The sequence below is a fragment of the Poeciliopsis prolifica genome, unplaced genomic scaffold, assembly GCF_027474105.1.
Source record: "Poeciliopsis prolifica strain line A6 unplaced genomic scaffold, Auburn_PproV2 SCAFFOLD065, whole genome shotgun sequence".
Taxonomy (NCBI): domain Eukaryota; kingdom Metazoa; phylum Chordata; class Actinopteri; order Cyprinodontiformes; family Poeciliidae; genus Poeciliopsis; species Poeciliopsis prolifica.
Window position 1 is genome coordinate 2,182,857 of NW_026562440.1, and position 60,948 is coordinate 2,243,804.

At 37.9% G+C, this 60,948-nt stretch overlaps 4 protein-coding genes across 7 annotated transcripts; 1 reads left to right on the forward strand and 3 right to left on the reverse strand.

Moving 5' to 3' along the window:
- Positions 1–13,064: 13,064 nt before the first annotated feature.
- LOC129351146 (cAMP-specific 3',5'-cyclic phosphodiesterase 7B-like) lies at positions 13,065–29,672 on the reverse strand. Of its 2 annotated transcripts, XM_055019966.1 has the most exons (13): positions 29,388–29,672; positions 25,546–25,606; positions 18,109–18,198; positions 17,773–17,936; positions 17,605–17,668; positions 17,391–17,486; positions 17,101–17,201; positions 16,034–16,165; positions 15,844–15,935; positions 15,009–15,153; positions 14,339–14,435; positions 14,104–14,184; positions 13,065–14,034 (listed from the first exon to the last, which is right to left on the reverse strand). In XM_055019966.1, exons 1-13 carry the CDS (start codon positions 29,406–29,408, stop codon positions 13,817–13,819), a joined length of 1,362 nt encoding a protein of 453 aa, XP_054875941.1. In that variant the 5' UTR covers positions 29,409–29,672; the 3' UTR covers positions 13,065–13,816. The 2 variants fall into 2 exon arrangements, with proteins under 2 accessions (XP_054875941.1, XP_054875940.1); XM_055019965.1 differs by lacking the exons at positions 25,546–25,606; positions 29,388–29,672 and adding an exon at positions 21,688–22,089.
- Positions 29,673–32,889: 3,217 nt separating this feature from the next.
- On the reverse strand, positions 32,890–38,603 carry mtfr2 (mitochondrial fission regulator 2). 2 transcript variants are annotated; one of them, XM_055019969.1, is made up of 8 exons: positions 38,458–38,603; positions 37,468–37,587; positions 37,245–37,349; positions 36,791–36,915; positions 35,486–35,697; positions 35,096–35,411; positions 33,092–33,275; positions 32,890–33,009 (listed from the first exon to the last, which is right to left on the reverse strand). In XM_055019969.1, exons 2-8 carry the CDS (start codon positions 37,537–37,539, stop codon positions 32,956–32,958), a joined length of 1,068 nt encoding a protein of 355 aa, XP_054875944.1. In that variant the 5' UTR covers positions 37,540–37,587; positions 38,458–38,603; the 3' UTR covers positions 32,890–32,955. The 2 variants fall into 2 exon arrangements, with proteins under 2 accessions (XP_054875944.1, XP_054875942.1); XM_055019967.1 differs by having other exon boundaries at positions 37,468–37,630.
- A 125-nt stretch (positions 38,604–38,728) lies between these two features.
- armc1l (armadillo repeat containing 1, like) lies at positions 38,729–40,866 on the forward strand. 2 transcript variants are annotated; one of them, XM_055019971.1, is made up of 7 exons: positions 38,729–38,771; positions 39,155–39,333; positions 39,663–39,754; positions 39,883–40,066; positions 40,143–40,259; positions 40,376–40,450; positions 40,524–40,866. In XM_055019971.1, exons 2-7 carry the CDS (start codon positions 39,181–39,183, stop codon positions 40,716–40,718), a joined length of 816 nt encoding a protein of 271 aa, XP_054875946.1. In that variant the 5' UTR covers positions 38,729–38,771; positions 39,155–39,180; the 3' UTR covers positions 40,719–40,866. The 2 variants fall into 2 exon arrangements, with proteins under 2 accessions (XP_054875946.1, XP_054875945.1); XM_055019970.1 differs by lacking the exon at positions 38,729–38,771 and adding an exon at positions 38,815–38,834.
- A 1,429-nt stretch (positions 40,867–42,295) lies between these two features.
- On the reverse strand, positions 42,296–60,218 carry LOC129351235 (ensconsin-like). The gene is given in 22 exon segments (XM_055020130.1): positions 42,296–42,537; positions 42,981–43,160; positions 43,255–43,377; positions 43,469–43,493; positions 43,576–43,626; positions 43,713–43,817; positions 44,213–44,376; positions 44,468–44,617; positions 44,690–44,875; positions 44,878–44,927; positions 45,084–45,150; positions 45,153–45,222; positions 45,623–45,795; positions 47,232–47,351; positions 49,168–49,263; positions 49,725–49,835; positions 50,151–50,252; positions 50,520–50,637; positions 51,449–51,612; positions 52,075–52,152; positions 52,286–52,432; positions 59,259–60,218. Coding segments are annotated over 22 exon segments (2,454 nt in total). The 5' UTR covers positions 59,422–60,218; the 3' UTR covers positions 42,296–42,526.
- Positions 60,219–60,948: the final 730 nt, after the last annotated feature.

A 60,948-nucleotide genomic window follows, 5' to 3' on the forward strand; every position in this document is an offset into this window, starting at 1 on the left:
TCCATGTGGATGAAAATATTTCCGGAAACAGTCGTTTCACAGGTGGTTCTGAAACAGACAACCTGTTGAAGAAAAAAATATTTTTATGTGGACAGGGCCGTAAAAATGGCTTTTCTAACTCTTTCGTGACTGATGGAGGGAATATCTTTTTCTTCACATATAGTATAATGCCTTTCCATTTGTGATCTCTTAGCCTTCTTTGTGTTGTTAAACTGGTTCTGGTATTCTTGATTCTACATGCCTGGTATTTGTCAGGCCTTTGTCAAATTGAACCAGAAGATTTTGGGTAATCACAGAGAATGTATTATTTGAGAAGAGGAGAGAACATATTTTCACATAGGGATTTTCCAGTGAAAATTATGTGATTATCTAAAGCATTTAAGAGTGAACCTAAAAAAAATGCTTGTAGAAAGGAATTCGTTAGGGAGCCATAAAGTTTGACATACCACAATAGGGAATTGCATGTAAATCAAACAGCATCTCAGTAGCATTTCTAACCCTTTAATATGGATTTATTCGCCTCCATTCTTTTCAGACAAGATGTTGCATCTTAGGTAATAATACTTGGTGCTTTGAATTATAATGATCGTTTTACATGTGTTTACACCTATTGATGAGAAAAAAAATGTTTTCTGAACAAAAGAATGAGTTAGACATTACTTTTCTTGAATAAAAGTGCAAACTTGATATATATATATATATTTATGTACAATATATACAACTTTCAATGACAGTTGTGATTCTCATTTCTAAGACAGTGAAAATGAAACTTAACGCACTTGGAAAACAGGAAGAATCCTTATCAAACACCCACGCACGACATGTTCACTACCATCCACTTTCTATTCCATTATCTGCACACCCTTTGCCGTGACAAATAAGTCCTAGATGAGTCATATTATTTGATGCATATTTCCAGCTGTACTTGTAAAATTTTATAATTTGCCGCTGAAAATTAACCGTAAGCAGAAGTAAGCCGGTTCTTCCAGAATGTCTGTTTTTCAGAGCGAAACATGCGAGAGGTAGAAAAATATCACATCCTTGTCTTGCTTCCTCAATTAAGTGGTACATCTTAGATATCGTGTTGTCCAAAATCAACCATGCCGGCCGGCGAAGGAAGAGCTAGAATGACAAGCACGCGGAGAGGTGTGGTGTCCAAACTTCTGGGCATTTGAAGCAAGAGAAAGAGTAAAGCTGACTGCAGAGCACTCACACCGAACTGACAGAACAGTCAACGTCCTTCCTCGGTTGCACAGAGGGGACACAAAAGAAGACAACAGGAAGTGAGTTATATTAGATAGTAATATTATTGAGCTACCAGCGAATCAGCCATGCTAGCTGAATCCATACGCATTTGAGGACTAAAGCAAATGATGATGCAAGTGACGCCCTTGTGACCTAACTGTCTTTGTAAGTCATTTTTCGTTTAGTTGTAATTTTGCACATTTTTAAAAGATTTGTCATGATATCTATCCACAGTGGAGTATGTTATCTCATCACCGATTTAAGCAAGGAAGATCAGCAAAGGTCATGCTTGGACTTCAGGAAGTATAAAACAATCAAATGATTTACTCTCACTGGGAAGCAGATTCAATCTTTATTACACGCTTTAACAACATCCAGGAGAACTTCTCTTGAGGAAGTCTGATTCAGGAGGAACAACGGCAAATGTAAATATGGAGTCATGCTTTTGTGCATCGTTTGTGTGTAGGGTGGCAGGTGTATCCCAGTGTGGGGAACACGTAGCCGTCCTCTGAAGAAGTGCACACAGAAACACCCCCAACAAGAAGAAAAAAAAAAAAAAGAGGAAACTCTCCTTCAATGAGGTGAACAATACTCGGCATATCTTGTCATATTTTTACTACACGCTTCCTCTCGTTGTGACAACTTCCCCACAGTTTTCACTACTATAGTGCGGGGCTGCATATGAATGAAGGGAGATGCACAACAGAGAGAGACACACACGCGGAAGCAGAGGCAACGACAAGAAGGGCTGTTTTGCAACTAGAAAGAGGAAGGTACATGTGTCACACACGTTCTTGTGATGCAATCTGAACACTCTCGCACACTTTCACACACATCTCAATCTCACACCCACATCTAATCACACATGCTAAATATCAACCATCACACACAAAAAACAGCTAATAATGACTTATATTATTAGCTGTCAAACCCCCCATTGTCAGACATGAGGCAGTGGGGGATTTGACAGATTCTGAAAGCATCTCTGCCTCTCCCTCCCCCCGAATGCTCCGTTTACCCTTAAAACACACACGCACACACCTATTTGAACTGGCCGACCCTCCTGTGTACACTGTGTCTCCCAACTCTCCGTGGGTCCTCCTCTCCAGCACAGTAGATTTGCATTGGATTTGCCTGTCAAATGAGATGCATGGGAAAGTAGGAGTGGATCTCTGGAGAACAAACTCCTTCAGAATTCCCCTTCCCTGGTAGATTCCCAAATCCCATCCAACAATTAAGAAAAAAAAAGAGAGAGAGAAAAAAAAAAACAAGCCGAGCAGGATAAGGGCTGATAAAATAGTTGGACATTAATCTCCTTTTATTCATACATCTGTTGTTCACACAAAGTCTTCAACTGCGGTTGATGCGGTCAATGAACGTAGCAGATTCAAATTGGCACAAAGGGAGATTCCTGAAATCCCCAAACATTTTTTTTTTTTACTGTCTTTTGGTCGTCTTGGATTTTATACTGCTAAATATTGAGTGCTGGCTGCCACAGATTATGCCATTCTCATAGACATCAAACTATCACCAACTGAGCCCACAGCATTATCATTCAACTCATTTATTTCGTACAGTTGCTTGCTACATTAATTACAATTATTTCACTGAGCTTTTTTTCCCCCTTTCTTCTTCAAGCAGTTCAAAATCAGTCAGGTTAGATGGAGAACAACAGAGAACATTATTTCTCAAGTCTTGCCACAGATTCTCAATTGAACTTAAAGCCATGTTATTTTTCCTGCCACACTTTTTTTCCTGCATTGTAAAATAAAAGGGGAGGGAAAAAAGTTACTTTCTGGTCTCGTCTGACTAGAACACCTTCTTCCACATGCTTTATGTGCCTCCTACATGACTTGCAGCAAAATATGAATTGGGTCTTTCTTCTTGCCGCGCTCCTATTCAAGCCAATGTTGTGGAGAGCATGACTAGTAATTATCTTGTATTCTCCCACCTAATTAGTGGATCTTTGAATCTCCTCCAGAGCACAGGCCTCTTGGCTGCTTCTGTCTCGATCAAACAAAATCTACTAAAATGTGCACAAGGCAAATGTACATTTACACAGCAAATTATAAAACTGTATATTTTCCATGGACAATGGGTGAAAGGTGGAGTATGTGCACCACAGACAAGTCACCACTCCATCATAGGGCAACACAAAGAAACACAAGATAAACATCTATGCATGCACACACTTACATGTAAAGAAGGCAAGAGGCATGTTACATGAAGAAGCCAACAAATAAACATGCTTAGACTTGCTTAAATTAATCATAGCATATTTTATTGCTGGTCTGGTATGTTCTTAAGCAGGAGTTTCAAATCTATGAGGAGGGAATTCTAATAAATACAACAGTGCTAAATGTTGCTCAATACAAAGAGGGAGTTGCTGAACTTCTGCCAGTTTGTCCCGCAATATATTATTGACACAAACAAAACAAATTTGATGAAATAGTAATATTTGCTAAAAGCTTTCTTTTCTTTTCTTTTTTTTTGTCAAGTTTTTTTAAATAACAAACTTTTAATTGCCAAGGTCATGGAATGGACCAAACGGATAAGGTCTTTAGAAGTAGCAGAACTTTTTAAAAAATATTTTCAAAAAGCCATTAAATTAGCTATCTTTTAAAAATGTTGACATAAAACATCAAGATAATACTCAGAAAACAGTGAGGCATGTTTTTGATGAGGAAATTATAACATGACATAAAGCTGAAAGAAAGTTGATTTAACATAATAGTCCCCTTCAGCATATTTTACTTCAGTGCTCCATTGCAAGCTAAGGTAGTGACTAACGGCCCAGAGTTTTTTTGTTAGCTGAGGAACTTTATTTTAATTTTTGACAACATTTATGCTGCTATGTAACAAGCTGAGATACCTTTGTTACATTCAAACCAATTAAGTTTTGCTACTACATTTAAACTTAAGCACAAAGGAGCTATTTTTTAGATATAAATCTTTTTTGTTATGGTCTACTTCGAACTCAATACCATTAAAGGGGACGTTTTTGTGTGTCCTCTCTTAAATCACTGCTGTTTTGTTTATCTGGGGTTTCCTTTCAGATGAAAAGATAATCTATGAACTATTTCTAGCAGCACGCAAAACATTTGTTGATGTTTATAAATCCAACATGTACATATATATATATACTGCTCAAAAAAATAAAGGGAACAGTCAAACAACACAATATACCTCCAAGTAAATAAAACTTCTGTGAAGTCAAACTGTCCACTTAGAAAGCAACACTGATTGACAATTAATATCACCTGCTGTTGTGCAAATGGAATAGACAACAGGTGGAAATTATTTTCATATTTATTTCATTCAATCAGATCAGGATGTGTTATTTGAGTGTTCCCTTTATTTTTTTTAGCAGTCTATCTATCTATCTATCTATCTATCTATCTATCTATCTATCTATCTATCTATCTATCTATCTATCTATCTATCTATCTATCTATCTATCTATCTATCCTATCTATCTATCTATCTATCTATATCTATCTATCTATATATATATATTATATATATATATATATATATATATATATATATATATATATATATATATATATATATTATATATATATATATATATATATATATATGTGTGTGTGTGTGTGTGGGGGGGGTGTGTGTGTGTGTGTGTGTGTGTGTGTGTGTGTGTGTGTACATTACTTTTGTGCAAACAGCTCTCTGCTAAAATACATAGCATCTATAGAGTGGCCTGGAAAAGAATTTGAATTTTTTGAGTTTTCAGGTGGTGTGTTGGAGGTTCACAAACCGTAAAAAAGAATCCCACCATCAAACCCCGCCATGCAAACCACAAACAAACATTACACATGCCCCCCCAAATCTAGACAAAATAAACAGAGTCACACATGGATAAGTCTACACCTAAAACGTGTGTTTACAGGAGCAACAATATGACTGAGTCCGTGTAATGGTGATAGCATTATGGTTTTGACTAATGATGCTGAACTGGAGGAACAGGCCAAGCAGGTTGAGCTGCACTTGATACAACAAGAAAGCGCATGATTTACAGGAAGCTACTCGTGTTTCCTCAGTGAACTCGGGAGGGAATACTGAGCAGAAATGGAAAAACACTAAAGAGGCGTCCATAACAGTGTTTGTTTCTGCAGAAATAAACTTTAAATATCAAAAGAACATACTATTTGAGCTTACCAGTAGGACCTCTTTTCCAATGAGCTTTTTGAAGGGATTTACTTTTAATATTAAAATAAATTAACAAAAGGTTAAGAACTCTTTTGTGTAGTTTCAGGTTATACTGCAAAGGTCCAAAGTTCAAACCATGGCATAGATCTGATCAGAACACGTCAGAAATCGACAGGAAACCATAAACATCCTACCTAAACCATTACGTTTTTTTGTCTCACATATCAGAAAGAAACTTTCACTGTGTACAAACTTCAGCAGCAGCTTCAGTGGCAAAAAAACAAAAATAAAAATCAAGACCTCTGTTCGGTATTCACTTACCAAATAAAGGTTAATATGTGCCATCTGTCTTGCTCTCATCTGCCCACAAACTCTTGCACATATTTTGGAAGATGCAAACTGTCAGAAGCAGTCAACAGATCCATCAGTAAGCATATGCTTGCACCAAATTAAAATAAAAATAACTTATACAGCACTCTACTGGCCATGATTCCCACACACTGAACAGATGAACTCTGGCAGGTGTGTCTCTGCAGGGCAGATGTGTATTTTGTTCATCATCATCCCATAAGCAGCTACAAAAAACAAAACATCACATTAGGGCCACAAAATATTGTTTCCTCCCATCTCCCTTTTTGTCACAAGAATCGCTTTATTAATAATCTACATATTAAATGTTGTACATGATGTGAACTTCTACACTTGATGTGTGGGTCTTAATACCGCGTGAGAAATTAACCCTTTCCTCCCCCTAAGCGTTCGCTTTAGTCATTTGATGACTTCAGTCATTTTTCAGCTGGTAGCCTGAAACCTTTCTGTTGCAGACCAATGTGCTGCATGGAAACCACCTTCTGCTATTTAAGAAGTAATGAGGATTAGAGCATGCTTAATGTGTATGTGTATGTGAGCATAAATCACATACACCGCTGCAAGATTCGCATTAGCATCCACCATTTTATGTCTTATGCCTTCTTCCCCTGTCAAACCAGATATTTACATATGCTGTCTAAAAAGATTTGGCCAGAGTAAATATGACTGTGTTTTTCCTGATTTGAGTCAGTCAGGATTACCTGAATTATTTCCATATCCTTAATGACAAAATAACAAGAGTGAATATTTTTACAGACATGCTTTAATATGAAAAAAAAAGGAAGTCAAGAAGAAGTTTACAGAAATTTACAGAAACTTGATAAAACTGGTATAACCGAGTCAGGCTTGTAGGCCGCATTGTGCACACAGCCTTTTTAGCTGGCTCCATAAATTAGTCACCAATTTGCAATGGCCACAGAAAAACATTGACTTTGTTGTCCACATGCTTTAATTTCCCAGCTTCGTCATTGAGCTGATGTCCCATTTCCCTCGGCATTTTGCAATAGTCATTATGGCCACTCACTTCAATTGTAGTTTATTTGTCCATTGGCACAATAGCGCATTTACAAATTGAAGCATTTCACTCTGATGTTGTCGGTTCACATGTCAGAATCTCACGAAGCCATGTCGTTATCATTCGTGCCGATTCCCGAAATTGTTTAAAGATATAGATAGCAACATAGTGCATGTGAACTTCTGTATTTGATTAAAGCATTGAACAAATCCACAAAAGACTGTCTCAAATTCTACTTGACTATTTATGCATAAGCTGTCAAATATTCATTAACGAAATTGAGGTCGGGAACTGTGTGCCACCAATGGTCTTCCTGTTTGAAACACATACCGAGAACAGAACAAGAGGTGTTTTCATAAAACCAATGCAGTGCAAAAATATATTTATTTAAATTAACAATTTAAACAAACATTTTTCTTTTCTGCACCACTCTACGTGCTGTGTACTCAATATGTCTGCCACACAGGAAGGTCATTGGTGATGCATTAGCTTCTACTTATGTTTCCTGTGTAAGTTTTCACACCATGCAAAGTATGTCATTAAAGGTTGTGAAGGCTCATAACAGAACTTTGCTTAAACTGCTAACTTGTTTTCGGACAGTTACAAGCTCTTGGGTCTTGGCCTCTCTCTGACAAGCTGTTGAATTTAGAAATTAGATTAGTTTCTTCGGCGGCTTTTTGTCTGTGAAATGGCTTGGACACAGTTTCATAGAAGAACTAAATGGTGACTCTAATGCACAATAATTTGCCCAGAGCTGAAATATTTCCACAGTTCTGATGGGCTGTCAGGGATATTGAACAGAAAGCTCAACAGCAGAGCTCATAAGAGTTACATGAAGTTGGTTCGGGGAAAACGGGCTCCTTAATCTGGTCCACAAATTGATATGGCATCTTAGAGGCTGTGCTTGAGGGAAACTGGGAACTTTATCCATTCTGTAATTTTTTTATTTCTGTTAAATAAAACAGAAATAAGCAAAACACTGTTCTAGCGGCCGTTGCCATGGTGTTGATAACTGAATTAAGAGCCTACTAAATCTTAGTTATTCAAAGCAGGAGATTAAGTGTCAGACAATGGAAAGGCAAAGGGCAAAACAAAAAAATACAGAAAAGAGGATGCTGACTAACAAGAGGAGATTAACCCTTTTGGTGCACAGCACAGAAGCCAGACATACGAACTGAGAAAGAAGCCTGACAAGAAGCCACAAGTTTCATTTTTCACTTTCTACACATAGTCCTCTTTATCTTTGAGCTGCAGGGCGAAGACAGATTACAGTTGACATTTCTTTCTTCTTTTTAGGCTGAAAAATGTCCATCTATAAAGTCAGGTGTGAATCCCACGTCTCGCAGCTATAGATGATGGCAGGGTTACATTCGGAGGTAGATGTTTATCTGTGCAGTGGTCCTGATAGCGCGCGTGTTTTTACCAAGGGAGCGTTTAAATGAGGTAATTTAAGGGGCTAAAGAGGGGGCTTTGTTTGCAGTGTCAATATTTATAGTGACACATGCTGGATGAAGGCTGACTGACTCTACTTAAATTGTATGGGCGTGTGTTTGTGTGTGTGGTTATGGGGATGGGGGGTAGTGGAACACAGAGCATGAATAGGCACCTGATGACATGCCCCAGTGAGACAACTAAGGTCATAATCATAACTTTGGTATCTTAGAATCAATAAAAAATGTAAGTTATATTGCCTAAAGTCATTTCAGTTGCAAGTAATTGTTTGTCTCTTGTCATGAGTGATTTATTTATTTATTTTTTTGAGTCACAGAGAACAGAGAAAGTCTTGATGGAGCATCTAATAGGCTAATGGTTGAAACTCTGAACAAGATAAACTTTAGAAAAGTCAGCCACCACTGTGTAATGTGATTTATTAGCGGACCCCACATCTTACACAATCTACAAGCCTGATTTGCATTGCAAATCAACGGCATGCAAATGAGGGAAACACATGCTGGCTGCAACACTTATCTGCACAGAACACCCTACATTCTTCTGGTGGTGTATAAAAAAATAGTTTTATTCTTCCTCTTTGTTTAAAAGACACTTATGTTTTTCAGAAGGTTTCACCAGAGAAGTTCGGTTTTATTAGCGGTCAGAGAGCATCTTAATTTCTAGAGTCAACATTGTGACTCATTCATCCTCATCCTCTCTGCTGTTTGACCTGTAAACTACAACCGATCACAACTTTGCCTCCAATGTTTCTTGTTGACACATAAACTTTGCAGCCCAAGCTACTACAGTTACATCAGAGAAATCATCACTTTGATTCTACGTAACCTAACTATTATTTATACTACAAACACACGGCCCTGTGGAGAGCCCCGCCTCTCCCCCTTTCCATACGGGATGGTGTGTCTCCCTTTCGCATTGACCTCTTACAGTCACCAGAATTGCTTTGTTGCCATCTAGTGGTCATCTGAATTTAGCAACTTCCTCCTTTTAAAAACATTTGATGGTAAGCACAAACAAGTCAGTACAAATCTTAATTAGCTCAAAAAAAAACAAAACAACTTTATTGTTTTATTCACAGTGCCCAAATGTATACAGAGACATTAGGTGAGCCACCCTGACATGTTCTTACAGTCATTTTTGACACCAAGGGCTTCTATTGAAAGATTACACGTTGCACAAAATGTTAGTCCAGAAAGTAGACATTTAAAATCCTAAAAAAATGAAACCGATCAATGTCCTTCTACAATGTCCGTTTATAAAAACGTTTAAAACTTTGTATATTTTTAACATGAAAACAGTCAAAAAAATGAAGAAAATCAAACTCTGAATTGCATTATTTTAAAGCATTAGGTCAAAGTCTTACAAATTAACAGTGTATAAAATGCACAGTGCCTTGTAACAGAATTCATACCTATTGAATTTCGCATTTTGTCACATTGCAATCTCAAATTTCAGTATATTTTATTGGGATTTTGTGTAACTGGTCAAGAAAGAGCAGTGAATAAAAACTGAAGTGAATGGGAAACTATTGTTTTTAGCTATATATAAAAAATGGTGTGCAATTGTAATCAGCCCCCTTAATTTTGATAGCCTTAAGAGATAATCCAGTGCAACCAACTGGCCTTCAGAGGACACCTACCTAATGCTAAAGAGGAGGAAGCAGAAGGCTCCTGTTCAAAGCACAACTTCCTGTTTACAGTCTGCTGAACACCATGGGGGAGACAGCATAAATATGGAAGAAGATGCTTTGGTTATATAAGACCAAATTTGATTTTTAAAACTTGTAATTGGCATGTAATTATGTTCCTATTTCACAAGGATAATCATCATAAACTATACCAGAGCTATAATGGAATGATTTAAATCGAAGCACTTCCAGGTGTTAAAATGACCGAGTCAAAGTCTTAAATCCCAAATCCAGTTAAGAAATTTTAGAAAGACTAGGAAATAATGCGTGCAGAATCTGAACTTGCGCTATTTTGCAAGCATTTCCGTCTCCAGTTGTGTACAGCTGGTACAGAGAGACACCTCATAAGGGTAATAAACTAGATACATTTCTGTTTATAAAAATATTGGCTGATGGGGCAAAATACATCACAATTTTCAAATCTGTATTTGTAAAGAACATTAAAGAAATCGTCATTTCGTCTTTACCTCACTCTCAGTCATTTTGAGGTTTGTCTTGATTTACAACAAAAAAACTCCAATTAAGTATATTAACGTTTAGTAGTTGTAGCATTACATACACTATGTTTAACTTTAGGACATATGTATACTTTTGCAAAGCCGTTTTGTTGTTTTGGAGAGAGTAAAAATCCAAGAACTTAACAGAAGCAGATGTATTTGAATATCTCATGGTACCAAATTACAAATTGTTACAGCTTCACACTAAAAGTACACATTTTACTGGTATACATTAAGATGCTGATTTTAGTAAAGCTGATATTACACCTGTATGTAAACATACAGTACATGTTAGTCCTGCTGAATAAAACCAGTATGGCTCAGTTACCCTGTAACAGTGTTCATTTTGAGAGGTATTCAAAAACAAGGCAGCCTGATGCTTGTTGCCTGGACCAGGTCTGCACTGACAGTAAATGTATGACTCATAGTGAATAATCTGGAGCACTTGCTAAGTAGCATATTCAGAAACTGATGTGTCACTTTGTTCCCGGTTCATAGCTGCTTTCAGGTTTGGAAGCTGTAAAAATCAAAACAGGACTGAAACAGTGTTTCGGGTCACTTTCTGCTGCTCAAAGAGGCAATTGTGCTCTTTGATCAACTTAACCCCGCCAAGTGTTTACAGAGGCCTTTTTGTCTGTGCTTCCCGTTGCACCAGTGCTGCTCAAACAAAGTGGAAATCTTAGCACAGCAAGCAGAGTGCCAGTGTAAAAACATATAGAGTTATATAGCTGATACAAGTATACAAGCCAAAACTATACACAGGAGTTTAACGTTATTGCACTGCGCCTCTTAACTGGGGCAGATATTGCAGCTTGTATAACTTTAACAAAGCATTTCTCATCAAACTCATAATTTTATACCATATTCTGCTGGCAACAAATCTTAAATTCAACAACCTCTGGTATACAGTATTTAAAGCAGGGAGGCAAACATACATATATTCTATACTTGTATTTACAAATACTGGATGACCTGCTATCAAATGCCTTAATTCATATGGCTCAGTGCATCCATGGACGTTACACATATATTACCCATAAATATCTTTTTAGCCAATGTTTATAGGAACAGGTAGCATATACTTTAACATTAAGTGAAGCAAATAAATACAGTTCTACATAGGAACTGGCAAGTGACCAGATCTAGATGATATTTAGCTTGAACAGAGATAGACTTCTGGAAACTCAACAGTCTGATAGCTTCCCAGTCAGTGAACATACCAAAGCTATTGCCGTTTGATTAATCCCATAGGTTTGAAATAAGATGGCAAAATAATGTTTAACCAGACTTGAATAATTTAGTTGTATGTCTGAAAACCAGTCGGATTTGCAAATTTTTTTGCAGAGCCAACTACTAAAAGCAGTACCTTTCAGTCACAACACATTTATAATCTTTTTATGCTTTCAGACATTAAAGGTAACAAGTTTACAAATAGAGGTTAAACATTTCTATGTATATCACTATTATCCAGCTTATATTGGTGATATAAGTGATGGCAGATAGCAACCATCAGAAGTACTAAAAATAGTGTCCCAACAACTTTAACCATGTTTTTTTTATGCAAAATAGCTTTATTTGAATTTTTAGCTCAATCACTTTAAAGAGATCTCTGATTTTCCAAGTTGGAATTCAAACATCAGGTGGTGTTTTTGTTGTATTTCCAATCGGGATCTTGGAAAATCTGACTGGAGTATGAACAGAATAAGAACACAGCACAAACACTATCATGTTTGGATTCATACTTTGGCGTGGAATATAAAAAAAAGAGTGACAGTTAGCTATGTACAGTAACACTGAAATGTTCCAAACAATATCAGAGAAACCACAAAAGGTGTAGAAAGCATTAAAAAATGATTTTTTTGTTTTCTGTATGGAGAAGTGTGCAACCTGGGGTTGTTTGAGCAAAAGGGAAGAAGATATTAGAGCAAAGTTGAACATGCTTTACTTGGAAAAGTTGGAAGCCCTTTATAAATATCAAAGTGCAAATAATAGGCTACATTGTTCTCTAGAGGAATGGTTCTCAAACTGGAGAAAAAGTACATCTGGTGAACATGTTCCCTTTACCTCTGGAGTAAAGATGTAAATCTGGGAATGACATCAAAGCCAACTGAGACATGTTCCGGTTCCAAGTAGGGGTAGCCTATTATCATTTAATTTATTGTTAGTGGGAGAAAAGTATTGCAGTATGAAATGTGACTTATGAACTGGTGAGCTAACCAACACCTTGGCAATACTTCACAGTTTTGAGACACCAAATCTGACCCTGATACTGAATGAAAAACCAACCAGGAACAAGATGCTACAGTACTGAGCCCGTGTTTCAGTGCTGATATGGCTGAAGAACAAGAGGCAGAAACTTTTATATGAAACATATTGTTCAGAAAACCCTATTCATTTTTTTTTAATTGACAGACCAAACGGCTGTTAAGGCTTTGTTGTGTATGAGCTTGTAAAGTGAGGCTGTGATTAAACCTAGTTGGCTTTTAGAGAAAAGTGAGAAGAGTTACATTTTCAAGTGACTTACAGAGTACAGAGATTAAAAAGGTTTTGGCATGTGAAATGTTCAGGTTATCCATCACAGTATATACAGTTTATACAACTTATAATATGAAGATCAACCTTCTTTTTTTTTTTCTATTTGGCTCTTCAAGTTGGTGATTCAGCTCAACAATGAAACATCAAGCCGGCAACACTGACCTAAGCCACTTTTAGTGTGAATCATTATTTAAATTGATGATCTGAGTCAGCCTCACACCGAGAACATGCTGGATGTTAAAGTGTACAGTACCTCGACATAACGACTCAAAGCATAGAGTTAAAAACGCACTTCAGTGAAAGGTAGACAAGTGAGATAAAGACATGAAAAAACGTACAAGAGTGCAAGCATTTTTAAATTTTAAAAACAATGAAGGATGTGAGGAGATTGTTATTCTATAATATTTTTTCAGCAAAGTCCAGCTGGCTTTTATATACACGTCTCATTTTTATTGTTCTTATCACTATTATGCCAACTAAACTCGTGTTAAAATTCACATCTGAACCCTTCGCTAACACATGTTGACTCGTTAGCCTTTTCGTTCTATTTGAGCGCAAAGTTACAAACGAAAGCAGGTCCACATTTGTTTTTCTTACTAAGATCATTCTGCTCCTCAATGAATCCACTTTCAATTCTTTATCTCCTGCAATGCTACATTCAACAACAGCTCCACCAGGGGGAGCTATACTTCTTGTTTCCTGGCCACACTGCCTTCCAGTGCTCCCACTGTAAGGGCAACGAGCTGTGGAAACAAACGTGCTGGAGAATAAACATGGATTTGGATTAAAACGTCTCCCCTCCATGTATGCTGGAGATTAAAAACCATCAGAGCAACAAGAGAGACATTATGGGATGCCCTCTGCCTCCTCTTGTTCTCCTTCAGGCTCAGGCTCTTCGGCATGGGGGTGAGTTTTTGCTTCTGCAAGTGTGTGTACATATCTGAGTCGACTCCAGCAAGCCTTGTTCTTGTGCAGGTGCCCCATCATTATTTGGCTGAGCATGCTGGGCTCAGTGAAGCGCTGCCACTCCTCAAACAGAGGCTCCACGATGTAGGAGATAAAACCTGAAAGATGTGGAACTCCTTAATAAGGCCTATTTAATGAGACTGTCTTGATAAGTAAACAGGATTTACCAATCTGGATGGCTGGCACAGAGTCTGTCTGTTGGTCACACAAAGGACTGATCTCCAAGTCAAATTTCCTTTCCAGGTCACCTTCCAGGTCAATAAAGACAGAATTGATAAAAACAATTGCAACAAGAACAAACAGTGAAATAAAGTGCATACACTTGGCATTTTAAAATACACATCTTCAGCACACCATAATACTAAATCTAGTTTGAAATCTGATATGTAAAAGTTTACTCACCCTGCCTATAAAATTCCTCACACACTCTCTCACTCCATTGCCTGCTCAGCTCCCACTCCCGACATGGATTACACACATCAGCGCATTTCAGGGCAATCTAGAAGAAAAGAAGAGAAATGAATACAAACATATCACAATAATATGGAGATCAACTACTAAAGCTATGTGAGAAAATTATCATTTGGATTCTATACAGTTCAATCTACATGCTTAAATACACTGTATAAAAATACACACAACCTTTTTCTTCACTATGACACAGAAAAAATCAGACTAAATGTTTCCCATTATATGAGCATGGAAATTATTTCAACTCGTTAAATATCTGCATGTCAAGAGAATTTTATTATTAATTTCTCTAAGTTTAGAACTTTACATACATTTCCTTAGTATTTGACAGCACTACATTTAAAGCTTCGTAACTTGGATTGAAGGTTTTAGGTATCCTTATCATCACACATGGCGACACTCCCATGGAAACACATTCATCTCAGGGACACAAACTCTCTTTCCTGAACAGCATATCCTGGGCGGACATTTCCATGATGTTTAGGCTCGCGTATAATTACTTCAACAACTGGACGTGTCAACCTCAGGCATCTTCGAGGGTCTTGTGTGTCTTTTTATCTGTAAATATCTAGTTTCATTTGAAGGCGGATAGGCAGCATACCTGGAGTATGAAATGCCTGTGTGCAGCCAGCTGAAGGTCCATATCCTGGTTGTCCAGATGCTCTCGGAGAGTTATCAAGAATTCGTTTTGTCTGTTGATGTCTGTAGCCAAGATGAGAGAACCCAGCTGCTGCTCTATATCCTGGCTGTAGAGTAAAGGAAGGCAAACCAATTAGCTTTACTTCACCTGCTACAAGTTTCATACACCATGCCTTCCCTTTAACAGCCAAATGATCTTATTTTTCCTGGCAAAAGACATCCATGTGAAGACTAAAAGTAAAGTCACATGAAACCCTTTCATTACTTTATCCAGTGAACATTGCTTTTGAGTTCTAATTTCATGCTAAACTTATTTATATGAAAAGAAAACTTACAACTAGAATGAAAATAGTAAGAAAAATCCAGCTTTTATATTTAGTGTTTTTTCAGTGAGAGAGAATAAATACTTATCAGATACTTAGTAAGAGGAAAAACGCTCCCTAACACTGTAACTCCCCAAAAGGGTTCATCTTAACTTCATGGGTGTCCAAGGTTTTTAGTGTACTGTGTTTTTTTAAATTAGATTTGCAATGTGCAAAACAGTAACATATTCCAAACATTAATGAGTAAACTTTAAGAAATTGCAGTGCTTTTAAGACATGCAATCTAGTAAAAAGGTGGTGGGGGGATGCATAGTTTTTGTAGATGACGAGATCCTTCTAAATAAGGTAGAAAACTTGCCAAAAGATCAGATTATAAAAGTATATAAAAATAGTAAATCTAAAAAGAAGATTTCTAAAACCAAATCATAAAATATTCTGATTAAAAATCAGATTAAGTAAGATGCGTGTTCTTACGACATGTCAGCCGGCAGGTGGCTCAGCAGAGCAGACTCTCGGAGCATGCCCACGGTGGATCTCCAGTGGTGGCTCTCCAGCACCGAAGTGTTCTGCACAGCAGGAATATCATTCAGTATCTGCTCCTCTGACACTCCACACACCACAGGTAAACCCAGATGCTGACACCCATCCACCTGCTTGTGTTTACCTGGTAGAGGGATGCCAGGTGGTGTCTGGTTTTAATGAGAAAAGGCTGGTTGACTCCGGGGTGATCCACGTCATGAGCTGCTGCTGCCATCAGACCCAGGAACACATCCAGAGGAGTCAGCAGCTCTGCCAGCTGCAAACACAAATGTTCTGAGAATCTCCAAGAGAGATGCTTGTGAAAAAGCTAATTGAGAAATCATTGCAAATCAATTTTTTTTGCGTCTATTTTGTCAAACGTTCAATTTCTGGGTAATGTAAAGTTTATTTAAGTTGTCAAATAACCCAAAGTATGTGAGAAAAACCTTCAAACAAAATATCAGATTTGAAGGATACTAAAAACAAGATTTTTTGACAATTAAGAAGCAAGATTAGATTGGGCCCTTGTTCCACCTTGTTTGCAATGGTTACAGTAACAATAAGGTTTACATAGTAGCTCTGACTTTACATTTGGGTAAATTTAGGTAAGAAGCAAGTCTGTTTCTTGACATTGAACTCCCTACAGTTCAATGTCCACTTTTCTTAAATTTTCCATTTTGAGGAATGGCTAAGAGAAATTGGATCATTAGTTATCTACATCTCCAAATTTGGTTTACTTCCAAATTTATATCAAAAAGCAAAACTGACATCGTTACAGGTGGCCAAAGATCCAGCCTCCTTATGCCTCATAGCATAATGTAAATCCTAATTGCTAGGTAAAGGACAATGGAGCACATTGATTAGTGAAAATGCAGACTTGCTTTTTCTCAGAGAGTGTTTCTTATCTTCAACATACAGGTTAGCGTGCCGTATTGAATTTCATTTAGTGCTTTTAACAAAATAGATTAATCATAAAGTGCCTCTTGGAGCAACAAAAGCAATTACTGAATAAGGGGAAAGATGCAGAGATGCTTAATTTGGTCAGAGGGCTTCAGAAAAATCTCTGAGCTCTAGATGGATGTGTCACAGTGCTCAAGTGAGCAGGAGACGTCCCTCTGGGAGCACAGCTTATAGATTATGTCAAGGAGAAGCTCAGGCCTGCTGAAGCTTTACAGTGTGGGCATGACAAGAAAAGAGTGTGTGTATGTTTACCTTAGTCTCTTTTATGTAGCAGTACATGGCTTGAGTAACATCAGCAGCATGAACAGCATTATGATATGGATTGTGGGAATGGTAATCTTCCTGCACCATTCCTGCAAAACATTGTAAATTATCAATAAGCACTGATTGTAATAAAATTAATCTACAAGGTCTCTGTTTATTCTGGTTAGTTGAAACAAATGATAATGCAGAAATTATTCTCATAGAATTATATTAGGAAATAGGTTAAGTATTTGGTATATAAAAACAAACATAACAGCAAAAGTCTTTTGCTAGCTTACCAAGAAACCTGTGTAGTTTAACCATGTCCAGCTGGAAGTGGTGAATCAATCCACAAACATTGAAGAGATGGCACATCAGAGTCACAAGACTGTTACCTACACAGATAAATTGTAAAAAAGGCATATAGACTTGGATCATAAAAAAAAATACATAACAGAATATAGATTTAGCTAGTGAAGAATGAGCAGTCATGTCAGGTTAAAATAATCTCACCATTTGTAAGACGATCAAAGAGGAAAATGTCAAAGTTCCATGTGTCTACTTTTGAGAGCATGTGCTGTGAAGAAAGACATTTATAAGAGTTGATTTGCTATTCGCAAACTATCTTAAAAATCATATGTGCATCTTTGTTTGCGTGGTAATGCGTTTCTGTGCCCTCACAGCTGCCTGTCCCAAGTAGTCATCATCCAGCAAGTGCAGGGACCCGGGAGTGTGAGGCATTAATCCCCTCAACAACCTGGAGGCATGGCAGTATCTCTGGAAGCTCAACAGACGCTTCAGCTTTCTCCTTGTTCCGGACTCGACCTCCCCTGGCCGTGAATTTGCTAAATTAAAAAAATTAATTAATTAAAATTGCATTTAAAAAAAAAAAAAAGTCAAACAATCTTCATTGATGCATCATAATGTCCTTCATCTATCTATATGTCTACCTATAAAATTATCAATACTTAAATAGTGGACAGTTTAAACCATATTTGAGTCAATGAGGAATCATACTCTTTAGGATCCGCAGGTCAATCGGCGGGTAAGAACCTCGTCTCTCAGCCAGCAACACACCAGCATGACCAGCGTTCAGCCTGCCATCAGCTGTCAGAAAGAAAGAGAAGAAGAGCCAGATTTAAAAAAAAAACTGCAAGAATAAATAAAAAGATAAAATGGTAAAGCAATAAGTGAAGTGTCAGTGGTGTTTCAAAAGGACAGTACTGCTGCATGTGTGTTATATATATATATATATATATATATATATATATATATATATATATATATATATATATATAATATGATTTTATAAATCTTAATGCAGCAATCTTAGGTTTGTACATTTCTTGTCCAAATCAATCATTTTCTAAGCAAGAACTAATGAAAAAGGAATGCAAGTACCTAACAGTTGTTTTTCAACAAAACAACAAATTGTGTACATAGATGTGACCCTAAATTATATCATGTTTAAGTAGTGTTGGAAATTATTTATTTTTTTAACTATTCAAAATTATCTCCAGGCCTTTACTTGCTGGGGAAGCTCTAGATTTAGGAACAAACAACAAAAAAACAAATAACAGAGAATCCTGAAGAAAATATGAGCAATTCACACACCCAGACAAGATTAAACAGAATGAGGTCTCAAGTCATGGTACACACACGCACACACACACACACACACTAAATCTTAACTTGAACAGTCTGAAAACTATGGGGATAATGAATAATTCATAGCTCATCAGTTAGGAACTGGAGCATAGTTTATCCCTAAGGTTGCCAGTTCACATCACCTCAGTGACTGCCGTTAAAAGCAGCTGGCAAAGGCTTTGCTGTCACTGTGGCAACTGCCGGGACATGCCATATCCCGCCTTCAAAGTTCAGCCTCAGAAAGCATTCAGCGTGGAAGAAGCAAGGCATCACTTTAGTCAACTTTGGAGAAAACTGGTACAGCTTCCTACTTTGGCATGCACAGCAGCATGAACAAATACACAGAAAAGTGACTCATCGTCGTCAATGGCCTACTTTGGGCAACAAAAGAAGCGAACGGGGAAGAACAGTTTTTTGTTTAATCCTGAGCGTTGGCAGAGAAGACGAGGACAAAATACATCTTCTGGTAAACAGGCCAAGAACACATCACACCTCCAGATTACAGACAACCACATTCATTCACACAGTCAGCCTCCTCCAGCTCTCTGTAGCACTTGATTCTTCTCCTCTCTCTGCTCCATTTCCCCCCCAATTCTTCTTTTAGTTCTGGTTCCTGTGTTTACATCCTCCTCCTTCCATCTGATCCGATTCTTCCGTCTCGCCAGCCGCCTCTCTCCTCTGTCCCTTTCTCTTCCCTTAGCTTGGCGGTAACTAGGTCATTGTTTTCATGCGGCACAGAACTGGGTCATTTACGATAAAAATGCGAGTCAATCAGAAAGTGTGCTTAAGGAAGCGCCAACGTGCCCAAACATTAACACTCATTCGGTATGCGTACACACACTTACAAATGAGGTTAAATCCCAGTTTGAGAAGCAAAAACATGAGTGTACATTTGGCACACATACTGACACATGGAGCTGATCGAAGTATGGGGGCTTTACTGTGTCTGTGGGTGTTAGTTGCACAAACTGTGGTTTGATGTTGTTTTTAGTTTTTAAAATGATGCCAAACTGAGTGACGCTAAAACTCAAATCTACATGGTGTGAATGCACAGAAGCAGATGATGTTTCCTTCTGCCTGCAGCTGTTGCTGCTTTATTTACATGAATGTAATGCATCTATATCGCTATATGTTAATAATAAACTATAAAAATTAGTAAAATAAACTATTGTGTAAAATGTAGCTGAATCTGAGATTAATACACAATCGATAAGAAGACACAGAACTTCTCATTTTCTTACTTTGACATTAAATCAGATATGAACTTTCTCAAATATTTTTAAGGTCAGCAAAGGCAGATAAATTATTTTCCTGAAATATTAAGTTGTTTCTCCACCATTAGCACATTGAGCAACATTGATTGACAGCACTAAGATCCTTCTCTTGTCTCTGATTGGTTGTTTTCGTTATAGTCAAATTTAAAGTGATCTTTTTCAAAAACTTTGGTCTTTTTCAAAAACTTTGGTCTATTTTTCAGTCCATGGCTATAGCTTGTGCATATCATCCTACAAATCTGGATTTTCCCAAATAATTAGTGTTTGCCTTCTACAATTCCTGTTTTGGCTGTTGCAGCCTCCAATCCATATGTGAATTGTGAGTTCAGCTGAAACACTATTATTAAATCACAGGAAATAGCTAGGCAGGAAGCAGAACTTTTGCATCTCGTTTTGTCCAAACTGCTTCACATGAAAATATCATAAACTCATCAACATGTGAGTTCATAGAAGATCCCAGCTTTGTGTATAAAATCAGACATAAAAAAAATTGTAGAGTATCCTTCTAAAACTTGCTGTTGCTGTCAAGAAAACACCTGCAGACTCACAGAATGCTAATGACGACCAGGCGATCCTGATAAATGTAGTCCAAAAGGTGGATAATAAAATTGTCTGGGTTAATTTTTTTGACGACTTGTTTAAAGAAAAATTGCTCTGAATTTACATTTACGATCTGCATTTGACATAAAGAAGTTTTCTTTTATGTAAAAAAGAGACACAAAAAATTATTTTTCTGTTGATTTTTTTTTCCTCCAAAACCTGAAATTTGGGTTGTCTTCGTCATTTGTTATCCTGACAACATTAAATGTCCCAGTGACCTTCTCTGCATATCTGATAAAATCTCACAGTACCTAGAAGCAATAGGCCTAAAATATCAAAAACCTGTCATCCTTTTAAAAGAAATAATCACATGAGGTAATTACAGTTCAAAGGAAAAGTGTAGCGAATTCTCCATCCTCCACCTTCTGAGTCACTGCAGGGAATTTCCCACAGAATTAATCATAATTTTAGCATAAGATTTCCTGTGATTGACAGATTACTTACAATACTGCCCACGGAGCTCGTAAGTGCTTGTAATGTGTCTAAGTTTGCCATTTTCCTTTGTAAAACCTATATTCTTGACTGAATCTACGTCAGCGTCATGGGGACAACTGCAGCTCAGCAGATGGTACCACAGCTTTATTTATTGGAAACTCCAGCTCCAACCGCCCCAAATCCCTCTTTTCTCTGTCTCATCTACTCAGCTGTCTTAACGCCTCCAAGCGTCCACCTACGTCATTCGTAAACATACGGCCAGAGGCATGCTTGTCAGAGTTAATCTGTCACACACGCACCTATGGACTTGTCAAATCTGCAAATATGAACACAAGCAGGACAAAAGAGGGAGATCTAAATTCAAGTTCTGCGTGAAACCAAAGAAAAGACTGGGGATTAAATTGTGAATCTTAAAAATGAGCTGCAAAAATGTCCTAAAATTGCTATGAAGGAGAGAGATCTCTAAGACCAAAACCGTCACACTCTTAAGAATTTTAATAGGTCACAAACCTTAAGCTATTATCGTCCTGACTGAGACAGCATGAAGTGCTGCTTGGTTGAACTTAAACAGGCATTATGAATTTATCAAATATGTCTTCCACAAGCTTAACTCTGTTATGAATTGTTATGGATTCTTTACCTTCCACATGTGTATTGCTGTTTTCTGTGCACTGCTTGATCTCTTTGACCTCGTCAACCTCCTCCTGCTCGTCTTTCACCCAACTGCTGCCTTCACTTCTCTTCGGCCCCCGAGGGTCTCCCCTGCGAGTTCTCCAGGCCGCCCTGAGCTGTCGGATCAGAGTGGGAAGTTCCAGGGCCAGCGACAGGCCAGCACAAGTAACAGGAGGAGTCCACACTCGAGAGCCAGGAGGCTCGTCGGGACAGAGCTCGACACCGAGACCAGAGTCCTGCATCCTGATATCTGGACCCCAGAGCCTCTCCAGTACTGGCATTGTAATACCTCAAAGAAATTAATGGTGCAGAGACGAGAGGATGACGGTGACAAGGAGACATTGAAGAAGGAACAGCCCACCATCAGATTAGAATGACAGATAATACGGGGAATCAGTGTAACAAAGACCGCCTGGAGAGATGGAATCAACAGCATAGGAAAATAAAGCAATCAAAACCGCCAAACTGAAGAAGAAGAGGAAAGTCCAAAAAGCAAGAGAATAATCTGTCGGTATCCTCCTCTCTCTCTCTCTTTATTCTCTCTCTTTCAGAATCCAGAACTGATATTCTGCTCCCTCCTTCTGACGCATACCTACTCATCTCCACGGTCCCACTCAGTCTGTGCTATTGAGTCGAAAAGCCCCTCCTTTCTCAGCTCAGAGCTCACTTACATGCTCTCCCTCAACCAATACGCTGCTACCCAAAGATGCTGCCAGCCCGACTAGTGCCATGCACACAAATTAATGCTTTCCCCACACATTTGCCTTTGTAGCAATAATTTATATGACATCAATCAGGCAATTAAAATTGAACAAGAGATTAAGTACACGCCTTTACAAAAATATTTGATCTAAAATATAGAAATGCAAACACCAGGATGTGCATTAAAATGAAAATATCACCCTCTCCCCAAACCTGTTTTGCTAAACTCAAATTGAAAAAATATGCATATTCAGTTCATTGTTTAAAATAAAAGGACATATTGTTACTTCAGATAGACTTAAATATATAATTCATTTTAAAGTTGCCCTTTGATTTTACTAAAAATTGTGAACTGATTTTATTTATCTATTATTATTTAAATCGGCAGACCTGCTCCACAATATGGACTACAATGCAAATGACGGTCCACTGCAGACAAATGTACCGGCACACTCCCTGACGTACACACTCGGCCATCCACATGGCCTTGAACATCACATATCAGACGCAAGAAGTAAGCAACAAGAAATGATTCTAGTAAAAGCTGTAAAACAAAGAAATAGCCTGGGAAAAAACGAAAAGGAAGCAGGGAGATAATATAAAACACAAGAGCACCATGGCAACATATAGTTGTTTGTAACTGATTTCTCACACCTCTTAAGAGTAAAATATGGAATTTGTTGCTTTCTGTGCAGTTTATGGAAATAGTCAAACCACTAATATGTTAGTCTAGTCAAGATACTCTATCTCACACCTGTAACTTGATGTTTTTGTCCACGCACATATTTAAACTCAGTACTTAAATAATAATGTTCAAGATTATTAAACACAGGCACATAAAAATATACAATAGATTTCACATCTATTTGGCAAAGTAAAGAACATATATTATCCATTAAAAGCATAAATTCAATGTTGAAAAATGCAAACTGCAAAGGAAGAAAGCAGATAACAAGGTCAGTGGAAGTCTTGTTTAATAAACTCAGGCGGGGAGAGGACTGCTGGCTCCAAAGCTATTTTTGCAAATCCTTCCTTCAAAGACTAAACAAGACCGTAATAGTTGCTAAAGACAGAGAAGCTTACATACATGGGACAGTGTGTTGATTCATTTGTTTTTGGTCCACTTTTAAACCTGAATTGGTCACACTCTTTGACAGATCAGGGCAACAAATTCAGCCTTCAAAAACTATGTTAGTGTGCTCTTTTAAGAATGTGCACATTTTAAAACTTATGTCATATGCAGGTGTTGTCTTGCAGTATTTTTAGGGCTCTACATCAATAACATTCTTAATCCACACTTTATATATTGGCTGAAAACTTGAAAACTCATGTCTGTTTATGCAGATTACATATTAGGGAGTATGCTTAATGAATTAAGCCTTCAAGAACCAAACTCTACGCTTTCAAATGGAAAACTCTCCTCAGCACTTCCTGTCCTCCAGAACGGTTCGGACAGTTCTGGGCCTCGAGGGGCCAGTGCACTGCATGTTTTAGAAGTTGCTCGACTAAACCCTTATAATTTAAATAAAGTTGCTCCAGCAGGCTCTTGCTGAACTTGGTGACATGCCAAAGAGATAATTCAACTGTCTGATTCTGGTGTGGCGGAGCAGAAACACAGCCAAACTATAGCTGTGAGACACTGAAAGCTTTTACTGGAGCTTTTGTGTCATGAGCTTTTACTGGATTCATTTGATGTTTATTTTCCATCTCTCCTCTTTTAAAATACTTTGTAAGTCACTAATACAGAAGTTTTCTGTCTCATAAATTTTTCCTTCTGTCAGTGTAACACCACAGGAAGATATATATTTATCATGTATACAATCTCTATTGGTAGAGCATATATCAGTGAGTGATGTCACTCAATTTGGCTATTTAATAGATTGAATGATTTAAAATGATTAGTTATAAATTGCTTAAGATCTTTAAGAGAAACCAAAATACCCTCATAAAATGCTTACAATTTCAAAGAATCTCTTTATTAGCAGAAACCAAGTTATCCACGTTTTCTTGCACCATTTTATTCTCCAGTGGAAATCTGCATCCTGCCGTGAAGGTGAAAATTATGTACACTAGTTGGAGGTCATCTTTGAATTGTGCTTGAAAGCACTTGTTGTTATCGCTGTTTTCTTTGTTGTCACAAGAAACCATTTTTGGTGAACAAGTAGAGCTTTGCAGCCATAAGAAAAACATGCGGACATCTTTTTTTTTCTTTCTTTCTCTTTTTAGATAACTCAGACATTCAACTGAGAGTCTTTTGAAATACTCATTTTTTTAACATTTCCACTTTTTGACACATTACAACCACAAAATGAACAAAGTAAATGCCCAAAATGTAGTGGGCATTTTTATTTAGCCATCCAGTCAAACTATATTTTTACGCAATTATGTGTCTCCCACAGAGGTTGAGGCAAGAAGCAAACAAGACCTCCTAAGGCAATTGTCAGCAACTTTAACAACTCTATGAGCCATTTTTGCCTCTGGTCCAATATGTTTAGTGTGACAAAAGCCATATAAATTTTCAAAACAAAATAGCTTATTTTTAAAAATAACTGCAATAGCAGCTTTCTTTAGATTTTTAAACAAAAAAAAAACAATCTCATTTGGCTTTAGTTTTTGAAATGAAAAAAATTAAAACTTTTACATAGTTTCGTTTGCCTTCACGATGATGCATCACAAACACAAATCATAAAATTTGTGTTTGCAATGCAAATAATCTGGAAAAGGCCTTCAAAGTCTGATTTCTCTCACCCATTAATTTAAATATCTACTAAAAATTTTGCTCACTAAGACCCAAGTCTGTGGTTTGGAGTTACAGCTATCGTATTAGTCTTCTGACCTAAGTCCTGTCACATTGCAAAATGTACTCAAAGGCAAAGTACATGTAAAACATGTGCATGTACTTGTTTTGCATTTATATGAAAAACAAGTACAATTAGGTCAATGATCATATAATGCCTTAGCATTACATGAGCATTTGCAGTGATTGCGAGCATATGTTTCTATGTTTCACCTAGATATTATGCTGGGTAAAAGGTAAGTGGATCCACACCAAACTACAGTGTGTTGCACACAGTGTGTCTCTCACTTTTGCACAGACCTGTTCCAGAGCATCAAAAGTTCTTACCCAGCATGCGAACCTGTATGACATTCTGCTCCAACCATTTAAATGCGACACCTCCACACCTCTGTGGCAAAGAGAAAGATGGAAGAAGACAGAAAAAAAGAGAGGCCTATGTTAGTATTGCTTTTGCTAAATGCCTTCAGAGACCAACAGTGACCCTATGAACAAACAAACTGTGTGTTAAAAGTCATGAGAGAGCTTTCTTGCTCTCATGTGATGCCTGGAAAGCCGGGACAACTAAACCCACAAGCTGCTATATTTATTCTTTAGAGTGTTATTAATCTAAATCAAATTATTAATGTGTAAAACATAAATGATTTTAGGTATTTAACCAACTTTTACTTTTAACCTTCTATAATTAAGTCAAAATCTGTTTTTACTGCAGCATGACCCAATTCTGAGTGTACCTAATGAAATGTAATGTTTGAAATTACTAATCTAATTAATTTAATTTCAAATATTCATATTATTCGTTATGACCACAGGGATGAATAAAAACTGAGAGAAGAGCTGCACTTAGTGACCCTGGCATCTGCGATTCCTATATCAACATGCCTGTGTTTGGGACACAGACCCTGGAAAAAGAGGGTCAAGTGGCACAGTGCCACACACTGTCAATGAGCTGCACATTAATCACATGCTTCCATATGACTCAGCCTCTTGGAAAGTGAGTTTTTTTTATTGATTCAAAGGTGTGTTTGTAATCAATTCAGGTCACAAGGTAATTATGGTTTTATACTTCCTGTGGTAAATTCTGATAACAGAATACAGAAAACAAAGAAAACAGGACACAGGTTACAACATTCTATTCAGTTCACTACAAGATAATATATCAATATCTGAAACGATCCAACACTCTTATAGAAAAGGACTGTGAATCAAAGTGACATTTTTTCCTAAATACGCTTTGAATTTAAGCTTTGGAAACATGCTTATGTTTGGCCAGTCTTATAACAAAGTTTATTTAATTGCAACCCTGAGTTTATAAACCTTCAACGGCTAAAACTAGAAGTTCATGATGCTGCTCTTTGACGGAAAATGTGTAAAGTCTTGTAGAATAGAGAAATGCTTATTTCTTTTGAACAAGGGTTTGTTTGTCTTTGAGTTAAGATGTTGCTCACTGTATCCTGATTAAGATAAGGTTATTATGGATCAAGTTCTGTCTTGCACTACAAGGAGACTTGGTTTATAAAAGCAGTCATTCTCCTTCAACTTTTCCGTCTTACGTCTCTCTGCAATCTCAAAATAAAATCTTCTTATTCACAAACAAACTTAAAATAACGCGTGTTTTTAACTTATTATACCTTTACACTAAAACCCTAAAAGAGAATCGAGTTCAATCAATGGGCTTCAAAAGTCACCTTGTTGGTTAACACAGGAGAGCATTCATCTGAAAAGCAGCCAAGAGGCCCATGGTAACTCTGGGGATACTGCAGAAAGCCACAGCTCAAGTGGAAGAATCTGCTGGATGGAACATTATTATGGTAGTTGTGACTTCCACATAACTGGATGTTATGGGAAGAAGAAACCATTAAGACTAGAAACCAAAAAGAAATTCAATTTGCATTTTGACACAGTCTATATAGGAGATACATTATAGCTTGTATATGGCAAAATCTGTTCTGGTTAGATGACGCTAAATTGGCATAGTGCTTATGTGCAAAGCGCTATGTAAGGCTGCCAACAAACACTGCACATGACCCCGAACACAATATGCAATGTGGTGGTGACACATTGCATCATCTCTGAAAGCTGCAGAGAGGATGAGAAAATTGGTGGAGCTATATACAGGGCAGACATCTTCCAGAGACACAATAAATAATGCAGCCAATTGAGGATCAGTGACTTGAAAACTGACATTCACAGACGCTCCCCATCTAAAACTGACTGAGCTAAAGCTGCCTTGCAAAGCAGAATTTCAGTTTGTCGATGAGTGAAGCTAGTAGACGCCCTTCAACAAGTTGGTTCTAAACACTGTCAGAGGGGACCAGAAAACCAATGCATGTCATAGTTTATGGACTTTTTTATCGTAAATTGTTTTTACACACCATCAGAGACTTACCCCGACCCTAAGAGCTCCTCAATAACACCCTTAATATTATATTGTAATGCATTTGGGGGTTTGTAACACAGGAAGCTATTGAGAGGACCAGTGAAAACTTTCAATTCATCATATGTCATGCATAATAATGGCTGCCATAACTAATGTGAATAGTGGATGAAGGTGAAAGAGGACTGAGTGCACTGAGCTATGGTATTTTAGCCACATGAGGGCAGACATGCACACATTGGTATTTTGACTGTAGGATGATAAACTCACTGGGCCGATGAACATCCAACAAATCATCCATTATCTGCTAGTGTTCAGTCTCAGCCCTCCAGAGGAAGACCTGTGTACCTTGAGCAGGAGGATTTACATGTGAGCTAGCACACACTGTTTACTGGCAGGCAGGAAGTGGGCGGATGGAGGAAACCCAGACGCAGAGACTGATCACTCATCCTCCCCACGTGGTTATGGCATGTTTACAGGACAGCAGCCTGGGGTTTTTTCCCTCTCTATTCAGATGCAATGTTATCATATCAACCGACCACCAGAACTCTCTACCTCCTCTTTTTGTGCTTATGTTATACAGTCATTCAAACTAAAGCTATGTCCTCAAAAATGTTCATGAGACATATTCTCAGGTAAAATATGAAGCTCTAATACAATCACTTTACCTTCATAAGTCTAAATTATTCTACAAATATTACTTTTAGAGTGATATATAAAAAAACAGATTATTTCATAAGTGAACATTTTTGACATAACTCTGATTACTTTAATGTGTCACAATTAAAGGCTAGTTGTTCGAGCATCTGTTACTTCTGCACCTTTGGTCAGCCAGCTAATAAAAATTAGCTACAACTTTTGCTTTTCACACACTTAAAATTAAGACAAATTTGGTTCGAAATATTTATCAGAGTTTTAAACTACACGCTACAAGCTGCCTGGTGAGCTTTTCAAATAAAAGTTCACATATTTATGTCAGTGGAATTATAATAGTTTCATGCAAGAATATCATGACAATCTGACAGACAGTTGTGTAATATGTTTAATGAAAAAATTATATATAGTGTTTAAAAGTCATCATGTGAAAATACATGTCTTCTGGATAAAAGTAGGAAACATTGGAAGCTAACATTTAGCAATTAATAATTTATCAATATTGTATGTATTTAAGAAGAAATTTGAAAGGATTTCTGAAAAAGAGGTAGTTTTTTTGAAATGCCATACATACCCTAAATTACACAATCACATATACAATCCTTATATATCTTTTCTTATACATAAAAATGTCTATTTAGACATTAGTTGACGTTTGTACCAAGAACTGTCACATAAGTAAACAGAAAGAGCAAATCTGTCCTGTTTTATATCAAGTGCCTGCCCTCTGTTTGCATGTTTTCTGCAGCATCCACGCTGCAGGTAGACTGCTGTAAATCTGTCAATACACTGACGTGACCCATTGCAATAATCATAAACAGGGCCTGCTGTTCCCTGTTAGAAAATGAAGCAAATAAAATAAAAATATTAACTTGTCATATATAACCTTAGCAAAAAGGTCATAATGGATGTGAAGCATGCTGTTATAAACACGAAAATATCATAACTCTTGATGATATAAGAGCAAAGATGTAACTTGCTGAGAGTATTATAGATTTAAGTTACTTCGTATCATTGCACAGACTTCACAGGTCATTAAAGTGGAACAGTTATTGTCTATGGGTGTCAGCAGTACCTTCACAATAACACAACACCGTTTCCTTGTTTCCAGGCACAGCTGTAAATTGGCAGTTTCACATACCTCGACCATTAAACAGGACATTTAACCATCCCGACTGCTCGCGGAGAACAAGTGAAGGCGACGGAATCTGGCGGCGTGTTTTCATGTCAGGAGAAACGCAGGAGAGCTCCGCATTCAGCAGGAGGAGAGCTGACGGAGCCCGAGCTGACACCTGTTTATTATAAAGCCAGCTGTTTCATGCTCTTCTCGTCAGTGACCTTGTTCACCCTGTGTGGGAGCAACAGGAGGCTGTTTAAAGAAAAACCTCGCGGTGTTTTCTCCCGCAGCGCCCGTCCGCGTGCTCTACGTGTGTATTTGATCATGAGCTGAACCGCAGAGAGCGGAGAGGGGAGGGGCTGGTTGTAGCACCAGAGGGGAGGGACTTAAGACAGAGTGGACCAATCGGAGATCGGCAATGTCACAGCTTTCATTAAGATTGGTTGGTTAGAAATGTAGGTAAACAACATGGTTTGTATTATGATTACTACACTGATAAGATTTACTCAAGGTTTATTACCTTAATTAATTACAATCGGAAAGTAAAAGAAGTAAAAACAAAACATTGAAAGAATAGTAGAACAATTTAGCCATCACATAAAAACAAAGACTGAAGACAAGTTAAAATGATCTGATAAATGAATGCTACATCTCGAAGATAAAGAATTGTAAAGGTTTCAGGAGGTTGATTTTAGAGCTGTGAAAGAGAAATTAAATGATGGCTCAGTATACAGGTATCTGATGTCCAAAGCGGTCTGCATGGTTCATTCTTGACATATGAACCATGTAACAATAAACTTTATATTCAAATCCAAGACGGCCTCCTGCCTCACACCAATGATTACCAAATGCTTCATTTCAAACTATCTATTTCCTGATGTCTTTCAGGAAATAGATAGGTGGGAGCATATTGGGTGAGCAGCAACTGCCTGATTGACTTAATGTCATTTAGTACAGAGTCCATGTCAATATATTTCTGACTTGTTCTTGCATGCTTTTTAGTTTTGTTCAGTCAAGTTATATAGAACTGCAATACGTTCACTAAGACTAACTCAGATTTCTGAAAAAAAAGGAGAAATCTTCAATTAAATTTTTTTTTTGAACTGTTAATCATCCTTGACCTTCCAACTAAGGGGATAAATAGATGTAATCATACAGGTGTAATAACACAACAAATAGCATTGAATATGCTTATTAATAAGTTTGAGATTACAGTTTATACAAACTGAAAAGTTACAGGAAAGTTAGTTATTCCGTGGTTTCTATGTGATTCTCTTTGTGGACAAATTTCTAATGCTCAGATTTTAATCTTGCATATTTGGAAGTCAGGTGAACTTCTCAGGCTGTTTGTGCCTCAAGGATTTGAAGTACTAAAATAGAGGACAGACACACTTCTATGAGGTTTTGAAAAGTCTCCATAATAAATCTTTTATAGTTTTCAATGAATACTCAAACTTTTAATAAAGATCTTGTTGTTTAGGAATCTATTCTCTGAGGCACAACAACATCACATGAATATCACTAACTAAACCATATCCAGAAGCAAGTTTTGAACAGTTTGGTCTTCATTTAAGGTGTGAATTATGAAACTGATTATATCAAGGCTTTATGACACTATAAAAGTTATTCTTCAGTGTCATGGGTGTATATTTATGTTGTGCTACTAACGTTAATATTTTAAAAAAATTGACAAGGGGTCTATAACCTTTACAATCCAGAGACCAATATTTGCTCTTATACCAGCTAAATAAAACTCATTTAGAAATGCAAATGCAGCATGACCTTTTGAAAGAAGAAAACATAACTTTTATCTGCTATAATACAGGCAATAAAATAAATGTTTTCAAGAGCAACCACTTTCTCTAATTTTTGGTTCCAAAAAAAACCCAGAATGGATACATTTTCTTCCAGAAGCAATTGATATTTGTGGAAAAATATGCCAATATTGAATGAAAAAAAAAAAGTCTAAAACAACATTATGTAAAAAACAAAAATTCCCTGCACAGTTTAGGACCCAGTCAGCCCATTCGTTTGCCAGAGGAGGTCACTGTTACGACCTTGACACTGTGCTTTGTAGCATTGTGTATATAAGGCAATACTTGGAATTCCCTTTACATGCCTTCAAAGCTATATCAACCAAAAGACTGTGGGATGTTACTCTCTTCACTGACAGAATGTCTACCTTCTCACGGTCCTAAGGGTCTGGTCTGAACTGGGGAAAAGGTCTTTTCAGTAGGTGGCTTTCTTCTGCCTGGAACCAGTTGCCGAATCTCTCAAGTGTCCAGGAGCTGATATCTCTGTTACTGTTACGTAAAGTGTCTCCAAACACAGCATGTTGAGTATTCTTTGGACAGTAAGAGGACATTTGTAGATAAAGGCAACATTTTATATGCATTATGATCTGTAAAACAAAATTATTGGTTGATTAGTGCAAGGAAAAGAAACCCAAATTTGCTTAGTGCTTATTGGATGACGTGGCCAAGTACAGTGGGTTGGATAAGGTGAACGGAGGAATGATGTTAGTGCATTTATTGCTGCCACCTAGTGGAAATGAAGAATGTTCCTTTCTTTTCATTTCACAAAACACCCTTAGTCTTATCAGTTTTTCTTTTTCTTGAGCACTTTTTTGTTACATGTAACCTTTATCACTAATAAATAGCATGTTGTGTCTGCCTGGGCATGACTGGAGTTTGCTTTTCTTTCTAAAAAGTACGGAGGTAAGACATGGCGTGAACAATAGTGGTTTAAGAAACCTTTACTGTCTCCCTTTATGTATTAAAAACTTCAAATAAAAAGCAACAGGATTCAAAGTGGAAATATTTTTTAATTCTTAATGGCCCTGAGAAGTTTCAAAAATGTATTTGGAGAACAATCTCTGACAAAGAAGCATGATTGGGGGCATTAAAACAAGAGCCTCTTCTGCATTAAACAGAAAAGAAGGGAACAGAAAATTGCCTCTTGTGCCATGTTGTACGATTTTGTCTTTTCCTAAAGGGAAGGCAGAAGACAACAACATAGCTAAAACAATACTATATATATAACACTTTTGCAGAAAAAAAAGAAGGATTTTATTGAAGACAATAGATCAAAGTTTCTGTGGGACAACCTGGTGCTATGTACAAAATGTACAGATTGTAACTGTATTTAGGGAAAAACAAGCAACAGAAAACATTTGATGTAAAACAGTGCAAATGTACTTAAACAATAACAACTTTAAAAATGGCATAGAACAGACTTCTGAATATTACCTCTACAATTTTCCTCAGATTTCTGTAAGTATGAAGGTAGGTAGACAAAAGTCTGCCTGCTTCAGTATTTGATTACATTATAAATTTTTTTTACAAACAATAAAATACTCATGTACAAAAATAGAAGCATTATCTGAACCTCTGTTTAAAGTAACAGTTTTGAAAAGGTTCTCAATCCCAACACATACCAACAACAACAAATAAAAAAGACAGAATGAGACAAACGGTTATCAGAACTCCCCCTCAAAAAAGAAAAGTTAAAAAGACGTACTCAGTAGTTTCTGCAGAAATCTGTTAAGAAGCTTGTTTATTCTAGTGATGGTCACATGTGACGTAGCATGAGTTTAACTAGTTAATAAATGGCGACGACCCTGACTGCGTCTGGTGTGATGGGAAACCTGCAACAGAAGAACGGGGTTAATATTTCTGAGACAAGACGGTGAGGAAAAGGGAATTTGGGTTGTAACTGTGGAAACATACAGGAGGCGTATCTGGGCTACCAAATGGAGAGAGTTCCACTGAATTTTCTTTGTCTGAGGAAGTGTCGTGACGGTGCTGAGCAAACTTTTTCTTTAGTGCCCGAGCAATCAGAGCGGCGGGGTCATTTAGCAAAGCAGTTTCACATTTATTGCTTCTCCTCCTGACTGGAGTGCCTCCTGGTGATCTGTAAAGAAAACAGACTCTAATGTTTACCACAAAGCAAATTTTCTGCAGCAGTTAAACAATGGAATACACAAAAAATACTTCAGATTGGAAGTTCCAAATTCAAGAACTGCTTTTCTCAAGGTCCTTTTAAAATACTTTTGGTGGAACAACAACTCAACTTTTTCTGGTATCTGAAGAAGGTGTTGTGGAAAAATAATGCAATTTATTAAATTTTTATAATTAATTTATTACTTAATTATCGCAAGTTCTGATTGGCTGAGCAGGTCCCCATAACAACTCCTGCCCCAGAAGGTCTATCTGCTGCCTGAGACAGCTTCTGATACTCAGCAAAAAGAGAGACAGAATCAACCAAGAAAACTTCTTTGAAAAGGCCAGGGGTCTCATGCATAAAGTGCGTGTGCGCACAATGTGCGGCGGCATATTTTACGCACAAGCCGGCATATATAAAAATGAACTTTGCGTCAAAGTTTGCGTAAATGCACGCACACTCTTTCACTGGCGTGAAACTGTGCGGCAGCCATGCAAACTTTTTCTGCGGACCATATCAAACTACAAAGCGTCAAAACTCCCCTAAATACACTAAAATCCGATTACATTCATCGTTATTTAGACCAAGAAGCATCGATACCGATGTTTTAGGGATTTTTTTATGAATGAAACTGAACCGCATTTATCCTCAGACAATAACCTAACACAGAAAATAAAGAAAGCAAAAATAAAACGGATGTGAAAACCTCAATAGGATGTAAAAAATATATTTCCTCAGTTTTTGTCTCATAAAGATGTAACAGTGTTCTGTCCAAAATGCATCCATGGGGTAATTTCATTCTCACTAAAAAATAAAAAAATGTTTGGATCATCAGATAAAGTCCAAACAGGTTTGATTATATATCTATTATCTGTGTAGATAATCATCAGGTTTAATTATCTACTTGTTTGTAGATAATCACACATGTTTAAGTACCTGCATAAAGGTGAGCCTCTAACTGTGGAGCACCTTGGCTCTGATGGAGCACATCGCCAATGGAAGAATTCAAAGGGGCCGATTGATCATATTGATCTGCTGGGAAATATTGATCTAGAGCAGGGGTGCTCAAATCCAGTCCTCGCGAGCTACCGTCCTGCAACTTTTAGATGCAGCCTTACTCCAGCAGACCGAGATCAGCTCTGAACAGGTCTGGTAATGAGCCATTCATTTGATTCAGGTGTGTTGGAGCAGGGATGGATCTCATAGTTGCAGGATGGTAGCTCTCAAGGACTGGACTTGAGCGCCCCTGATCTAGAGTTTAGATTAATCCAGACTGATTATCCTGGAGCTCTGAGCAGAACTTATGGAAGTCCAGTCCAGCTGCAATCATCCTTCAGTGGAGCCGCCAACTTTGTGAATGCGCCTTTCTGGACAGAAAGCAACTCTACTCTTTAAATGTACAACTTATGCACATGATTCCACTATTTTTAATAAACGTCCATTTTACCCACTTAAATGACTCTCTGTCTGTCTTTCAATACCTGGCTGAATGCTCTGCTGTTCAAACAGGCATTTGCACAATCTCTTTATTTTCTGTTTATTATTATTATTTGTATTTTTTTCCTTTATTTAAAATGTATTATTCTTACTTTTTTTTTTTTTGAGGTTATGTTATGTTCCCTGAAAGCACCTTTTAAATATATATCATTACAATTATTATACTGCTACAAACATTTTACGTTGCCATGGTTCTTGCTTCTCGTGGTGGCAGACTTCCAGGTATTTATACTAATTTACATATGTATTTATGGAGGCGACAAGTTCTTCTTGAGAACAGAACAAAATCTTACCTCTGAACTGAACGCAGTTTGACTTGATTTAAATCCCTCAGAACGTCCAGCATCGAAGGAATCAGTTTGTTTTCCATGTTTTTGCTGAACCCTGATTGCTGGGCCTGAAGCTGACCCTTATCAGAGTTGTTGTTCCTGCGCTTTTTGATCAGATCCATCACAGATGATTTCTCGCTGAAGGCGCTTTGGGAAGAAGGAGGCAATGGAGGAGGTGGAGGAGGAGGGGGAGGTGCATGAAGAGGTGTGGAGGTGAGAGCCGGGAGTGGAGCAGGGGACATCAGAGGTGAAAACGGAGCATTCTGGGTGTCAGTCAGAGCTGAAAAGTAAGGAAAGGATCATTAAGATCATTATTTTTAGAGTGTTTGGTTTGCAGAAAAATCTCAAATGTACCTGAGGTTGGAGCTGCAGTAACAATCATGGCGATCTGAGCCCGAAGCTTGAGCAGTTCACTCTCCAGCTGGGTGATCTTCTGCAAGGCTTCAGGATCAGCCCTCTGTCGCACACAGCCTTCTCCTCTTCTCTCAGCTTGATTCTGAGCCAACCTGGGAAATCTCATCAAGTCTTGACTAAAAATGCCATCTTTCTTTGGAGGTAAATGGTTCCTTAAAAATCACACACAATAATATCAGTAGTGCATTTCCTTTTAATCCTGCTATTAAAATATGTTAGCGGGTATACATTGTGTATACATTGTGCAAACATGTGTTCACTTTTCATAAAGCTTTAATTATAATTCAGAACTGTTAAACTTAATAAGCAGAGCACTGTTAGTCTTTCCTTTGTGAAATATTTAACAAACCTTGTAAGATTATAGCAGACAATTGAAACATAATTTGAAACTTTTGACAACTTCCGTTATAAAAGACACATATCCTGAATAATTCATCTGTAAAAAACAAATCTCTCACACGAGAATGGAAAAAAAAAATGCAAAAGCTGATGCAACCTCGCTGCATAAGTCTGCAGACCCTCTGTTTTTTTTTTTTTACTGGTATTTTGAATTGTGTAGAAAAATCTAGGAAGCATCCTATATCGGAATCTACATCACTTTCTACTGATGTTGCTCATGTTTTAGGTCATTGTATTGGTCTGATAAGAAATACTAGCTCAACATTAAAGGCCGATGTTTATTTACAATATGTTGCACTGGACCCCCTGTGTGTTTCAGAAGGGAATAGGGTTAATGATGTAGTACTTGTTCAGTCACGAGACATTGATAGTTATGCAGTGCATGGTTATAAGGATGTTCAAAGCAGAAAAGCAACGTAGGCAAACTGGTTGCTTTTACACAGTATTGAAAGTGTGGAAAGATATACGTATAACATCAGTTATTGGCCATAACTACAATATTAATAATGAACATTCACCCAAATTTTCAATCGATGCATCCTTACAAAATTTATAATTATCTACCATTTATCATAAATAATTCAAAATATTAATGAGCTTTCAAAGTTAGATTTATAACCAACTGCAATCATAGAAATGACTGAACTCTGCAGTTCATAAAATTAAGTACATATTGTTTTGCTCTTTTTAGTTTAACTTTTTTTTTTACCGACTATCACTAAATAAGTTTCTAGTTTAATTTGTGTTTTCCTAATATAAAAACAAAAGGAAAAAACAATTATAGAAAAAAAGAAAAGAAAAAAAAAAGCATTTTGATCTTCTGATGCATTGTCATTCATTCTGTACCTGGTTCTGGCAAAGCTCTCCCCCTCATAGTCAAACACCCACATGACATCTGCAAATGTTGGTATGGCAGGTGCATCAGCTTCTATCTCAATGTATCCATGGGGCTTATAGGTAACCAACGGGATCTGAGATAAAAATAAATAAAAAAAAATCATAGCTAAATTCTGAGAGGAATTAATTATCATATTATATGTTTTTATCCAACTCTAAATATTTTAAGTGATTTTTTTTTTTTTTCAGTAAATGTCAGAGAAATGGTAGGAATCTACATAACTTTAATAAATAAGATTACAGAAAACCTTTCTTGTTACCAAAAGGATTCTTAATTAATTAAAACAGAAACCCTAATTGCACATTAGGAAAAGTAATTACTGGATCAATTAAGAAAAGCTACTATGAAAAACAGAGATTGTGCAACTATCTCGAGATAAACACCACTTTATGTTCTAATTACCTGAAAATGAACACGTGGAGTGGGCTTCAGTGGGAGATTCGTGCCGATCATTCGTACAATGCTGCGATACTGACCGCACAGCTGAGTGTCCCACACAGGAACAAGCTGCAGTCAGGATGAAAAATAAGTAAGAAACAAGTTAATGTGACACAGCGGTGAGAAGAGAGATTACAAATGTTGCATTTATTGAGCTGTAACAGGACTGCAGCGTCAGCAGGCTTACCATTTCTGGAGGTACACCAAAATAGTCCAGGACCATCCGCAGCACATAAAGAATATCCTCTACTAAAGACATGGCAAGGACTTTTTCCTGCAGCAGCTGATGACTGCAAAGCTTCTGTTTCTGCTGACGGATAAATGGTGAGGCAACCACAAAGAGAAGTCACCTGAAATGACCACATAACACACCCGACCAAGTCTTGATGGCATCAAATTCCAGAACGCAAAGACAGACATTTTAATGCAGAATAAGCTCATGTTCTTACAAAATAGATCTATCCAAATCATTCAAACAAATTCAATCAGTGCATGGTCTATTTAAAAGGTTAAAAACTTGTATACCATATATTAGCACACATTTATAGGGGCATGAAAAAAACAAAACAAAACAATCCAACACAAAATGTTCATAAAATCATTTGGAGAGGTTTAAAAAACAACAATAATAATAATGTGAACGGGTAACTGCATAAATTCAGAAAGAATGTCAAGCTTCAATGCTTTTATGCTGATTGATGTGTGTGTAATCAGTATTATGCAGGAAGGACAGGACTCTCTTCAATAACGACAAAATATTAAAACAGAACGTGAGAGACAACGAAGCAGATATAAAACTGGACAGAAGGCAAATATTCCATCTGCAACGCTGCTGAGCTGGTAATGCAAACCCTTTTAAGCTGGTGCCATTTTAACCCAAAACATGGTCACAACACATGGTCAAAACATGGTCACAACCAACATAATTTTAATAGCATACGGTCAGGAAATCTTTCAGATCTTTAATCATCCTCTTTTAAATTAGTTCAGCTGAAAACCCTGATATTTTTAGATATCGGAACTAGAATATTACTTTAAGAGAAAAGAAGTACTGTCCTGACTGAGCACTGCAGTCCCGCAATGCACGGGGGAAAGCTGCAGAGGTCATCAAAAGTAAAGTACCTGAAAACGCCGCAGCGAAGATGAGGTTTCAAAAGTATAAATCATAAGAACTTACCGTCAACTCTTCCTATAGTCAGAGAAGCCACATGTTAATAGTCAGGCATCTCCTCAATCCTTTGCCGAAATTGAAATTAAACCAGTTTAGAAAAAGCAGTTTGGTTCCTCACGCGTCTAAGCAGCACATCCGTAAAGTCAAATAATGCCGCAGTAACAAAACCCTTCCTGATTGGCTGCAGATTGAGGAGTGGGGCAAATATCCAATAGGAGAGAGCGACTTACAAACGTTTGGCACCGTATGTCAACCAATAGCTCGTCGCGAGAGGACCCACCAAATTTGTATTTTTCTGCACGAGCTACTTCTTCTCTTTGGTAAGGAAACGCATTTATGTTCCTTTAATAACGTCTATTACATTGTGGGGACCTTTATTGAATGTAATTAGCGAAGGTTCATTGTTTAAAGTTTGAACAATCAATGAAATGTATTTTAAGTCGCGTAGTTTCTTAACAATGTCATAAGACAGTAGCGTCGTTAGCTTGCCATAATGGAATGCAGAGGATCGGATCGTTTATGTATATTTTACAAATAACCCTTTTTTCCAAAGATGAGTGTTAAACTTTACTATTTGATCATATTTATGTCTTGTCTCTTTTAAAATAAGCCACATACTTGAGATTTAGGCGCTTCAAGACAACTCTTTCCACTTGGTTTTGACGTCAAAAATGGCCGGATTGTCATTGAACGTATCTTCCAGTTTCAGGTTTGGCCAGATTTTCAGACATGATGGATGCACTGTCGGTGGTGTGTCAGCTGCGGGACCTGGCGTCTGAACCACAGAACCGAGCTGTGATTGTCCAGGACCAAGGTTGTCTTCCAGGACTGGTTCTCTTCCTGGACCACCAGAATCCAGAAGTGTTGTTTGCAACCCTGCAGGTACAGAAATGTTGCAAAAGTATTGATTTCCCCTTAAAATGTTTTAGATACTCAAAATATGCATATCATTTGTTTTGTTTTTTTGTGCTACGTGTATTGTAAAGTATAAGAACATTAATAAATGTTCTCAAAATGTTTTATCTCAATAATTAAGTGATGATATATCCTGTCCTCCAGACATAAATCACCATAATTTGTATTTGTTTTGACTGTTAAATTGAAAACCAGTCAGTCATATTGAACAACCAGTCTTTATTGTTTAAGAAATAAAAAATGTACAATGCATGATTTTTTTTTTTGAATTATTATTTTTATTTATTTGTGTTCAGACTCTTCGTTATCTGGCTGAATTGCCTCTCAATGTACCCATTATGAAGAATGAGCTGGGTATGATGGTGAGCTTGGAAAAACTTATCAGGAGGTAAGAAATTTGACAATATTAAAAAGATAATACATTTTTATAAAGGTGATACTTTTATGCTGGAAAATATGCATCACCCAGTGTGGCTTATCAATACAGTAGATACAAGTGATGTTTTTTCCCCACAGGGAGGGCCTGTCTCTTGATATCACAGCTCTGGCTAAAGAGGTTTATAGCATTCTGAGAGCACCTGCTAATCCAGCACCACGCACACCGGAGAGGGAGAAAAGAAGGAAGCCCCAGTTCTTTATCAATTCTACCAACAAGAAGGCTAAGTCTGTGACATTACACATCCAGGGGTTGGACAGCACCGTAAGTTTTCTAACTTATTTACAATCTGATTTATGCTTCATCTCGTTTACTCTTGCATTTTCTTACTGCGTTCAAGCAACAAAGAGGCTTATGTGAAGAGGCTCTTCTGAAAGTCAAAGGGGTGATCAGCTTCACTTTTCAAATGGCCTCAAAGAGGTGCACAGTCCGCATCCGTTCGGACCTTCCCACCGAGGTAAAGAGAAGGCATTCAACTTTATTTTATTCTGGTTTATGCCTGATTGAAGCCCGTCGAATGCAACCAGGAAAAAAAGTGGTGCATTTTGTCTGAACTTGTGCATTTTCTGTCAGAGTCTGGCCACAGCTATCGCTTCCACTAAGGTGTTGTCGGCTCAGCAAGTGGTGAAAAACGAGGCCGGAGAAGAGGTGAATATCATTCAAATAGAATTTCTGCAAATCCAGACTGAGCTTTTAAAATATTTAATATCTCTTCCTTCAGGTTTATGTCCCTCTGAACTCTTGTGGCGCTCAGGTGCCACAAAACGCAGACATCCCAGACTACCTCCCAGAGGACGAAGAGAGCCCACAGAGGGATGTTGACAAAGCAATTTCCCGCACTGCAGCTAAGGAAGATTCCAGCGGGAGCTGGCTGAATGCTGCTGCTAGTTTTCTCACAAAAACCTTCTACTGGTAAAGCTCTGATTTTGTCCTAAAAATGTCCATCTAGACTCCCTCTTCTCATTGCTGAGATGGAGTCCTCATACAAGCTGGAATGTTTGCTGATATGAGGGGTTTTGTCGAGTCTGCCATTCAACAAGCAACTACAAAATCATTGCTTTGTATGTACAGATTTGCCTTTCTAAAAATCTTTCACGCTAAATGAAAGTAAACTTGTGTATGTCTCTTTCTTTTTTGTGTTCCATTTACTTTGGACTTTTTAATTTGTTTTTGCCTTTTCTCAGCATCGTTTACCTCCCAACATGTCAGTCATGTTCATCTTACTGTCTTACTGTTTGTGACTACTTGAACTGGTTTATGCTGAAATAAATGTACAAAGATTGTCTGTATTGTTTGTGTGCATTGCCTCTTTTGCTCTAAGAAGTAAAAGAAAGTCTGTCCAAGGTAACCAGAGTGAATATTTAATCGGTTCCAAAATGTTTAATTTTCCAACAAATAGAGATGTAATAATTTTACACTTCAGTAATACAATGGTTCAAAACTTTCTTCCCATCCACGGTCCTTAAAGGATTTGTTTGCTTTCAAATTTTTATGGTCTTTCAGAAAATTTCCACTTACTGATATTTACAAACGTATAGTCACATGATGTTAACAGTCCAGCTGGTAGAAAACAACTAGCTGAGTGAAAAATGTATGAGAAGCTGCTAACAGTGGGGTCAGAGCATTTAATCTGGCTTCAGATGTTTGCATCAAAAGGAAGACATGGGAGAGTTTGGCTGCAAATGCCAGAACTCAGGAATGCAGATTCACCTTCAACTCAGAGTAGAAACAATGTCGCCCTACGCAGCAAGGCAACCAACTTCACACTTAGCAGCATCAATTCACAACAATTATTCATTTGTTTGATCAGCTGTAAATTATTTCAAGTCATTTTTAGCTGTCTTAGGCCAAACAAAATTCAGCTTCTAACAGCCCAGAAAAAGAAAAAGTAAAACTCTTCCAGTACTCTGGGGCAAGTTGTAGGATACAGCTTTGACTGAGTTTTAACTATAAAAAATGGCTTCAACCCAAAGTAAAGTTCTGGAGAAAAAAAGGACGTAGGCAACTAGAAGAATCACATTATATCTGTACAGCAATTAAATGAAGCTAAACAGAAATTAGAAGTTTATGCCCCATTTCTCTGTTGCCTAAATAAAACAATCTTCTTTTAATAATTACTTAAAACTAAAGTTTGTAATACTCAATCATCCTGGCTCTGTCGATAGAATACATTGCATTATGTGACATTTCCAGATAGTCTCTATAAAACTTAGTTCCATCACGCCATCACTTTTGTACCAATTCAACCAAAACTGCTGAAGCTACACGAAAACTGCATCAGAGCCTTATTTTTCTTTCACATTGCAGACGCTGAAAATTAGGTTAAAGAACATCTTCAACGAAAATGCTTCAAGTATCATGGTTGGACTGAAAAGGTTTTCACTCAATCTCAGGAGTTGAAGTTGTATTGTGATTTTGGGGCGTTAGAGAACTGTTCGGGAACAAGAAGATATGACCAACTGTCATGGAGAAAATTAGCTCTTTGCCTAAAGGAAAAGACACTTCTCTTGGAAAGGATGTCTTTTTTTTTTTTTTGGAGTTCTTTGGAGACACTGGTTTTGGGACATGGCAATGGCCATTTTCGTCCACAGGAGAAAGAGAGTATAATATGGTGTTGCTAATCTCTCCTTTGGTTCAGTCTTCATAGCTCCATGATTCTCTGCCTCCTTCCGAGCGCTTCTCCTGTCTTCGTGGCTGTGGAGTCCAAAGCGTTCCAAAGCGGCGTCAGGCTACATCTGAATTTCAAAAAAGAAAAGGCAAAGGAATAAGAGCAAATAAATAAATGCAGTATAACTCACTAACCTAAAAATATGAAAGAATAAAGTAAATCTTTTTGAAAGAACAAGTGTTTCCTATACACACACATCTACAATCAAACAGTCCTGTACAATACATTTCCAGTCCAATTTTGTCATCTGTTTTCACATATGTTATCTTGAATATTAATAGTTTTACACACTTTGTACCAGACAACATAATCTAATACCATTTACAGTTATATTGGATGAATGCAACATTTGTGTAGGAAAAATATGTAAATACTGATGTAATTTTTGTCAAACGTGTCTGCTAGAAATTATTCACAAGCACCAACATCCGTATATTTCTATTGTAAGGTTGAGTGTACACGTTACATGACACATGTCCAACTGAAGGTGGTATAATAAGTCGTATTGACCTGGTCCCTGATGAGCTGATATGTCTTCAACTGCACTCAGAGGCTTTAGAAGACCGTTCTCCATGAAGGCTACGACAGAAACCTTACTCTCCTCTTCCTCCGTCTCCTGCTGCTCCTCTCCTTCGGGAGGAGACAACCTGGAATGTGAAGGCAGCGAGATCACCTCTTCGAACTCCCCGTCTCCCTGTCAAAACCAGAGTGGAAGTAAAAAAAAAACCTAATTTTAAATGTTGCCATCAGCGCTGTAATAAACAGGATAGAAGTGAAGCGGTACGCTACCGCTGGTCAGGGCGGCTCAGAGGAGTGGTGCTGGGTTGTGGGCTGAGGTCAGGTTGGTGACCGTTGCTGTTTGTCTGAGGCACGGTGGCTGCAGGTGCTGCAGGAGAACCAGAGCTCACTGATGGAACAAGAACAGTAGCTATCAGTAGCATCCTTCAGTCGAACAACAGAGGAGAGGTATTTTTGGGAGGAGAGGTGTTTCCTGTTACCTGCGCTGTCTCCGGTCCTGACTTTCTGAAGATGAGGGAAATGAGAATAAACATTTTGAAAGGTGTCTTAGGTGCGTTTTCGCTTTTTAACCAATATGTGCTTTTACCTTATCTGATGTGTCTGAGCGTCTGGTTCTCTTCATAATCTCCTCAAGTCGCTGCAGGAAGTAAGAAAGGAGATAATTTAATTCAAAAACATAGGTGATTTTTGGATGGACTATTTATTAGTGTTTGAAGACGTCACCTTTTTTCTCTCCAATCGTTCTGCTTCTTCCTTCTGAAAGTGCTTCTCCCTCTCCTGCCTCAGTCGCTCTGCCTCCTCCCTCAATCGAGACTCCTCCTCCTCTTTCTAATCCAATCACAGAGACAAGCATTGAGACAGAGCTCAGCTAAATTCAGCACCAACAGGCAAATCTCACTGAACCAGAATAATAATAGAAAATCATGCAATAAGAACATTAATGGAAAATACTCAGATGATAATATTATTGAAGATTAAAGCTGTTCTCTCCTCACTTGTGTCTTTTTTTATTTTTTCTTGCAATTGTGACATTTAATGTTTTAGGAAAAATGATGGTTTTCCAATTACTATGTTGGTCATGACATAACATTTCTGTGTAAAATATATTCTTAATTGACCATAAGTAATATATACTTTTTGATAAACTAAATGTTGTGTTTTCACACAAGTACTGATAATCATGGAACCAAAACAAAAAAGAAAAGATTGCTGTGTCCTTTGACCTGTTTCTGAAGTCTCTCTGCCTCTTCTCTCTCCCTCTGAAGTCTCTCTTCCTCAGCCTTTCTCTCCTCCTCCTCATGCCTTCTCCTCTCCTCTGCCAGACGCTGGGCCTCCTCTTCTCTCTTTGCTCGCTCTTCCGCTTTACGACGAGCCATCTCCTCCTTTGCTAATCTGAGCGGAGAGAAACAAATTACATCAACGCAAGTCAACCTGCAGCATCGGTGACACCAACAGATGTCCTCAAAGGGCCTCCGTACCTCGCTGCTCCTCTTGTTGCCTCCGTTCCTCCTCCTCTCTCTCCCTCTGCTCCCGGGCCAGTCGCCGTTTTTCGGCTAGGATCCGACTGGCCTCCTCTGGATCTGTGGTACCAGCTGACGGTTTCTGAGTTGGAGGACTGCTTATAGTCTCTAGAAAACATCATAAAAGAATTGTTGAAACAAATACATCCTTCCAGCATGATTTACTTCTTTATGACTGACCGTTGACTTCAGCTGGTGCCTCACTCGGGGGATTGTTCTCTCCCAGTGGCTGAGGTCTGGGTTGGGGAGGACTGAAAATCTTCGCTTCTTCCTCTTCTTCCTTTGGAGCTGCTGTTGGCGTTGAGGGTTGAGAGTGCTCAGGTGTGATCCTGACAGGTCGAAGGTTTCCGGGATCATCTGAAACTGAGATTTAAGTAGCTTGGGAGTTGGGGGACGTCCCAGTGTCTTTTGTGGAGGTCTGTGAGCAAACGAGAATAAAAATGATATTAGAAGCTAAGGTCAAAATAAGAAATTTATTCAAGCTTTATTGAATAAAGTTATTTTGCTCAATAAATTTTATTATTTATTATTCAAGCTTCATATTTGTTTTGGAGAGAACAATAGATTCATCTACCTGCCAGCAGAGGGTGGTGTTGCTTTGTTGGACTTTTTGCCTGAAGAAATGGTGGACTTATTGGGAGTAACGTCAGAACAGGAGCCAATGGAAGGGACAGGTTGCTCCAAGACTTCCTGATGCCATCACGCTCCTTATGCTTATACAAATTTTTAAGATGCAATGATAAAAAATATTAACATACACTTCTTTGTTTGCTTCATGTTCCCTCTGTATCTAAGCAAATTGGTACAATACCATGATAAAGTAATTACGTCTTACACAGCATGAAATAAAAAGTTTGGGGTCGTTACATACCAAATGAAAACTAACACAAAAACAAAGTAGACAATCATTGTGAGGCAGAAGGAAATGACACATGGTTTTCAAGTTTTACACAAATATAAAATTGAGGTCTGTGACATAGATATTTATCCAACCTCCTTAACTCTCATACCCCCAAATAAAATGAATCTATCCATCTAAATGGAGAGGTGAGAAAAGGAAGAAATCTGTGTCTGTTTGGAAAACATTTGTGCTAGGAAATATTCCTTCCATACCTGCGTAGTTCCTGTGGTCCTCCTACGAGCGGTGGAGGAGGCCGGCAACGTTTTCTCTCTGCTCAGGTTCCTGTCCTGGCTGCGACAGTGAGGGAGCACTTGGGCCTGCAGGGTCTTGAATGACATGGCGCCCATGGGGTGGCAGGAAACTGAGCGAGGACACACAGGCATGGCTACAGTGATGATGCACAAGGTGGAAGGGGAGGTTTGGAGTGTTTTGGAGGTATGATTCGGAACAGTGTGGGAATTTGTGGGACACCAGGAAAGATTTGGCGAAAAGGCACATAAAAATAAAGTTCAGAAGTAAAGGTGAACATGTAAGGAAGTTAGGTGAATGGTATGAATAAAGCCATGCATTTAGGGAGGTCAAACATAGGGTAAAAGGAATGAAAAGGTGATGTTTGGTAGTAAGGAAGCAGAAGAGAAAGAAGCTGTTAGTGCTACAGATTAGTAGAAGCACAACATGTATACAGACATCACCTAACACAAGAAACACCCAAAGAGGGAAACATATTTAGTTTATTATTCAATCAGGACAAGCTAGGCAGTATTACACATTACACACAACACAAAACTTAGAACCTATGCACAAACTACAACATGAAGAAAAAGCTAAAGTGCACATTTACACATTGTGTCTAATTTCAGGCCAAAGAGCAACGTGAAAAATAGACAGAAAGAACTTTGTTTAAGTCTGCAGGTGAACATAGGTGAACACTTTATCCCATCACTTCCCAACATATTTTCCTTAGTATCTCCTTTCTAACAAAACAAGGAACTTTACCAATGCATATTTAGAACCCAGAGCACATAGTAGTTATATGCGCACTCTTATGAATGCACCTTTCTAATTGATCTCGCTACTGGATATATTGGATATATTTTCTGGTAAACAACCAACATCCATGGTGACTGCTTGGTGGCCAATGCACAATCCTTTTAGAGCTTGTTCTGTTCTGAAATGCAAGGCTTCTGAGAAAACTACCCACATATGAAGTCCGATAGTCTGTTGAGTCAAGTCACTATTGTCAAGCTCTTTGGTGAACCCAGGTTTAGAATCACGGTCTGCAAACTTTGATGGAGCTTCATTTTATTTTATAACTCTATGAAATTTGTAGTTTTCAACATGAAAAAAGAACACATTAAAAATAGCATACAATTATTGTAAAACTACAATGCAAAGTTGTACAAAGTTCACACAGTAACTTTGCAAACGTTTTGCTATGGAGACGGGAGGAGCAGCCAACGCGGTCAATGGGTAAATACTTCCTAACCAGCTTAGACACCAGGATCTTGCGGTCTGCTTCAGTGCATGTGTTTGTTTACGTGTGTGTGTGTTTGTTTGTTTACGTGTGGGTGTGTGTGCGTGTGTGGTGACCAACAGTGAGCTTCGGGTGCCTGATACAGGCTGGTAAAGGCAGTTTGGGACAGTGTAATGCTTTAAGTCCACTCAAATCTTATTAACAATGAAAGCCCTCGAGGTCAAGAGACTCTGTTGAAATATTATCACTTATTTCTACTGTACAGGTGAATGCAAAAAGTCTTTCATCAAATTTAGGATAACCAAACGCCCCAGAGTGAAAGAACCATGGACTGGACTGTGTGTTACCTGACTGTTCTCCAGACAAGCTCATGGCACTACGACTCCGGGCCAGGTATGAGTGCGTTGGCTGCTGTAGACGGTTCACCATGCTGCTCTCCCATGGCGTCAGCGGGAGCCGGCGGAGTCCTGAATACAGACGCATGTAACACCTGAGCTTTGATAACAGCTAAAACTATTATCTACCCACTTATCAGCCCAAGCAGTCAAAGCAGATTATAAACCATTCGCAGGCCCAGCACATCTTCCCTTTACTTATCCAAAGTGAAAGGTGAACAGAAGTCAAGTTTAAACCATGGACACCCCATTGCATGCATTAAACTGGTAATTATCAGAGGAAGCAAACTCCTTGAAGTGAACAGCACACAAAAGCAAGATGAGGGCAGGGGAGAGATAACAGAAGGCTGCAGCATAAAATATCATAATGCAACATCGAATTACAAAACCAGACTTCCCAGGATTTTATACAAGCAGTTTAAATATCTGATCATAACTCCTCAATTGCTCACTGGGAACACATGTATAAATGATGTCCATGATAATCCTTTTATCCACTTTAACATCAGGCAAAACATGCAGTGTGGCAGGGCTGGCTTGGACCTTATTCAATGCTCTGGAAAAGTACTTTCACCCCAGAGTCCTTTTGGTTTTCATTGTTTTGGCACACTTCAATAGATCAAGCACATTTCAACGTCAGACAAAGATAACCTGAGTATAGGGAAAATTCAGTTTTTAGAACATGATTCCATTTATTAAGGAGTTGTAAGAACTTGTTTAATACCTTGCCACAGCATCTCAACAGGATTAAATCTGAAGTGTATCTAAGCCACTTCAAAATCTTAACACTGGACTTGCTGATATGAAAAATAGGCTTTGGACTATTTTTCCAAAAAGGTCTTTGGGAAGTTAGTTACTTTGAGTTATTTGGCCATAATTGGTTTTCACCTTCTCCAAAGATTCTATTTTTGTCTAATTTCTTTCGTCTTGGCAAGTCATGGTCATTTTCTCAAACTGAAGAAAGATGGGCTAGCAAATTTTTAAATTTCTTTTATGATCTCAAAGATAAACCAATGATGTGCTCTAGGAACAATTTTGGACGTCTGGCCACCTCTTGGCTTTTACTATTATTCCCTTTTTAGACTGATAGATATAAAGGTGCATCAATCTTTACATTTATTTAGAATGAGGCACAACATGTCACTTGCATTTTATTGACCAGTTGTATATTTAAGTAATTTCTTGACTCTATATGTCAGGCAGGCTGGTTTTGCTAACTTTTGTCCTTAATAAATGAATTACCACATAAAAAATGCTTTCTACATTTGCTCAGTTTATCTTTGATTGATATAAAAATTTTTAGCTCTATAAAATATGCAAAAATGAAGTAATGTAATGGGGTAAATACTTTTCTTAAGTATGCAGATAAAAGATAATAAGCTGAAAACTGAAGGAATGAATGCTCAATGCATAGTATTGTTAAACAATTTATAGTACATACATAATTTTTAAATATGGCCATTTATTGTTTTCTTTTTTTTTGGTATAGCAACTGAGGTATTGATGAAGGTTTTAAATGGAAATAGCAGGCGGAATTAACATAATAATATAAAATATGGCATTTTTTTAGCCATGATGCATATACAGCATTCCCATAAAAAAACACACATAAAAAAACAGGATTATCCTACAGAGGATTATAGAAAGGGGTTACATTGGAGCCCAAATCTAGTGATTAAATACTCCAGTGTAAGCATGTGCTCATTCACAATACAGTGAACTGTAGTGAGTTGTAATTTAAGCATAATCTGCAATCAGAATGCAGACATCCATCGGTTAAATTTAAAAGAACTATCTTTTTTTTTACTTTCATTTGCAGTTTTCAGCCCATGATCTTATCTGCTCTGTGCATTATAACACAAGCAGTCAAAAGTGCCCTTAGTGAAACCTGTGTTTTTGTGCTGCGTGGTCTTCCCCTGATGTAGGCGGGATTTGGACTGAGCTTTGCTTATTACAGGGGTGGAAGCTGTTCTCATCTGTAAGCCTGTCAGTAACATATAAACATCAAAGGAAACATGATGTTTGAAACTTTGCACAAGAAAAAATACTTCAAAAACAATAAACAGTTTAAGAAACACCACTGAGAGTTCGACTATATGATCAATATTCCCCAACCTGTTCAAAAAGTATGTTACTGTAAACAACGTATAACTGGGAAAACAAATACATTTTTACATGTTTTGGTCTTTCATCCATACAAAGCTCTACCATATATCACTAAAAAAATAACTCAATAAATTCCAATTCCCATCATAATTTCTGTACACTAACAGCAAGCCAAATATTCTATTAACTTTCACAACAAAGATTTAGCACAATCCAACTCTCAGCTAAAAGTCATATGGAACATCCCAACAACAACAAGTGTGAAAGCAATTTAAATAATAAATAAAAAGGAAACAAAGATATAAGGAGGTGACATATGCATGTCATAATTTTCATTACCTCTGTCTGGTGAGTGCAGCAGTGTGGCAGACGAGGAGGAGAGGCGCTTGGTAATGATGTTATCTGTGTGTTTGGATAAATTCACGGTGGACACCGACCTTCTGTCAGCATCTAGAATCAAAATGAGAACAATTAATTAATGATAGCAACCAAAAGGAATTGAGACTTGACCCAGCAGGCTTTACGTTTCTATACATTTATGAATTAAGGTTAGAACTGGAAAACTACAAACTCCTAAAAAATAAATGAATTAGTGCTAAATGGAAATATTGTGTCTTTGCGATACGACTTTGGGTAACGTGGTGCACTGCTAACCAAATACTAACGATGTCGCCCACATTGGTTTACATGTGTACTAATGAACACATGTAGTATACTAGTGCTCTAAAACTAGCCAGCTAACTGACACAGAGCTATAATATTCACAGTGGGACGTCAATCCGTATCTGCGGTAGAAACTGAAAGCACTTTGCATGTGCTCCAGTCCAGCAAGGTCGAGTGGACAGAGGAAAGCAGACTCCACAAAACCTGAACCAAGAAAGAGCAAAGACGAGATATAGAGCAGGAAATGAGTCAGAGAGAAGTTGAACATGAGAATGAAAGAGAGAAAGACAGGGAAGGTGGAGAAGGGTGTGAGTAAGCAGTAACAACAGAAGGCAGCGAACCTGAAAAGTGCAAAAATAAACATAATAGAACAATTCTGACAAGCTGAGGCGGCTGGAAAAATGTGTGATTTCTGTGGCAGACTTGATGTGTTTGTACAGGGCCTTTGCGGGTATGATTGTGCTTCAGTACCAGTTGGTATGCTTGGAGTGTTGGTGTGCAGTGCTCCTCCCCAGGACCAGCGGTTTTGCTTTGGCCTGGTTTTCTGGCTCCGCTCCAGCGTGCGGCGTATCACTGCCTCATGACGCACCTTCAGTCAGAACAACAAGAGAAAATCCTCAATGTGGCAACTTCTTAGGCTTTGAACAAGCACAATATAATCTCTTCAGTCTCTGTGGTAGTGAAGAAAGTGTTTTTTTACACTAGTTTTATGGCTGCATGAGATATACCAAATAAATTAGGAGGCAAATCGTCTAAATAACACTTGTATCTCAGACAAATAGAAATGGGAGATGCAATGCAAAAAGGAGCAATGCAAAAAATAAGGAAAAAGTACCTCAAAGTTATCACTTCAATTAGAGATGAAATTTAGTGTAATTTAACCAGGGTGAGTATGAGTCATAAAAGCCTCAGTATAAAATGCTACAGTTTAAATTTCAGCATCAACATGTATGTGGAGCATTGTTGAAACATAAAAAAACTTGAAACCCAGTCTGTACAGTTGAAATCAGAAGATTAAATACACCAAATAAAAAGGTACGAACATATTCTTTCTCATACTTGTCTTGTTTTAGGTCAGTTAGAATAACCAAAATTATTTATATTTGCTAAATTCCAGAAAACTTATCCAGGACAACTTTCAGAGATTTTCTTTCTAACCGTATCTGATTTCCTCACTATAATCCTACAAGGTCAAGCAAGTGTACACAATTAATGGATGAAAGTATATCATTTGTTGAACTTATTTTATCCAAACAGATCAGATTTGATGTCAAAAAATATTTATGACATTGCAGTTTTTTATAACTTATGAGGCCTCCATAATGGTTGTCACTCTTATTTATCTTTTCTTACTCTCAGATGAGGCTTGTCAAGCATACAAAAACCAAACAGATGTGTACCCGGTCCTCCTCTTGCTTTTGCCTTCGCTTCTCCTCCACAGCGGCCCTTCTTTTCTCCTCTTTTATCCGCTGCTCTTCCAGTTTTTTCTTCCTCTCCTCCAACTGTTTCTCATAGTGCTGCCTCGCTCTCTCCTCGCGCGCCTGCCACTGGGCTTCCTTGGCAGCTGCATGCACGTACGCACAGACAAGATGGAATTTGACTTGCATAATTAAATTCACACACATACATGCACATATCAACAAGGAGAAGGGTCAACTGCACTTCCTGTGAGAATGCTGTAACTTCCAGCACAAAGTAAATCCTTATATGAAGCCAGATCTTTGACTTATGTAAAACATGTCCAGCATGTGTAACAAACAGCTTTTGACTTTTCAGCCTTAATAAGACCTGCCTGATGGACTGCCGTATTATGTAAGGTAGAATCCATGGCAACTGGGTGCCTAGGTTCACCCTGGATTTTATGTAATATCCAGGGAAACCGGCACTTCACAGCTGCCAACCAAGTTCAGCCACAAAATGTCAGGAGAGAATAAAGAAGAACAGCCACAGATTCACTTTAAGGTGCCTTAAGACATAAATTTCCTTCTGAATGTCTTTCAAACACATGAAGATAAAGAGTGCTCACCATTCTGTTTTTCCTGCTCCTCCCTGCGCTCACGGGCCAGCCTCTGTCTCTCATCAATCTTGTTAAAGAGCAACGAGTCTGCAGAACAGTTTAGTAGTACTATTAGCAAGTCTTCCCTTTCGAAGGGTAAAACTGCCAAGAGAAATGAGCAGTTTTTTTTTTTATTTGTTTTGTGTTTTTCAGTAAAATGAATTTATTCTAAATGAATTACCTGTTTTGGTAGCAGCATAATTACTTGTGTTTTTGCTGGTGGTCCGATTAGGAATGGGAGGGGGTATAGGTGTCCCAGCGGGGGAGTAGGTCTGCCCAGAGGCTGAAGATCCTCGACCATCCTCAGACCTATACTGGGAGTAAGATGCTGAGAAGAAAAACAGGTTGGCATCAAGCACTGAGCAAAGAGACAGAGATGGAAAACAAACAAACAAAAAAACTAGGACCATAAAACAAGTGGAGATTAATTGGTCCAACATGGAAAAATTAAAAATCATCCACAGGCATAAAAGTTTCATGTCGTATTGACACGTCAGAATTCAAAGCTCATTTCAGTGATTTTACTGTCATGGTAATGGACTTGTCCAAATGTAATTGCTTAACTAATCACTAATAGGAATGATTGATAATCTTTAGTCAGATTTCATGAGTTGTGAATTATTATAGTACAACGATAGAGACTTGTATGTCATAATCCTGAATACCAAGATCAAAAATCTCGATAAAATGTCTCTCTTAAACAGAGATGTACTTAGTTTTTCCTGAACAATTTCAAATTTTCACAAAGGTCTGATCTACCAATTCCAATTGTTAATGTATATCACAGAATGAAAAAAATAATGCATCATGAGGTATGCATACTTTTGAAAGCTTTTGAAAAATAAAAAGAGGAAAGGTCCTGCATTCAAATTCCCACTTGGGGTATTTCTGCATGGAGTTTACATGAAAGCATGAAAACTCCATGCATGATGTATTCTAATACACCTAAGCCATACGGTAGCTGCTTTATAGTCCAAAGGTCCAAACAAAAGAGAGGTGTGTTTATATGTCTGGAACATGCTTGCAGCAATAAATCTAAGATTTGTAAAAACAAGCACATCTTATGAACTGTGTGAATAAAAGCAGACTAAAAGTGTGCCTGTGGTTTCTGTTACATGGTTGCGGTCTCCTGACAGAAAAAAAACCCCAAAACATTATTCAATATTCATGTTTTTTTTATAACCAGTGTTCACTCCTCATAGAGCTGAGCTATTGATTGTTGGTTCTATTGGCTCCTGGGTGACTTAGCTCTTAATTTTAGCCATTTGGACACAAAGCTTTATTTAAAATGTGCTAAAACACATTATAAATAAAAGCATTAAAACAACCCTTTGAGTTGTAACATTAGTGCCATTAGTAAATTAAGAAGACAAAAACAGAGTTATGTAAAAATATTTGTGTGGAAGAGGCAAATGTCACAATTCATTCAATTCCTCCAAGCCCAACTAAAATAATACACTTCAACACTCATGTGGGCTTCCTATCTTTTCAGCAACGCCACAGCTTGTCTAGTAATTACCCACAAGAGGAGCAAAGTACAAATTTTATATCTGCTTTCACCAGTGTCTAAAGTTAGACAAAGTGTCTATTTAAAACTCCTGATTCTCAATTTCTTGTGTACTTTCAAGCATCTGATGTCGCTGACTCCACCCAGAAAGGCTCGGCAGGGTGGAGTCAACCCTGCTGACTCCACCCAGGCTTGGAGTTTTACACGAATTTACAAAAAGAGTCGAGAAAAGACATCAGGTCATAGTTGACTGAGTATTGTATGTCACCATGTATGGGGCAGCTGCAGAGGTGTGTACACAAGCATTCACAGGTCTGCATTGCCTCAGGTACATGTGGTCATAGCGACTATTATTACAACAAGAAAGGCAGCACCAGGACTTTGTTCGTACCTGAAAATCACTTTCCTCAAATAAAAGATCGGTTCAGAAAGGAAAGGATCATTTCCCGCAGCTCAATATTTAACTTTATATTTGTCTAGAAGCCCCTCATTATGAGCTTGGCATGATATTAAAAAAAATGTGCAAGAGAATATATATTTGCTTTTCTGAGGTCATCAAGAACATCAAGAAGGGGGTGGGGAGCAGCACTCCACCACAACTGGCAATTTGTTTTGATTCCTGAAGCTTTGAATAAACCTCGTTCAATGTCCCATTCAAATCTGTTCCCTCATAGCCAACTTTCCCCGGCTCTTTATTCCCTCAACTTATCCAGGAAAGGTCAAAATCAGATAAGATAAAACCTGTTGATCTCATTTTAGAGTCTGTCCAAAAAGGCCTTCTCCTAGTGAGAAATTTGTGAAATGTATATCTAGAGTTAAGAGAAATCCTTACATGTCCAAAAACCTGTCTGTTAAGTAGAGTAACTTAAGAGAGGGAAAAACATTAGTCTTGTCTGAACTAACTGATTGGGTCCTTTCTTATTGACAATGTCTAGTTTCCTTTGAGGTTTGAGCTACCTATTCTGATCCTAAAACATCAAACGGAAATTTATGCTACAGGTTTTTTTGATAGATGTCATAATTTTGAATCTGCGTTATCTTAAACGATCCATCAAAGCATATATTGGTAAGATGTATAGTAGTTGATTTTTATTGTGTGCCCTTAAAGGGAAACAGTTCTGGCCTCTGACCACCTGATTGGTGCATCCTTACTTTAACCTTCTCCTGAATAGATGTGAGGAATAAGCCACTTTATTCTTGGCCAGCAGAATTCAAATATAATTCAACACACTAGACTGCAGTATGAAAGAGCTGAGTGTTGTCATTGTTAAAGTCCACAATTACTTATCATAATAGTTAGGCTACTTCCCTTAGCTTTGCAGTAAACCAAGACAAGAAGCTTTCTGTTTTCATGCATCATATACTGTGCTAATTTTTGTTCGTTTGTACACATTCTTCGCTAGGCCCCTAAACCTAGAAGGGTGGCAGTGTTTACGAGATGAAAAGTAGCAGCATGTTTTTCAGACTGGATTTTGAATAGTGTTACGTATTAAGGTTAGAAATCAAAGCTCTGAAATTATATTTGCCAAGGGTCAGCTTTGAAGACAAAAAGTAAGTTGAGAGTGTCTCAAAGTGATTGGAAAACACTATCACCAAATACAGTGGAGTTTGTGTGAATGGATTCACCAAGAAGTGAAAGCTTAAATAAACTGTATTTGGAGTGCAGCATTCAGAACAGGAGGTGCTTTATGCCCCTCTCAGCTGTTGTTAAAACAAATGGACAAAGCTAAGTTCGGAAGCTGTGTGCATCATCCAAAAGAAAGCTACGCAGAGGTAATCAAATATATATGTGAACAAGCACTTGCTTAAAACATGAGACTATATTGAGCTAAATACATATTTAATGAGTTACAAATCCTACTAACTCAGTGTAGGATTTTTATGCGACATCCTACTCCTCCCATTAATTCAACTATTATGCACCAACACCACATATTTTAGCCAGTTGAAATAATCTGCTGCTCCAAATGTTAATTTTGTTACCAACTGGTTAAAGTTCTTAAACTGATTATTGAACAGAAAGAAAAAAAGAGGAAATACAGAAACAATCATACAGTCTCCACAATGTATTCCTGAGAAAATTTTACACTTTTACATACTTAAGTTCTTAATACAATTTTTATGTAAAAATACAGAATAAATTAAGTGAATTTACTGCAAAATTAAGCTTTAAACACAAAGTCTGCAAAAAAAGATCAGATGGACAAATCAATGGCCATTTCAGACAGAGAGACAGAAACTAGAGTGTAGAAATAATTTTTTTCTGTACTTTTATTTTTCCACGTTTTATACATGGAAAACATATGGAATGACAATACTATTATTATTGCAACATTGAGCAATATCATTTTTGAATTTATCCCCATAAGATGAAGCAATATTATCCATTAAAATGAAACACTTAAACATCAATCCAAACATTGCCTTAAATTTCTGCTTCAAACTTGAACGTTCACCTGAAATTTATGAAATCCATGTAGTAAAAACCCAATAACCAAAAGCGCTTGAGTATTTGATGCCAGACTAGCTGGCAAGAGAGAGCCATTATCTCTGCAACCTGACCTTGGATAACCAAAAACCAAGTGATGGATACCTTATAACAAATAAGTGATTAATAATAATAACAATAATAACATCAAACTGTTGGTACAAATAGCATATTTTTAAAACAATCAGTCACAATAAGCTCTCCACTGATCTGCTATACTTTCAGCATAGCCGTGTCCTTTCTGAGGATCACGCAAAGCATCTGTTTCAGAGATCACTGAGTCAACAAACCTCAGATAGCCCAAAGTGTATTTGCTTGCTTGTTTAACACCATTCGCAAATACATTAAACCTGCTATACAGTGTAATTGGACCTTCTCCCAGTAGAGACGTCCTGTAACCAGGTCCACTTGTCAATGCTGCTCTGAGGCTTTCAACATTTTTCTTTTTTTAAAACATTCAACTATCTGAGTTAAGTAGTGAACTACATTACAAAGCATCAAAAGGGATGGCTTCTCAGAAACTGGATGATTGTGGTTTGTATTTAAACTGACAATTTAAGTGGTGAAAAGGATATTTTTGCTTTGCATCTCCAATTTTACTTTTATTTTCTCGTGAAAATTAACTGTATTTATCACCCTTCATATCTGTCTGTGGTTTCAGTGATGAAAATCAGTTGAAAATAATTAAAATTGCACATGACTTTAGCCCGACAGCATTCATGTACATATAGAAGATTTGTTAATTTCATGAAGAGTTCAATTTTTGGAGACACAAGATTTTTTTCACAGAATATAGTACAAAAATCTCCAGATGGTAATGAGATTTTGGAGAGCTAAAAGCAGAATGCCCAGTGAAAGATACGGTCAAAGTGCCTACTTTAACTTCTTACCATAATAAAACCCAATCTTATGCCCTTTCATTCCTCTTTTCCACAGTTCCTATCGTCATCTATTGATTAATCAAAATACAATACAATTGTATTGAATACAGGTCCTCCAGTTGGTCAAAGCACAGGGTTTTACCTGAGTTGTTCATAATGTCAGATGTATTAATCCAAATGTGGGACCTCTGACCCTGCCTGGTCTGTCCACTTCGGTTAGATCAATCACAGGGTTGGCAGCAAGGTTCCTACTTCCTGAAAACATTCTTCCCAGCAGAATCTGAGCTCAAATACAAAGTCCACAGTCCAGGTAGAAACCAAAAGGAAAACTCCTCCATTCCAGTTTTTCTACATTAGATTTAGAAAGCGAGCGAGGTCAGTCGGTGTCACCGCTGTTGACTCGCCAGTCCCCATCCTTTTGTCTGTGTGTGCATGTGTGTGTGTTTATGCGCTTTGTATGAATATGTGAGATATAAGTGAGAGTGTGACTGTTTAATCTGGCCCTCCCGCCTCCTACGCTCGTTGTCTGTCTGTCTGCACACCCTCCCCACCCCAGTCTATCTGCATTCATCGGCAGTCAGATTAAATGGTCAGAGTTGGCGATTAATGCTCTGCCGTCCAGGCCAGTGGGTAACAGGCAGGCACAGTGTGCAGCTCCTTCTTTCCTTGCAGCCTGAGAGGATTAGCTGCTGCTAATGCTAAGCCAAACTGTAACCTCCAAACACCGGAGTGGCAAAGGGGGCAGGGTTGAGAGTATTCCTTTATAGCTCTGGAATGGGCATTCGGTTCTGGACGAAAGGTGCAACAACAGACGTTTTTATAATTTTGTGCTCCGAGCTGCATTGTCTTGCATACATAGTTCAGATGAAAAGTAAGAAGGCTCTCACAAACGAGGTCATTTTTGCATAAAATGACCTCGCTCATTTTATGCAAAAACAAAAATCAGACTGAAAGTTTGCCATCTTACGTTTGTCAAGAGATTTCTCAAAGGCTACCTTATCATACTTTTGAATTGTCCACAAAGTTTGTGACTCAAGTTAAAGGTGATATTACTTCATCTGATAATTTTCTGTGAAAATACTTGCAAAGCAAGTTAAACAGTCAAAATACAATAAATCAAAACTTTCAGCAGTTCTTTCCATTTAAAACATAGAGTATGTATTGAAAATAGTTTTAACTGTGTTTTTACAAATTTTCTGTCATGTTTCACCCTCAAACTACAGTGTATTTTATTGGGAAAACAAAGTCGGTAGTTGTAACAGGGAAAGACATCTGCTGAAACCTTTCCCCATTTTAGTTGCAAAATAGATCAGTTCAATCAAAGGATGGAGTCAGTGAAAAACAAGCAAAAGAACAGATTTTGCTGTACATTTTTAACCAAATGTAGGTCTGGGCACCTCAACACTCAAATTTGTTAAGATCTAAAATTTGCCATTGTTGCTCTGGCTATAGATTGAGGCTCAGCCTGATGGAGTGACAGCACCAGTTGCAGTCTCTAACAGGTTTTTCTTCCAATGTTGATATGCATTTAGTTCAGTTCATCTTATAACTTGTGCTATTAAAAAAAAGCCTCCCTATGGAATTATTCTGCAACCACCATGTTTGACAGTGGTAATGTCATGTTCAGGGAGATGCATTAATTCTCGGCCACTACTATTGTCAGTTACGGTATTTTGTGACCGTAAACAGGTAAAAGCTGTAATTCCAGCCTCTTCCTAAAAGGTATCGCCCCAAAATACTTAACTTTTGAAGACCTCCAAATTTTAAGAGAATGTCCCAGCAGTGCACATTTCTTACTGTTGGGGGGTGTTGACAGACCTCTTTGCTTACAAACGCATTACCATCACATACACGGAGGAAGCACACTGCACCTCCGCTCTCATCTCTGCTGTCCTTGTCTTGACCTAATCTTGCAGGCTCAGCTCATTTTCTTTCTTGCACAAACAAAAGTGTCCATCATCACAGACCCTGTGCACCAATGGTGTCTGCAAAGGGCAGGCTAATCCAAACCCCATAAAGCAAAGTACAGCAAGATATTTTACTTTTGAGTATAAATATAATGAGCCATACAGTAAAAAGAAAAAAGAAGTGCGCAAATCTTTTGGTACGTCACATTTTCAGAGCATCTGCAGCTCTGACTCTCTGGAGAATGCTCAAAGTTTCCTCAATTCAATTATAAACTCTTTGTCCCAGATAATGCTCTTAATTTAGATACATTAATGCACACTCAAACTTGCACGGCCACATTGGACACCCATCAGTTGACTTTCCTTCATACCTCGTTTCTTTTTCCTGCCAGCCTCCCTCCGTCTCTGTACCTCCTCTTCCTCAGTGATGGTAAAGAGTGGTTGAACCGTCAGCCGGCTGCCTCTCTTCCTCAGCTTCCTCTTGTCTCTGGGTGATCCACTTCCTCCACCTCCTCTTGCTTCCCTATCCGGCATCGCCTGCCCTGTTGCAACCGCTCGAGCCCCCAGGCTAACTCACCCGAGCCCTGCCCATCCCATCCCACCCAAAGGAGATAGGGAGCTGTTCCAGAGGACTTTGGAGGTCAGGGTCACCCCTAACAATGCTCTTCTTCAGAAAGATGTAGGTGTCTAACAGATAAATACCCACAACCATGTGAAACAAGCTACTTTAAATCTAAAAAGGTTTTCAGATGATACAAAAATAATTTTGAGGACAGCCAAAGAACGGCAAAAAATGATGAGTCAAGAATAAACCCAGTGCAATGCAGAGAAAGGAACAAACAGAGCAGCTCAGAGGACCAGCGAGCAGAGAGCGTGAGGATGAGGATGAGCTCTGGTGGTGTGGCTTAGAAAAGAAGACTTAATCCACAAGACTGGTTCCGCAGAGGTCTACAAGAACCGCACAAGTGACTCCAGCACTCCTCAGGAGGATGCTGCATCTGCTGTCTCCACATACACCGCCACCTCCCGTCTTTATAGTCCCCCCACTAGATCTCATCTGCAAATCTGCCAGGAGAATTACATCACATAGCAAATCCTTCTACTGTACGAAGATATGCGCACACAGGGATGGGGAGAATAAAAAGAGGTTGGGAGAGTCGATAAAATATTCAGTGCAGCTCCAGTAGTGGAAGGTGAGCCAGCACAACGTAATGGGTTTCCCTGACAACAGCCGCACATGGACCAGTGACACAGTGCAAAAGTAGGAGTTTGACAGGTGGACGTCAGAGAAAAGAAGCACAGTTTGCTGATGCTACTCGAAGAATAATGCAGTACTGGAGCCATTGCTTTGGCAGGAGTCCAGAGAGCACATGGTTTATGGCTCCACCCACTGTCTCCACTTAAAGAGAAATCATATTATTTTTATGTGGGCCGGTTTCTGGTAGCAAATTATGCTCGACTGATGTGTGTATATTCAACCTGTTCTTTTATGTTCCCATAAAACTGAAGAGTGCCGACCACTTCTGGCATATTCTCCCACACCCATAAAACAAAGAAACAAATGAGCAAGCAAATTTAAAACAAAATACATAAAAATGTTGCTGTTGTTGATGCTACTGATAAAAAAATAAAAAAATTTAAAAAATCCAAAAATACTTTTAATAAGTATTAACTCTGGGTTCCCCAGTCTGCTTGTATTTTTTTTTTTTCAGATTTGTATTCATTATTTAAAGAAACAAAACAAGACGGAATAAAGGCTGCTTTTCTTTCTACTTCACAATTATGCTGCTACTCACATACAATCTTAATATAAAAAACAAACATTTATATTTTATGAGGCAAAATGTGAAAAGTTGTAACGACCGTGAATACTTTATACGTCTGTGAAATCAAAATGCTTAATGAGTAGTTTGTCATTGGAGCTGTTCATTTAATATCTCTTTGAAAGGAACTTTTTCCAGTTATAACAATATGAAGGAATTCAGGCCAATAGTTGCAGCCTCATCTCCTCAGAGAGCATGTGCTGCACAAACACAATCATGGACGAGCGATCTGATCTTT

Coding starts and splice junctions, on each gene's coding strand:
- LOC129351146 (XM_055019965.1), bottom strand. CDS start 22,000: ATGCCAGTACTGGAGAGGCTCTGGGGTCCAGATATCAGGATGCAGGAC. Junction 17,202..17,390: donor TAAACTACACAGGTTTCTTG/GTAAGCTAGCAA, acceptor AATGTTTTGCAG/GAATGGTGCAGGAAGATTAC. Junction 14,185..14,338: donor TGAGGAATTTTATAGGCAGG/GTGAGTAAACTT, acceptor TTGACCTGGAAG/GTGACCTGGAAAGGAAATTT.
- mtfr2 (XM_055019969.1), bottom strand. CDS start 37,539: ATGTCTTTAGTAGAGGATATTCTTTATGTGCTGCGGATGGTCCTGGAC. Junction 37,350..37,467: donor TTGGTGTACCTCCAGAAATG/GTAAGCCTGCTG, acceptor TCCTGACTGCAG/CTTGTTCCTGTGTGGGACAC. Junction 36,916..37,244: donor CTCCACGTGTTCATTTTCAG/GTAATTAGAACA, acceptor TTTTTATCTCAG/ATCCCGTTGGTTACCTATAA.
- armc1l (XM_055019971.1), top strand. CDS start 39,181: ATGATGGATGCACTGTCGGTGGTGTGTCAGCTGCGGGACCTGGCGTCT. Junction 39,334..39,662: donor TGTTGTTTGCAACCCTGCAG/GTACAGAAATGT, acceptor ATTTGTGTTCAG/ACTCTTCGTTATCTGGCTGA. Junction 40,067..40,142: donor TCCAGGGGTTGGACAGCACC/GTAAGTTTTCTA, acceptor ACTGCGTTCAAG/CAACAAAGAGGCTTATGTGA.